The sequence below is a fragment of the Vespa velutina genome, chromosome 23 (assembly GCF_912470025.1).
Source record: "Vespa velutina chromosome 23, iVesVel2.1, whole genome shotgun sequence".
In the NCBI taxonomy this organism is placed as follows: domain Eukaryota; kingdom Metazoa; phylum Arthropoda; class Insecta; order Hymenoptera; family Vespidae; genus Vespa; species Vespa velutina.
Genome location: NC_062210.1, coordinates 775,121 through 842,500, shown reverse-complemented (window position 1 = coordinate 842,500; position 67,380 = coordinate 775,121). Strand labels below are relative to the sequence as shown.

The following is a 67,380-nucleotide window of genomic DNA, read 5'->3' as shown; positions in this document are numbered from 1 at the left end:
TTAATTAAACCGACTGTACGATACTATCTTTCTCTTTCTCTCACTCTTTCTCTCACTCTCTCTCTCTCTCTCTCTCTCTCTCTCTCTCTCTCTTTACGTCTCTTCTACGTTTATTTCTCTCTTACCATGAAATCGTTTTTCGTTCATCTTTTTCGAAGAGATCAACGTGAAATCGGGCGTACGATCATCCACGAACGATTAATTACTAACTTCTATCTTCTTTCAATTGATTTCAACCACCCTAGTCATCCATTCTTTTTCATCCACGATGTTCTCTCGTACGCGATAAAATGATTGTTCCCTTTTATTGGAAGAAGTGAACGCGCGAACGAACGAGTTTTTTACGCATTCGAGACAAGCCACGAATTCTTGTCTCGACTTTCTCGAGGGATCAGGAAAAAAGGATTTACACATTTCCTTTTTCGATCTTTCCTTTCTATCGATATTTTCTTTCTTCTTCCCCTTCTTTTTTCTTCTTTTCTTCTTCTTCTTCTTCTTCTTTCTGTTTCTATTTTTATTTAACTCTCTCTCTCTCGCTCTCTCTCTCTCTCTCTCTCTCTCTCTCTCTCCGTCTCTCTTCTGTTACTTTTCGTTTCGAAGATAAGTCGAAGGAAGTTTCGCATGCGATTCTCGAGAAAATGCGTCGGCGGATTTTGGGGGTTCGAAAAGTAGGAGTTCGTGCACTTGCCTGAAGAGCTAGTTTTCCACCATAGGGATTTAAGATGGCGTCGAGAAAAGAGCGCCAGAGCTTTTCAGTTGAACCTATATGTACTTATACTCACTACGGATTGTACTTACATATATATACTCGCGAGTACATACACATATATATATTTATATTTATATTTATATATGTATATATGTATGTATGTAAATGTCTATGTACGTGTACGCGACCTTTGAAAGTGCTTCTCATCGGAAGAGAGGGTGCTTCCCGATAGGGGAATGATATCGACTGTATCGTTTTTCTTGCATATCCTCGGTGAAAATATTTTTTCAACTGAAAAAAAAAAAGAAAAAGAAAAAAAGAAAAAAGAAAAAGGAAAGAAGAAATAAAAAAGAAAAAAGGAACACTCGACGTATCCAACTAATACATATAAAATAAATCTATTTTATGACTTTATTATTTAATCCATATCATACCCCGTTTACTATTTCAACGTATAATATTCACTTTAATCGTTATTACGTTTGAATACGCTTACCAACATACCGATATTGATTTTAGCTGGAAGGATTATAACGTGCGGATCAAAGCGAAATTCACTATTTGTAATCGCTTCTAATATCTCGCGAGACATACTCCTATGTTTGTTACCACCAAAGATGCTTTTACGTTCGTCTTGGATATCAAGATATATATATATATATATATATATATATATATGTGTGTGTGTGTCTATGTATATAGGATAAGCAAGTAGTTATCATTCCTAACCGGTTTGCACGTGTCCTCTTGGTAGAAACGTCAACGTCCTCAGCGTCATCCTAGTGGACGCACACCGGACGGTCGGTCGCGCAAATCCGGATAATCCATGGAGGATTCGGTGTTGCGTCCGTGCCTGTCGTCGTCCGTGCGAAGTTTATACGCGTGGATCCTCGCGAATCCCAAGGGAGACTCTCACGGGAAAGAACGATCGATTGCTACCACGAATTCGTCTTCTGCTTTCTGCGTTTTGTATCTCATTAAATGTTTTCTTCTTTATTCTTATTATCTCACTCTCACTCTTATTGTCTCTCCTTCTCTCTCTCTCTCTCTCTCTCTCTCTCTTTGTCTATCTGTCTGACTGTTTCTGTCTCTCTTTCTCTTTTTCTTTCTATTTTTTCTTCTTCTCTTTTTCTACCTTTATCTATCCCTGTCTCTCTCTCTCTCTCTCTCTCTCTCTCTCTCACATACACACACGTTTTCTCTCTCTCTCTCTCTCTCTCTTTCTCTTTTGTTCTCTATCTCTTTCCTTCCTTCTCTCTTTCTCGTTTAATCGTACTTTATCCTCCTCCACCGCGACGTTCCGCTCCCTCGTGAAATTCAGTCGCACGGGAGAAGATTCGGTTAACGTCGGGGGAACAGGATAAGAGCGTATAATCGCGTTACGTTCTCTCGCAGCAGCCTCGAACGCGCTTCATCGGACGTCTGTAAGATTTAATGAGGCGAGGCGAGTCGACAACGATGTCGCGCGCTCGATACCGTTCTCGATTTCGAGCCTCTCACGCTGATGAATCCGATTTATAAGCATCTTACTCGATAACTCGATCCGGTCTCGCGAAGCTAAGCTATTAGATACGCTTCCTATCTTACAGATGGCTTAACGCTTATGATAAACGTTGCAAGTGTTTTAGTTTCGTTTTAATTGTTAATTCCGATCAATTATGGGATATCGTTAGATTTTTGTTAATTTTTCTTTTTCTGTTTTTTTCTTTTTTCTTTTTTTGTTTTCTTCTCTTCGTTTCACGATACAAGGAAAATTTTTAATACGTCCATCTCTAAAACGATCTACCGTAACTCAATTCCAATTGATATATTATATAATTTTTTGTAGTAGATAATGATCGTTTTTTAATCGTGATCAATTATATTTTGGATTATATTGTTTATTTCACTCTTACTAAGATATATATTTTTAATAAATCTTAGAGATGGCAATAGAATATATGTATATCTCAAAATCGTTCTATATGAAAGATATAAAATAAAATAATCGACAATCATGACGTAGAAATTGTTAATTGAACAAAGTTAAATCATAAATCGTGTAGATAGTTTTACGGATATCTTACTGACAATAACACAGATTAATTATACATGAATTTTTGTAATTATTATAAAAATCTATGATGGAATTTGATGATAATATAACTATCAAAATTACAGTTTAGTTTTATATGGGTGATTTTTTTTTTTCCTATGATCCCTTTATGAATCGACGTAATCCTTAAGTTTTTAATTGATCGAGAGAGATTCATACTTTCGTCCATTCAATAATCTTTTTCGTTCTTTTTCCTTGTCTCTCGTCGTAACCTATCCAAAAGCTCGCTTCGTTATACTGCGCTCCATCTGTTTCAGTTCTTACGAATGAGAATTCTGGACAAAATGAAGACTCTGATCTGGGTGGCCGGAAGATTCAAGCGAATACCGCAGATTACTGTGAAAAATGGCCGCTCGAAATTGCCTCGTGTCTTCTTAATGCTCTTCGCGCTAATTACTCTCTCTCTTTCTCTCTCTCTCCCTCTCCCTCTTTTCTTTTCTCTTCCTCTTTTTCTCGCAGCTCTTTCCATTCTCATTGTTCCTCGTCATTTCACGTCGTTGGTCGTCCCTTTGGAGTTGGTAGTGCCAAAAGACCCTTCCGTTCTTCTTTACGATTTCATTTCGAGCCGTCTTCCGTATAACCTCCGAAGACTTTGGACTCGACGTCGTTCACGAGGTAAAAGAAATTGCCGGTTACTTCGTATTGTTTTGTGTAGCCGCTTTAAAGCCGAACGAGATAGATAGGTAACCGTGGGAAGGAAAAACGGAGGAAAGGAGATTAAATCTCCCTTGCGACAAAGCGCCAGTTTTCGAAGTAAGAAAGATCGTCGCCGCTGCCGTCTTCGCCGAAAAAAGAAAAGAAGAAGATCCTCCGGTGACTCCCTTTTTTAATCGCAAGCGAATACTTCAAAGACCGTATCTTCTTTCTAAAGCGAGACGAGCGAGAATCGAGCATATTGTAGGAAACGCTTTGTCGTAACTGAGATCTCGAGTGGCAGATTTTCTCTCGTCCGATTTCTAGATATACTACCCCTATCTTTCTCTCTCTTTCTCTGTCTTTTTCTCTCTTTTTCTTTTTCTCTTTCTATTTATCCTATTATTCCGCAAGGATAATTGTCCTTTTCAAATTAGTCAAATACTATCCATTAAAAGGCGTTGATATCTTATCACGTCATTCTTACGATTTATTTTATTAACAACAATGCCAATAAAATAAACTATACGAGATATAGACATTAATCATACGAAACACAGATCATTAACCATAAGAGACACGGACATTAATCGTACAACACAGTGATTAACCATAAAAGATGTTACCAAATATTCTCACGAATTGTTTCATATCAACATATCAATTATTAACGTATCAGTGTATTATATTTAAGAAAAAATATTCTCACGATTCGATAGATCATCAACGATCAACGTATCGATATTCTATAAAAACATTTTTTACAATTGACGATATCGTCTATCAGTACGTTAGACGAATCTAAATTCAAAGTTCACAGGGCAAAGCGATTGGTATTGGTTTGAGCCTATCAAGGAAACTTGAACGTCAATCGAAACGTTAATCGCAGATACGATAATCGGCAGGTAGTCGATGGAATATCGTGAGCGTTTCCATAAATCCATCTAGGTACGATATGATGCCTCATTATTGCGTTTATCCCTAACGTTCAACCTACTGTATCAACGTACAATCAATCTACCTGTGTATACGTATACGTATAGCAAATGAAGCAACATTGAAATCGAAGATTCTTTAACGGAATAGTTGAACATCAATGGCGGACAAGGCGAGTTCCCTGTTCAAGTTTCGGTTCAATGATTATATCTCCATGGACATTCGGCTCTTGAAGCCTCCTCGAACAGCGGGATCCATTCCGCTTTCGCATGCACGCACAGCGAGTCTACATTATTGCGGCTTATCCGGTATTACGCTTATGTGACGCCGGTAACATCGCAGCCTTAAGCGCGCACGGTGTATCGAACACGGAATTACCCCATGAATTCTACCCCACCTACTCAGTCGAGTTTCTGCACACAATGCTTTCTCTCTCGCGCTCTCTCTCTCTCTCTCTCTCTCTCTCACTATTTATCTGTCTATCTATCTCTCTTTCTCCGTCCTTCTCTCTCTCTCTCTCTCTCTCTCTCTCTCTCTCTTTTTTCTCCTTTCATCTAGTCAGTCTTGTCGACTCTGATTCCTCTTGGAATACTCGCAGACTTGGTTCGATAAGTTCTTTCTTGTCAACTTTTTCCTCTTCTTCTTCTTCTTCTTCTTCTTCTTCTTTTTTTCCTCCTCCTCCTCGTTCTTCTTCTTCTCCTTCTTCTTTTCTTCTCATCGTATCTTCTCGAGTATCTTCTCCTTAATCTATCGAGAGTTTTATCGAAGTATCTATGGTGTATTCATGCGAGATTCGATAAGATATAAAATATGTATATGTATATGTATATTTAACGAGGTAATTGTTATTTTAAAATTTCAGGAAGGAATTCGTGTAAAAAGGATTTGTATAAAAAAATAGTTTTTATTCTTTTATTTTTAATAATAGTGGCTAAATTATATTATATGCCTTTTGATTTTATTCAAAGAAAGTTAAAATTAATTTTTAGATTTAATATTGAATATATAAGAAGAAGATTTATATTAATTTTTATTTGCTTTTTTTTTTTTTTAGGGAATATGTAATAATTATAATTTTATGAATTTTTTTTTATCGTAACATTTTTAGGATATAATTTGTCAAAATTTAGAAATATTATATTTGTATTATTTTTTGTAATTTTAGTTATTTGAATTCGTGGATGTTTACCTCGTATACGATACGATAATATTTAGTATATTTTTGTTGATATTTTATTTTAAAAATAATTATACTAAATTTATGAATTGTTTTTATTTTTAATTATCATCTTTTTTTTAGGGTATAAGTAGATTTTATTATTTTTTACATAATATAATTTAAAATAAATAAATAAGTATATGTATATATATTTATTTAACGAGCTAGTCGAGATTTCATTATTTATAATGATTTTGATAATACGACAGGTTAAAAGATACGACAAAATCTTATTCCGAGATAATTATTTCACTATCGGTGATGATCTTTTCCGATAAAAAAAAAAAAAAGAAAAAGAGGATAAACGATTCTTTTTTTGGTAGATAATATCCACATATAATCATACGTATAAATCATACGATTAAGTTAATAAAGTCCTGAATAAATTTTCTCTTTAAGGAGTCTTTCATAGGCCAAATCGTAAATCCTTTAACCGTGATGGATATAAAAATATGAGCGAATAGAATAAGATGATAGATGAAAATAGATTGCGTTTCGAAAATTGATTACGAAGTTTCCTATAGTTTGTCGAAAAACATTACATCGAATTTCAAATATTTAATATAAAAACTGAATGTGCTAAGAACGACATTGGAAACTTGAGTTTGAGTGATTGACTTGGTTGATAAACGAAAGAAAAAAAAAAAAAAAAAAGAAAAAAAAGAAAGAGAAAGAAAAAGAAAAAAAGGAGAAGAAGAAGAAGAAAGAAGAAAAAAATAAAATTGATTAGAGAATAAAAGAACAGAACTCGATTGGCCTCGAGGCAAGAGTATTCGCTTTCTTATTGAGCCAAAATGACAGAAGACTTTGATTGGTCCTTTTAAATGTCATCCCAAGGCTTGCTATATCCCTATCTGTTTCAAAATGAAATTCTTAGTATTTAATGAGAAATGAAGAGGGATTCGGCTGACGTGAGAAATATTGTAAAGATGAATTATTTGTTTTTCTTAGAACCATGGTAAGTAAAGAAAAAATGTTTGTGCTCTTCAAAACTTACATATTTTTTTTGTTTTCTAATACAAGCGTATCCATTCGACGAAATCACTTGAAAAATTTCAATGTCATTGACGTGACATCATCAGGATAGAAAAAAGCAATGCAATGAGAATTCTTAGAATAATTATTTCAAAAAGTAAATTGTAAAATATGCACGTACGTAGAGGTAGCGATGTATTCACTTAAAATAAAAGAAAAAAAGAAAATATTAAAAAGAAGTGAGCATTGATAAATGTGTTCTTTTCTAAACGAAATGAAAAAGAAAATATTCCATTCGCCAATAATAAGTAATGTCTAATTATACTGATTGCATTAATAAAATGCAAAATTATTCTAAAAATACTGACGAATTTGATTGACTCTAATAATATTAACCTAGGACAATGCATTATCTAAAAACTTATTTAAAAGAATGATTAGATTCTAATATCTATTCTTATCTCTATATGCTCTATTTCTTATCATACACATACACATACACACGCATGCATTTATATACTGTCCGTTGTCATATAACCTCACGTTATTCTTTAAACCCGACAATTTCAACGTTATTTATTCAATTGGTCCATACTTGTATAAAAAAAAAAAAAAAAAAAAAAAAAAAAAAAAAAAAAAAAATATTAAAAGTACAATAATAATAATAATAATAATATTAAAATAATAATATTGGTACGTAAATAATTATCGGTTTATCCTAAAGATAAACGATATCTAAGTATCAAATTTTCGATAATGTAAATTTCGAATAACTAAAATGGATACTTTTGATAATCAAAAATATCATGCGATTTGAAATGAACGAATCAAATGTCATTTTAAAATTAACATATCGTAACAAGTGTGTATACTTCGAACCCTATTTTTTTTGACACTCAACAGACATCGTTTTACATCTGGTATGCCACGTAGCGCTACGCTGTTTGGTATTCAAAACTGTCAAGGGTATTCGGTCTTTCCTCGACGAAGCTTTTGCAAGGGGTGGCTGTTTTAACCGCACCCTCGCGTCGAAGTGGTCTGAAGACGACATCCCGATATTTCGCAGACGGTTTCCATTATGGCATTCCAATACTTATTGTACATGGAACATTCGTTCCTTCGTTCCGTTAGGGTGTGCCAAGATATGAACCTGAGGAATCATCTAGTATATTTAACCCTTAATAGCTATCATAGAAACCAATAAGAATCAATAAAAATCTCGATCGAAAATTTTTCTTCCTAATATTTCCAATTCGATGAAAATAAGTAGATAGAAATTAATCGTTAATATTTGCAAAAAGAAAAAAAGAATAAACAAACAAAGAAATTAATAAGTAACACCGTAATCAGATATCTTAAACAATATGATATACAAGCCGGATAATGTTTAAAGTTTAAATAAAAATATTTAAACCAATCCAAATTGAAACATTCCTCTAATTATTTATTCAGATCTCGTTTAAAAATTGCTTGGAATTTGGGGATCGAATAAAAAAAGAAAAAAAAAAGAAAAATAGAAAAAAAGAAAAATAAAAAAGGAAAAAAAAAACACGAGATATAATCGTCGAGTATAATTGTTCATTGTTTCTGTATGAATGAAAAATAAAAAAAAAAGCAGAAGAAGGAAGAAAAAGAAAAAAAAAGAAGAAGAAGAAGAAGAAGAAACGAAAGCTAAAGAGTATTCGGTATGACGAGAGGGTTAACTTTGGAAGAAGAGGAGGGCAAGAGGAGAAAAAAAAAGAAAGAAGGAGGATAAACAATCGGGAAGAATTGAAAAATCAAGGTCTCAGAGTAACGTTGAAATAGCCGATTCGATCGTGTATCACGAATTTCGGAAGAAAACATGTAAATGCGATTACGATGTCGGACTCACGCCAGGCTCGTTAATCAGGATGAATGGGCCAGCTTAATTTCATATCGCCGAATCGATATCGATTCGGTCTGCATCCTGTTGGTTAACGACATAATCTCGTTAAATAACGACGTGATCCGCCTGCGAATTCCCCGACGGTTCGAAGAGCTACCGAGTACCGCTGATTACGGAACTTACTCGTAGAATTCTAACAACATTCGTAGCGTTTCTCCGCTTTCTATGTTTTCTCTCACTCACTCATTCTCTTTCTCTTTCTCTCTCTCTCTCTCTCTCTCTATCTCTATCTCTATCTCTATCTCTATCTATCTCTATCTATTTATTTCTATCCATCTATCTATCCCTTTCTCTCTTCGTGTTTCTCTTCCCTTTCTCTTTCTCTCTTTCTCTTTCTCTTTATCTATTCATCCATCTATCTATCTCTCTCTCTCTCTCTCTCTTTCTTCCTCTTCCTCTTTCACCACCGATCCTATTTTCTATTCGCTCCTTTGGTTCATAAGTTACCGCAGAGAGGTGTACGAACGTCCTTAAGAAAACAACGCGAGTATTCTACCGAAGAAGCCGAACGCGGAATTTAAGCCGCATCGCAGAGCAGAGCGTCGCGACTCTCGAGATCACGTACGCTTTCGTATCGTACTCTCGATTCTAGGGGCTACAAGTTTACCTCGTGGTTGCGGCAAAGAGCTTAATTAAGTGCGATACGCTTTGAATAAGGATACATATATATATATATATATGTGTATGTACGTATGTATGTGTGTATGTATGTATGTATGTATGTATGTATATACATGCACACAAATATACATAAAAGACATAATAGAAAGCTGCGAAAGCGTCCCTCTTATGAATTTAAACAGTTTCAATTGTATGTATTGTGTATCTGTGTATATCTATGAGATATACCTAAAAAGTTTTATGACCTTGATATGTTTTCATATATTTTCTCAAAGCGTATATAAATTCTTTTTAATGTATCAAACGAAGAGCTCTTTAAACATCGGCGAATGAATAATAATGATATCGATTCAAAATCATATTTTATGAATGAAGAGTGATAAATTAATTTTGACAAATTAATGATTTTGTAAAGAAACTATTATGAAACTATAATGTTTTCGTTGAATGAAAAGACCAACGAATGATTATTTATATATTAATTATATAATGAGGAAAATTAAATCATCTCTTATATTAATATATAAGTTCCTATATAAATTAATATATATATATATATATATATATCTTATTTAATAAAATAATTAATTAATACGTAATCTTTCATTATTCATCTTACATTTCATATATATTTTATCATACAAGATATCGATTAAACGAATATATAATAAATGTTTGTATTGTTTTGACGTTAGAGAAATCGTTAGAGAGAAGTCGTATGCACACTGGTCAAACCAACGAGAGAATTCGAGAGATAGTTTTAGAGGAGAAAGAGAAGGGTCATTCCGATCGTCCGTTATCGGTTTTCCACGATCTTTAATTACCGTTCCACCATCCGGATTTTCGACGAGACTTTATCGTAGGGCAACGTTATTAATAGGAAGGCCATGGCGTCGTAATCTAACAAAGCCCGGAAACAATTGTTTCGCGATCGAGCGTGTAAGCGCAACAAGTCGCGTTCGATAAGTCATAGTAAAAGGGTGAGAGAGGGAAAGAGAGAGAGAGAGAGAGAGAGAGAAAGAGAAAGAAAGAGAGAAATAGAGAAAACGTTTTGTATATCTACCAATAACCGTATATTCGGTTAAATTTTACGAAATGATAGTAATATATTTAACGTTGTGAGTATTTTCAATATAACTCATAATATTAAGTCATTTCTATAAATATACAATTTCTTAAGAATAAGAATGGTAAGTTGAAAAAGGAAAAACAAAAAGAAAAAAAAGAAAAAGAAAAAAAAGAAAAGAAAAGAAAAGAAAAAAATTGATAAGATTATTAATTGTAAGTGGTTATCTATTTTTTAAGGTACGATATGTTATCATTTATTATTATTTATCATTTATTATAGATATCACGTATACGTGAATGGCGATTCATGAAAATTATACAGTATGAGTCGTAGATATTGTACGTGTGATGATTTTAAAGATAGATAGTTGATACTTTATGAATGATTTCAAATGATTTTATTATTCATAGGATATATCATTTATGAATGATTATGAAATGTATTATTATTACAAAAGGATATTTCTTAATTATTGTATGAAAATTATTAAATATAAATGTATATATGAGAACGTACATAACCATTATGTAATTGACAATAACAAATGTCAAAAAACGTTACGTAGATAATCCTATCATATTATCGTGTTATCTATATATATATTTATGTGTGTGTGTGTGTGTGTGTTTATGTGTGTATTTATTTATTATTTTTTTTTTATATTTTTTCTCATTCAAGCTATTCTTTCATATGATTTCATATCGATTCAAAATAATGAGTCATTCGTATATAAGAAAAAAAAAAAGAAAAAGAAAAAAAAGAAAAAAAAAAGAAAGAAAAGAAAAGAAAGAAGATTAAAAAAAAACTCTTCCTGTATCCGAAGATAGAGAAAGATTCTCAAGGACATGATTCATCCTGAAAATAATAACAGTAGAAGAGAATAGAATAGGTATTGTAATGTCTCGATAGAGAGCTCGTAATATTAATTCGATTTAATTGATTCTGAAAAAATAAATTAATCCTTTGATAAAATACAATGCATATTAATTCGTAGATATGTAATAAAGGATCAGTAGTGTTATTTTTGTTAAAGGATTATAAGTTTTCTTTGTTTTCATTTCATAATATTTTGTTTGAAAATCTTTCTCTCTCTCTCTCTCTCTCTCTCTCTCTCTCCTTACTTTCGTTTTTTTACAGGAAAATAGGATCGAGGGAAAGAGAAAAGAGAGAGAGAGAGAGAGAGAAAGAGAATTCATAAATATCATTTCTTTCATCGAATTGTATAAAATAAATCATTCTTGATAAGAAGAATAATCGTTTCTTCTTCGTAGAAATTATCAGGTCGGTCCTACAATGTCCCTTACGTATTTATATCGTAGGTCAGACTTAGCTCTTAATGGAGATCATTTTTCACCAAGATAACACGGAAACATATATATGTCTTTTCAGAATAGGCAATAATTAAAGGAACTAAATTGGAACGTTCTCTTACATCTTCCATATTTGTTTTCAAATTAGTAGATATTTATTTCGATCATGTGTTAAATTCATTCAATAATATCAATTCTATCAACAAAATGATTTTATAATTCTTATTTTTCGCAAAATCGATTTTTGTCCTTATAATATTATTACATTAATCGAGATCAATATAAATTATTAAAAAAAGAATAATATTCATTTTTATTATTTTTGAATTCTGAAATCCGTCAAATCAACATACTTTAAAAATCTAATATTGAACATAGAAGCTTTGTATTCTTAGAAATTTCCAAAATACTATTGAAACAGTACTTGATCACAAATGATGTGAAATTTTTCAAAAGGCATGAAAAATCATCGATCAAAATGATATGTATATATATATATATATATATATATATATATATATATATATAACATTTTATATAAACTTCTGTTTAAATAAAATTATTAAAGATTAAAATAATGAACTGTACCAAACGAAGTTAATAGTATCGAATTCGAAAAGGAACAAAGTTTTGTTAGTTTATCGATAAGGGATAGAGAAAAACAAAAAAATAAAAAAAAGAAAGAAAGAAAAGAATAAAAAGAGAGAAAGAAAAGGAAAAAAAAAGAAAAAAGAAGAGAAAAGTTAAAAAGGTAAGCAGCACGTAAATCGTTAAAAGGTTGGTGCGTCAAGGATCAAGGAGATTTGTATGGCGGAATAGAAAGTGGAGTACACATCTCGGGCAACGTGACGGACGCTTAAAGAACTTCATTGTCCCTTGTCGTTGGTCCAGGAGCAAGGTAGAATTTAATAATGTAGAGAGCTGGGCCAGACGTTGGGTACACACTGGGATCGGTACACACTGCTTTCGGGCGTCTTCAATATCTGAGCAGCTCAGAAGGGGTATTGTCTAGGGCGGCAGTACGGTACCAGCTTCGCATGCTTTATGACTACCCGTTACGATGACGACGATGACGAGCATTATGCCGCGTGGATAATGGATCTATACGGGTTGCCGCCATTTACCTATACCGGTATTCGCGATAAAGAAAGCGCAACGTGAATCCAGACGCAAACCAAGGTTACTTTCACCTTTCATCCTGATTGAATTATAATCGCTGAATCAGATAGGAAATTTTACTCTTAGCACTTCCTATCTAAGATTTCTAAGCTTGATGCTTATTAAACTATTGTATAAGAAATAGAGAGAAAGAAAGAAAAAGAAAGAGAGATTGGATTCGATTGTAAATCCTCTTAAATAGAATTCGACCGTACAAATTACAAAAGAAAATGCAAATAAATTTGAATGATTCCAATGAATAATGTAGTTTTAAATTTCTTCTTGTATTATCTAACGAACGATACGAATTTTATATCATTAATTCTTCGTTCTTACGGTTTATACGTTATAGCAACTAATTTTCTCATTTGGAATGTTACTTTAATTTCTTGAAGAAAAATGAAGGATGTTCGTGGAAATGGTGGTATAGGAAAAGGTGGTGGTAATGGGGAAGGAAGGAAGAGGGAGTAAAGGAACGCGTTCTCGTTCTCGACGTCGGGGCATCCACAATGCGGGCGTCGACGGACCGACGACTACGACGACGAAGACGACGACGACGATGACTACGACGACGACGACGACGACGACGACGACGACGACGACGAGTCCTATTTCAATTCCAGCAAGTTAATTGGAATTGTTTGCCGCAGACACCGCGAGAGCCGCTTGGTCTCGCACCGTACTGAATCCTATCCGGCAGTCCCTTTCCTCGCTTCTCACTCCGCAGTGAGGGCTTCAACACGAAGCTCACACCGGCGTGTCGTAGCTATACAAACCATAGGGAAGGAGGAGGACATCTTCTTGAGTAGAATTAATTCCTGCTGCCATCCTTGGAGGCGCGCCCAACTGAACCTTCTCTTCGAGATTCGAGACTCGAATGATCTCATCTAAACAACCAACCTCCTCGAACGTTCCAAATACATACTACGAGACTTTTACGTAAAATTTAATTTGATATCTATATGTGTGTGTGTGTGTGTGTGTGTGTTCAAACTATCAGATCAACTTATAGAAACTTTTGAAGTATTTTAATTTACAATTTTACATAAAATACACATGTAATACATTTAGAACATTTCTCTCATTATAATCATTTAATAGCGGAATTGATCAGATCATTTAATTATTGTTATTTAAAAAATTTTATTTTTCTATATTTCTCACGAATTCCTTGATTTATTCGAGTTCTTCAATAACGTTCGATATAAAGTTTCTAAAAAACTTGATTGTGTAGAAGATTTCAAGATTTCAAGACAGATTCCTTCATCTCAATAAAAAGTCGTCATTGAAGTCCAAAATGTTATTTTTCATCGCGTTAGAATGGTAACTGAAAATAAAAAAAAAAGAAAAAAAAAGAAAGAAAAAAAAAAAGATCGAGATTAAAGTAAATTTATTATAGCCCGAAGAAAGCTAATATTATATAGCTTTCTAAGTAGATTAATTTCTTTACAAATAACATTTTTAGCTCATTACTTGCTGTAAGATATTTGATACTTTACCATCAATCATATCATTTTAATATTATTGTGATTTTTCTATCGTTTTATTTTTCTAAATTTTGACGATTACCTTTTTCTATCTTTCTTTCTTCCTTTCTTTTAATTATTCATTCAAGCTCTTCGGTAAGATAAAAGTAAAGATTTCTAACGAATTCGATCGCAAAGACAATTTCAAGGCCAGATTCCTTCGCCCAATAAAAATGCCGTTGAAGTCCAGCGTTATCTTCCATCGAATTGCAAAGATCGCCGAACGATCGAGATCTCAGATAATTTATTAGTTTACCGAAACTTTTCGAATATCTTAATTTCTGTCGAAGTAAAATATGCAATTCGTTTCTCGGTATAATCTTTAATATTCGGCTTATCATACCGGTTAAACCACCGGTAGCAATGCACGCATCTGGCACAACAAATGGTGGCATGGTTTTCCAAAATCTTTCGATTATCTCATTCCAATAATCAACGTCTAATCCATTTTCCTTTAGCATGTTAATAAAATTACATACTTGCGGTAAACATTCCAATTCCGATAAAATGAATCGTTTTTGATCATTGATAAAATTCACCGTCTCGTTTAATTGGGGATCGTATTGAACGTAATTCTCGATAATCATTTGGATCTCGACGAGTGGAAGGAATCCCAATATGTCTCTGAAATCTTCTTCGAGAGAGCTATTATCACGCAGCATTGATAAATTTGATAAATTCATATCCGTAATTAAGGTTCTTAAGTTGTAAGCAAGTAAACCAAAAAAAACCGCAGACATAACTGCGGCCACACCCATTATTATTACTGACTCATTCATTTTATTTTATGTATCTATGTTATGCGTATGTATATATATGTGTACATATATATACATATATATATATATATATGTATATATATACTTTCAGATTATAATACATATATGGTCTTCTTAATTGATTCGTTATTACTCATTGTATGTATAAAAAAATAATCGATGATCTTTCTAATAGTTTTGTATATTTTTATAAATATTGACACTGAAATACGATAAAGTATAAGAATTCGATCAAAGTGAAAGACGTTCCAAAAAAAAAAAATATATATATATATATACCTACCTTTGATTGTGGAGATTTAAAATTCATTAAAGTATTTAGACAAGAGATAAATAAATTTCTTGAAAATCAAACGGATCGTAGAACAATCGAATGGAACTTTTCGGATATATTAAATGAATCATGTTGTTTGGAATTGTCACGAAATCACGATATCACAAATTATCCGTCAGGATTTATGCCTTCGTGAGCTCTCATTATTTTAGATTTCTTTGATCAAATTGAAATACGATGCCAGAGGAGAAATATTTATGATAAGGATAAAGGATTTGTGTGACTAATGCTTGGACACGGAAATATTTAATAGGTTCCCCATTTTTAGAATTCACTAACTTACAAATTCGATGCTGTAGATTGAAGTGAGTTAATGAAACTATCTAATCTAATGTATATCGTCGATTTGCATTGTTTCGTTGTTTCTAATCTAGCCTGAAATTGTCACAATGTGTAAATCTACTATAAAAATTTATCATCGATCTTATACAAAGTAACAATTCTCTTAACACGAAAATTCATTATTAATTGTAGAACTATCAAGGCTATTAAAATAATAGATCCCTATTAAAATAATAGATCAAATTTATTGTTTTAATTGCTTAGTGAAATTGTAATTTTTAAAACAAACAAATGTTAACTAAAGAAATTATAAACTATTTTATAGTTTATTTTTCGTATATTATATACAATGAGTAATTTGTTTGTTTTAAATACTTTACAAATTAACAGATATGATAAAAACTGAATCGATGGTTCTAAGGTTAATTTAGCAACTATCAGAATCAGAGTTTATAAAAACGATAAAAGGGATTGGGATTCAATTGTGAATTTATTAATTAACAACTTTTAAATGCTCTGTATTTTTATTAATTCTTAATTAAAAGTGACCAAAAATATACTTTTACTTGTATTACAAGAAGTGGATATTTAATATATATATATATATATATATATATATATATATATATATATATATATATATATATATATATATATAACGGAATAGTTTTATTCTAAATGAATAAAACTATTGAATGAAAAATCTATTGAATAATTCATGATCCGAAGCCAAAGATATGTTTTAGAAGATCTTCATACCCAAGATAATCAATACCAACTAGTCTCATATTTTTAATAAGTTCTTGCGTTTGATTTTTCTCACCAAGAGCCTTGCGGATATCAAAGAATTTTGGGTCAGACACATAAGAAACGAATTTGCTGAAGGTTTCCGATTCCTTGACTTTCCTTTTGTGAAGTTCCTTCAATTCCTCTACAGGAAGGATTGCAATAATTTCTTTGAAGAGACCTTTAAATCCACCTTCAAAATTGTCTTCCTTCTTAAATAGTTCATACAATGGTTTGGGTGGTACATAATCTTCCATTCCATACATTAAATGAAATATTTTAATTCGTTTAATTATGTCTAATCCCGATTCTCTAAGATAAAGAACTAAACTATGGTATTCTGGTAATGCCTCTACAGCATATACCAAACCATGGAAATGTTTATGATATAGATAAGTATATCCATTTATTATTACGGGATCATTCTTGTATTTCTCCAAAATTACACCTAGTTTGTCGAGAGGTATGAGTTTCATGAAATCTGAGAATTCTTTATCCAAAGATGGCGTATAATTGCCATTAAATACATCGAAAGAGTTTTCATTATGTATGTTCGATCTATTGCCATTAAATGGTACGGCAGAAACTCCAACGACAATTATAGCCGCGAAGAACGTCAAAACGTACTTCATCTATGAAAAATCAAACAATAATGATAACAATTAAAATTTAATTGTTAAAATATAATAAACGATTATACTTACGATTGATAAAATTATTCTTCGAAGCAATACACAATAGTTTATATCGAACGATGAGAAACTCAAATATACCGTAACTCTCGCAAAGCAGATGTTTATATACATACTATCCTGATTAAGAGTTATTCGAAAGAAATAATTTTTAGAAAAATTGTATGACAGTTTATCTTACGATAAGATGTAACTACATGAAATAATAATAACAATTTCGCTGGTTGGTTAAGATCTTACGGATGATATAATTAATTAAAGTTATATCGGTAATATTATCAAACGTTTTTTCTTCCGTCGAAATAAGTATTTTATAGATTAAGTATTTTTTAATACTAATAAATAAATGTTAGCTTCCTTTCTAGATGCGTAAATTTTTATTGAAAACATTTGCGTCATAGAAAAAACATGTCGTTTATCTTTTATCAATATTTTTTACGAATAAAATTTAAGTGGTATGTGTACCGGAAGTTCGAAAGGTATATCGAAAAAATATTCGCTTATTAGATTAAAAGAAAATATAAAAATAGAATAAATGAACAATGTATTGATAAATAACATACGTTCATTTATACCTAGAAACTATTATTATTTTTAGGATAATGAATGAATAAAGGAAATTCCATTGTTATATATTATTAATTTTTGTTATCGATTATTTTATTTAAGATAAGGATTATATTTAATTCTAATTATGAAAAATTTTATATCCGATATTATATTAATTATAATAATATTCGATTTATTCCTAAATTTCAAGTACTTGAATTTTTCAATTGCTTGAATATCAAGGTCGGCTGCTTTCGATTTTTCTTTTAATTTTATATATTCATTATTGCTGTTCGAAACATTCTTGAGTTGAACAAATTTTTCCGAACAAACGTAAGAATTGAATTTAAAGATGGATACTGATTTCATGAGTTTCTTTTAGTGGATGTACTGGATTTTTTCATTGCGAAATAAAATTACAATTTTTATTAAATAATCAAAACTTCAACTAAATAGCTTCTTCCATTAAATTAGATTGTTAAGGTGGCACATAATCTATCATTCAACATATCAAATAAATCGCTTTCATTTCTCTTGTCTTGTTATAACCGGCTTTTTGAATGAACTTCGTGAAATCCTGAAACTTCATAAAATCCTAATTTTCAAATTGATATGACTTTTTAAACAAAAGTAATGGTGTGTTATCTAAAGAATCTATATCTATTTTACAGTTTATTTTTATATAATATACGATGAGTAATTTGTTTGTCTAAATACTTTTATAAATTTATTGATCGAATAAGAAATAAATCGATAGTTGTAATATTAGTTCAGCAGCTTTCGAAATCAGAGATTATAGAAAATGAAAAAGGATGATAATTTTATGGTGTATTATAAATTTGTTTAATTAAAAATTTATAATATTTCGTTTTTTTTTTTTTTATTAATTTACAAATATTATATTATACTTTTCTTGCACTACAGGAAATGTATATTTATTTTATATATACATATGTCAAAACAGATTTATTATGAATATTTGAATGATATAAGCCAAGGATACGAAATTGTAGATCTTCAATAGCAAATCAATAATCAATATCAGTTTCTCGTAATTTTTCTAAAAATTCTTGGAATGCTTTTTGTAAAATAAGAGCCTTGCGGATTTCAAAGAATTATTTATCGAGAATATAAGAATTGAATTTAGCAAAGGCCTCTGATTCCTTGAGTTTCTTTTCGTGAAGTTCCTTGATTTCTTTTACAGGAAGGATTGCAACATATTTTTTGATAAGACCTTTCAATCCACCTTCTGAATCGTCATCCTTACACATAATCTTTCATTCCAAAAATTAAATGTAGTTATCGAAGTTGCTTAATTTTGTTGAATTCTGTTTCTTAAAGATATCAAGACTTCTACGGTATATATCAATTTGTGAAACTCTTCACTCTTTCCATAATTATATGTTTTTTGAGAATCATTACTGTATTTTTCTGAAATATTAATTTAGTTTATTGGAGTTTTATGAAATCTAAGAGATCTTTAGATCAAAGGATATTTTTCCGTATTATTGCTATTAAAAATATCAAAATAATTGTCGGGTAAATTATATATAGTTTATAGACATATTGATTTTTCGGACGATTGAGAGAACGTATACAGGCAACAAGCTTAGCGTTAAGCAAAGCATACCTCGTCAATAAAAAATCAAACGAAATTGATAAAAATTAAAATTTAATTGTTAAAATAGAGCAATCTATTATACTTACGATTGGTATCATATTTACACATTGGATAAAAATTCAAAGCAGTTCATAACGCACGATGGAAAATTCGTATATATCGTAACTTTCGTAAAGCAGATATTTATATACTATATTAATTATATACGATATTAATTATCTATCATAATTAAGAATTCTTCATAACAAGGAATAATTCTTAGCAGAAATGTATATTATTTATCTTCCGCTAAAATATAATTATAGAAAAAAAAAAAATTATTTCGCTGATTATTAAAGATCCTAAGGATAATGTAATTAATTGTAATTATATTGGTAACATTGTCAAATGATTTTATTTTCATCGAAGAAAATATATTACATATTAAATATATTTTAATAATAATAAATAAACATTAATTTTCTTCGTCGATACGATCACATAGATTATTAGGTATAATTTACATTATTAGGGATTAAAAGGAAAATATAAAAATAGAATAAATAAACGATATTTTGTTAAATAACGTACGTTCATCTAAATCTACAAACTATTATTATTTTCGTTGTAATGAATAAATAAAGAAATGTCTAATTTTACATATTTTTAAATTTCGTTATTGATTAATGTATTTAATGTATTTAATGCAATATTTTATTCTAAATATAAAAAAATGTCGTACGATCATATCCAATATTATATTAATTGTAATAGTATTTGAATGATTAATTTCTGAATTCCAAGGAGTTGGTACTTGAATTTTTCAATTACTTGAATAACAAGACCAACGGCATTCGATCTTTCTTTTAATTCTCTCACTATCATATTTATTCTTACTGTTCAAAGTAATCTTGAATTGAACAAATTTTCCGAATGAATGTAAGAATTGAATTTGTAAAAGGATGCCGATTTCATGAGTTTTTTTTTGGTGGATTTATTGAACTTTACCAATCTATATATCTATTTCACAATTTATATTTATCTTTGGAAATATAACGAATAATTTATTTGTTTAAATATATCAATTTATAAATTGACTGATATGATTATAACTGAATCGACAGTTTTAACATTATTTTAGCAATTGTCAGGATTAGGGTTTATAAAAACGATAAAAAGGATTTAATTGTAAATTGTAGGATTGATAAATTGAAAACTTTTAAATGGTTAGTTTTTTTATTATTTTTGAAATATAAGAATATAATTTTAGTTGCATTACAAGAAATTTATATTCATTATATATATATATATATATATGCCGAAATAGATTTAGTAGGAATATTTGAATGATTTATGGTCTGAAGCCAAGTATACGAAGTTGAAGATCCATAATCGCCAAATAATCAATATGAACTTTGTCTAATGCTCGTAACATTTCTTTCACTGGTTTTATTTCACCAAGTTCCTTGCATATTTCACGTAATTCTTGGCTTAGAATATAAGAACTGAATTTAGCAAAGGCCTCTGATTCCTTGAGTTTCTTTTCGTGAAGTTCTTTGATTTCCTTCACAGGAAGAATTGCAACATATTCTTTGATAAAACCATTCAATCCACCTTCCCTTTTTTGGTCGTGTTTCTTAAATACTTCATTCGATGGTTTGGGTGGTACATAATCTTTCATTCCAAGAGCCGAATGAATCATTTGAATTTCTCTAATTTTATCGTATCCCGATTCTTGAATATAGAGAACATATTTTTGATGTTGCTGTGTGTCTTCGACAGCATATACCAAGTTGTGGAATTCTTCACTCGTTACATATTCATGTTGCTTTATTAACAGAGAATCATTAATATATTTATTTGCAATTTCAGTTAGTTTGTCCAAAGGTATGAGTCGTACGAAATCTAAAAGATCTTTATCCAAAGGATTTTCTTCCTCATTATTGCCATTAAATATACCCAAAAGATTGTCGATAAATATATCTGGTCTATTGCCATTCAATAAATCCGTACGATCGCCATTAAGTGGTATGGCAGAAACTCCAACGACGATTAAAGTCGCGAAGAACGTGAAAACGTACTTCATCTATTTGAAAAAAAAAAAAAAAAACCAAACAAAAGTGATAACAATAAAAATTTAATTTGTTGATATATAACAATCGATTATACTTACAGTTGTTGAAATTATTGTTCGGAACGGTACACACTAGTTTATATCGCACGATGATAAACTCGAATATACCGTAATCTTCGCAAAGTAGATATTTATACACAAATTTATCGTGATTAAGAATTATTTATAAAAAAGAATAATTTTTATAAAAGTTGTACGATAGTTTATCTAATGATAAGATATAAATATATATATGCATATATATGTATGTTTCAGGCTAGTTAGTTAAATGTGTATATGTATGTGAGATATGGCGATCAACAATTGAAGGAAGAGATGAAAGGTTTCATAGTAATTAGTCATGTGTTCGTGTGTTTGTGAGAAATATGCTGATAGAAGATTCTAGAAATAATAAGTAATGTGTGTGCGTGTGTGTAAGTAAGTCGATCGGTAATCAGAGATAGAGTATAATTTGTCTCTGCGAGATGCGTATGTTTATGGAAAGAAAAGAAGAGCTGAGTATTAATACGGTGAACAGTGAACAGCATGCGATATTGTTTTTTAATATTTTCACATCTATTAAATATAATTTTAATATTTAATTAGAATTCGAGTACAATGTCGATCTCCTCAATATGGCGCCTGTCTATCAATAGGGTTAAATTAACATGCCAACAACACTAATAATATTTTTCCCTATATATTGTAGATTACGCATTGTTCAATATAATTAAATAAAGAATTATATTTCTTTCTAGATACGATTATATAGATTTCTATTGAAGAGATTTACGTCATAGGAAAAACATGTTTATCTTTAATCAATATTGTTTACAAATAAAATTTAAGTGGTATGTGTACTCGAAGTTCGAAAGGTATATCGAAAAAATATTCGCTTATTAGATTAAAAGAAAATATGAAAATAGAATAAATGAACAATGTATTGATAAATAACATACGTTCATTTATACCTAGAAACTATTATTATTTTTAGGATAATGAATGAATAAAGGAAATTCCATTGTTATATATTATTAATTTTTGTTATCGATTATTTTATTTAAGATAACGATTATATTTAATTCTAAATATGAAAAATGTCATATCCTATATTATATTAATTATAATAATATTCGATTTATTTCTGAATTCCAAGCAGTTGGTACTTGAAATTTTCAATTGCTTGAATATCAAGGCCAGCTGCGTTCGATCTTTCTTTTAATTCTTTATATTCATTCTTGCTGTTCAAAGCATTCTCGAGTTGAACATATTTTTCCGAATGAACATAAGAATTGAATTTCGCGAAGGCCGACGATTTTACGAGTTTCTGTTGGTGAAGTTCCTGGATTTTTTCTTTAGGAAGTGTTGCGACAATTTCATTTATGAAACCATTTAAACCACCATATCCAGCTTCAACCATTAGATTCGATTGTTGAGGTGGCACATAATCTTTCATTTTCAGAAGTGAATGGATCGCCTTCATTTCTCTTATCTTGTTATAACCGGCTTCTTGAAGGTATAGAACGAACTTCTTAAATTCCTGCAAATCTTCTACGGCATAAAGCAACCGATGGAATTCATCGCTCGTGGCATATTTCATCGTAGCTAATATTTCAGGATCATCCCTATATTTTTCTGCTATTTTTAATATTTGGCCTACAGGCATAATATTATAAAAGTCTATTATATCGTGATCCAATTCATTCATACTCCAATCATCATTAAGAGGATAGGCGGACACTCCAATTAAGATCAATGATGCGAGAAACGTTAGATGGTACTTCATCTGCAAAGAATAAACAAATATTATTAATTCCATTAATTTAAACAAAGCGTGGAATTAACCCTATGTAATGTATACTGTTATTGTTGAAATTTTTAGAAAAAAGACATATATATATATAGTTACAATCATATGCTTTGAAGATTTAAAAAAATATATTGAATGATATACCTTAGCAAAATTCTATTTGTTCTGATGAGAAGCCAATATATATGAAAATATTATACTTTCAAATAGTCGGTAAATGATTGAGGTTATATATTAATACCTTTTACACTTTGTCAAATACAAATACATCTTCAATGCAAAATGCTGTGGTTTATATATCAAAAATCGGCCTTGATATTTAAGTAATTTTAAGAATAATGTAGATTGACTTATTTTTCGATAAGATAAAGTTATATAAGAAATCTTCGATCGATAATGCCTAAAAATGTGAAAGGAAAAGATCACAAAACAACGTTATCTGATAAAAAATTGGAAAACTTTATTGGTTTTGGTTTCCTAGGGAAGAATAAGTAAAAAACTGAATCATTAAAAGTATCAGCCGGGTCGTATCGATCTTAGATCGTTAAGATTCTCTAATAGTTTTTAACATGAGAAAATTAAACGATCCAAAATATAATATCAAATTGATCATTTCCATATAGGTTTCTAATAGTTCTAGAACGAAATACAGATGGGACAAATTACGAGAATAACTTCTCTGACTTTTTCGAGATCAAGACCAGATTGCTTGGCTACGGTGATTATATGTTGCACACGGGGATCATTATAGACAGTCTTATAAAGTTTCCCGAATTCGGGAGATTTTAAATGATCCATGAGTTCTTTGAAGGCCGGAGAGGTTTCGAGTTTTTGATAGTAAAGAGCCCTGATTTTGTCATTGGGCATTAATTTCTTAACATCTTCAACGAGACCCTTGTATCCACCGGTGATACCGTATTCGGAAAAGCTTTGTGGTGGTTTCAATTCATCAAGTCCAAGGTATTTATGGAGAAGGTTTACATAGTGGTAAATGTCGACGCCAGCTTTATATATGTAGTTCAACAGGTTGATATACGCAGGCATGGCATCGACTTCTTTAACCAATGATGTGAACTCGTTGGATTTCGCATATGTCAAACCTTTCTGTATTTCAGCATCTTCGGCGGCATATTGCAAAACAAGCTTCTTGATTTCTGCGACAGGTACCAAATCTACGAACTCTTGTAGATCCTTTTTAAGTTCGCTATTGTCATAGTTAGGTAGTGCCCAGGCATTGGCCACAGCCAAAATGGCAACAAAAGCTACTGCCAATTTCATCTATAGAATAAATAAGAGTATTCAATTGAAATTCACAATTCAACATTTTGTTTTAATGGATAACAATATCTTCTTTCAAAATAATTTTTGATAAGTTGATGAACATATTTAAAAGAATCTGATTTAATAATTACAACGATAGAAAGAATCTTATTCCATTCTTATTAAATATAGTAATATACATATAATATTACAATTGTATGCTTTGAAGGTTTAGAAAAATATACCGAATGATATATGATGGCTTAACAAAATTCTATTTGTTATAATGAGAAACAATATATACATACACACACACACACATATATATATATATATATATATATATATATATATATAAATGTTATACTTACGATTGCCAATAAATGATAGAAGTTCTATCTTTTAGTAGCTTCTGCACTTTGATAAATCCGAATACATGGTGAGTGCAAAATACCGTGGTTTATATATTCAAAATTGGCCTTGATATTTATGTAATTTCAAGAACAATGTCGATTAACCTATTTTTCGATAAGATAAAGTTATATAAGAAATTTTCAATCGATAATGCCGGTACATGCCGGAAAGGAAAAAATCATAAAACAACGTTATCTGATAAAAAATTGAATAATTTATAGGTCTTAATTTCTTGGAGAACAATAAGTAAAAGATCGAATCATTAAATCCATTAACTGTTTCGTATCGATCTTAGATCGTCAAGATTCTCTAAAGATTATAACATAAGAAAATTATACAATGTAGGATATAATATCAAATTAATTCTTTCCATATACAGATTTTTGATAATAGTAAGCCGGGACGATAATATCAAGAATGATATAAAAGAATTCTCTTATGTGTTGGAAATCATGATCAACTTGATTGGCCTTGTTCACAATGTATTAAAAATGTGGGGTTAGAATAGAGGGTGTTAACAACTTTCTAGAAATTGGAAGAATATATTCGATGAAATGTTTAAAAGTTAAAGAGGTTTGAAGTTTTTGATTGTAAAGAGACTTGATTTTGTTTTTGAGAATGAATTACTTAAAATCTACGACGAGGTTCTTATATACACCGGTAATTCCGTACTCGGAAAATCTTTGTGGTGATGTTAATTTAAAAAACCCGATGTAATCGTGGAGACGGTTTACAAGGTAGTAAATGTCGATAACAGCATCATATATATGATTCAACAGCTTGACATATTCAGGTACTGCCTCGACTTGCTGATCCAATGTCTTAAACTGATCAATCTTCACATATGTTAAATCTCTTTATACTTCAGCATTTTTGGTGGCATATTGCTTAAGAAGCTCGTCCACTTTATCGACGAGAATCAAATCAATAAACACCTTGTAGATTCTTATGAAACTCGTCTTGCTAAGATTAATTACTATGCAGATATTGGCTATATCCAATACGACAATCAAAACTACTTCGAATTCTTTCTATATTTTTTCTGTAGAATAAATAAGAGTATTCAATTGAAATTTAGAATTTAAAATTTTCTCTTTGTTGATAACAAAATTTTCTTTGAAAATAATTATAATAAGTCGATGAACGTATTTTAAAGAGAACTGATTACACCAATAGACAGAATTCTATTCTATTCTCATTAAATAGATATATATATATATATTAATATTTTCAAAATTTATTAATATTTTCAAATGCTGTTTGTGAACTATTAAAAAAATTCTCCTTATTAGTTCTTTGATCTAATGAAACTTTCGCATTTAATAAATTCCATAAGTTTTCAATGAGATTTAAGTTAGAACTTTGGGCCAGCCATTCGAGCTATTTAATATTTGATTTTTAAAAAAAATTCATAGTTTTCTTGGCAGCATGTTTGGGATCGTTGTTTTGTTGGAAGACAAATTTTTCCTCAAGACTCGTTTTTACCGTTGTTTCTTCTAAATTTTCATTCAATATGCTAATATATTTATACTCATTCATTATTCTCTTTTTCATATTATATTTATTAATATATGATTTACGTATAGATTTGTAGTATTTTAATTCAACTTCGTACAAATCTTCGATTTATTATTTCTGTGGAAACTTTTAATTGTTTCTGCAATAACGTTTCCACAATATTTCTCGAAGCAATTGTTGGATCTTGTTGAAACTTTCGAATAATTCGACGGTCTTTGTGTACGGTGGTACAACATTTGCGCCCACGACATTTTACATTTTCCACAGTATTATTCTGCTAGGTAATTTTATAAATTTTTTCTAGAGCATTTTTTGAGACCATATATTTCCTATATATTTTCATGCTATCACACGAAAACTTACGTTATTAAGGCAGTCGGAAACAATTAATCGGCGAATTTGAATAAAAATTTCATGGATTTTTGATATTCTGAAATCTTCTACAAATAATTTTACTTTTACGAAGTCTGAAATGGTATTATAAGCGTAAAGTGTGTCTAATATTTTTATACATTTTTTGCCCAGCGAAAGTATTTAAACCAAGTGTCCATTTCTTTTTGCCTCTCAATAAATAGCCAACAATATCATCAAGTGTGGCTTCCTTACCACACAAATGTAAATATGACTTTTTTACTGAATAATGTATATACTATAAGAATACATAATAAATAAATTTTCAGTATATAACAATAACGTTAATTCGATTAAACTTTATCATTATCTATTTCCTGTACTTATCCGCTTATTCTTGTCGCCGACTGTGTGTATGTGTGTGTCTATATTAACATAGTATTAAAATTATATGCTTTGAATGTTTAAAAAAATAACTTCTGCATATTAATAACTTTTGCACTTTTCGAATACATCTTAAAATTCGAATATATCGTAAGTGGAAAATATCGTGATTTACATATTCAAAATTGGCCTCGAAAATTAAGTAATTTCAAGAATAATGTAAATTAACCTATTTTTTAATAAGATAAAGTTATATAAGAAATTTTCGATCGATAATGCCTAAAAATGTGAAAGGAAAAGATCACAAAACAACGTTATCTGATAAAAAATTGGAAAACTTTATTGGTTTTGGTTTCCTAGGGAAGAATAAGTAAAAAACTGAATCATTAAATGTATCAGCCGGGTCGTATCGATCTTAGATCGTCAAGACTCTCTAATAGTTTTTAACATGAGAAAATTAAACGATCCAAAATATAATATCAAATTGATCATTTCCATATAGGTTTCTAATAGTTCTAGAACGAAATACAGATGGGACAAATTACGAGAATAACTTCTCTGACTTTTTCGAGATCAAGACCAGATTGCTTGGCTACGGTGATCATATGTTGCACACGGGAGTCATTATAGACAGCCTTATAAAGTTTGCCGAATTCGGGAGATTTTAAATGATCCATGAGTTCTTTGAAGGCCGGAGAGGTTTCGAGTTTTTGATAGTAAAGAGCCCTGATTTTGTCATTGGGCATTAATTTCTTAACATCTTCGACGAGACCCTTGTATCCACCGGTGATACCGTATTCGGAAAAGCTTTGTGGTGGTTTCAATTCATCAAGTCCAAGGTATTTATGGAGAAGGTTTACATAGTGGTAAATGTCGACGCCAGCTTTGTATATGTAGTTCAACAGGTTGAGATACTCAGGCATGGCATCGACTTCTTTAACCAATGATGTGAACTCGTTGGATTTCGCATATGTCAAACCTTTCTGTATTTCAGCATCTTCGGCGGCATATTGCAAAACAAGCTTCTTGATTTCTGCGACAGGTACCAAATCTACGAACTCTTGTAGATCCTTTTTAAGTTCGCTATTGTCATAGTTAGGTAGTGCCCAGGCATTGGCCACAGCCAAAATGGCAACAAAAGCTACTGCCAATTTCATCTATAGAATAAATAAGAGTATTCAATTGAAATTCACAATTCAACATTTTGTTTCAATGGATAACAATATCTTCTTTCAAAATAATTTTTGGTAAGTTGATGAACATATTTAAAAGAATCTGATTTAATAATTACAACGATAGAAAGAATCTTATTCCATTCTTATTAAATATAGTAATATACATATAATATTACAATTGTATGCTTTGAAGGTTTAGAAAAAGATATCAAATGATATACCTTAACAAATTTCTATTTGTTATAATGAGAAACAATTTATATAAAAACGTTATACTTACGATTTCCAATGAATGATTGAGGCTTTGTGTATTACTAGGTTCTGCACTTTGTCAAATTCGAATACATTTTGTGCGCAAAATTCCGTGGCTTATATATTCAAAATTGGCCTTACGTAATTGCAAGAACAATGTGGATTAATCTAAAGATAAGATAAAGTTAAGGAATTATCGATCGATAATACCTGAAAATGTGAAAGGTAAAGATCATAAAACTATGTTATCTGATAAAAAATTGAATATTATATTGATCTTAGTTTTTTGGGAAACAATAAGTAAAAAATAGAATCATTAGATGTATTAACTGTTTCGTATCGATCTTAGATCATCAAGATTTTCTAATAGATTTTAGCATGAGAAAATTAAACGATGCAAGATATAATATCAAATTAATCCTTTCCATATAGATTTTTAATAGTAGTAGAATGGAATACATATTGAATAAATGGTGCAAATACATTTTTTTACGCTTTCGAAATTAAGACCAGATTGCTTGGCCCTGTTCACAATGTATTGCACACGGTGGCCATTGTAAGCGGTATTATAAAGTTTCTTAAATTCGAGAAAAGTGAGATGATCCATGAGCTCTTTGAAGGCTGGATAAGTTTAGAGTTTTTGATAGTAAGAAGCATTGATTTGATTGTTTTCGGGAATTAATTTCTTAACATCCTCGACGAGACGCTTGTATCCATCGATGATTCCGTACTCAAAAAAGCCTTGTGGTTGTATCAATCTAAGAATTTCCATGTAATCGTGATAATGGTTTAAAAGGTAGTAAATGTCGACACCAGTGCCGTATATATAATTCAACAGGTTGATATAATCAGGTATGACATCGACTTCCTTAACTAATAATTTGAACTCATCGGGACTTCACATTTATTAATTATGAATTAGAAATTTTCAATCGATAATATCTAAAAATATGAATTTTCAGATATTCTTATATTTAAGATTTCATTATGAAGATATGTTGAATCTTTCTTTTTTATATATATATATTCAAAATTAGTCTTTATATTTAAGTAATTTGAAAAATAATGTGAATTAACTTATTCTTCGATAAGATAAAGTTATACGAGAAATTTCTGATCGATAATTTCGGTAAATGTGAAAGGAAAAGATGATAAAACTACGTTATTTATTAAAAAATTGAATAATTTATTGGTTTTAATTTCTTGCGGAACATTAAGTTACAAGTTGAATCATTCAATCGAAGCCATGCTGTATCGATTTTGGATCGTCAAAATTCTCTAATGGATTTTTACATAAGAAAATTAAACGATACAAGATATAATATCAAATTAAGCCTTTCCATATACAGGTGTTTAATAGTAATTATTCGGAACGGTGATGCCAAGAACGGTTTGAAGAAAATCTCTTATACGTTCGAGATCAAGACCAGCTTGCTTGGCCTTGTTTACAATGTATTGGAAACGGGGGTTAGCATAGACGGTATTAACAACTTTCTGGAAATCGGGAGAAGAGAGATGTTCGATGAATTGTTTGAAGGCCGGAGAGGTTTGGAGTTTCTGATGGTAAAGAGCCTTGATTTTTTCTTTGGGAATGAGTGGCTTGACGTCTTCGATGAGACCTTTGTATCCACCGGTGATTCCATACTCGGAAAAGCTTTGTGGTGGTGTCAATTCAGGAAGTCCAAGGTATTTGTGGAGACGATTTACAAGGTAATAAGAGTCGACACCAGCTTCATATATGCAATTCAATAGCTTGATATATTCAGGTATGGCCTCAATTTCTTGAACCAATGTTTTGAACTCTTCCGTCTTCGTATATGCCACACCTCTCTTTACTTCAGCATCTTCGGCGATATATTGCTTAACTAGCTCGATCACTTTATCGACAGGAATCAAATCTACAAACTCTTGTAGATCCTTGTGAAGCTCACCTTTGCCAAGATTAGGTACTGTCCAGGCATTGGCCGTAGCCAAAATTGCAACAAGAGCTATTGCGAATTTCATCTACAAAATAATCAAGAGTATTCAATTGAAATTCACAATTCAAAAATTCCATTCTATATTAAATAATAATATATATATATATTTATTTATTTATTTATAGTATTACAGTTATATCCTTTGAAAAATATATCGAATAATATGGCTTAACAAAATTCTATTTGTTATAATGAAAAGTAATATACACACATACATATATATATATATATATATATAAAAATATTATACTTACGATTGCCAATAAATGATTGAGATTTTATCTACTAGTAGCTTCTGTACTTTGTCAAATTCGAATACATCGTGAGCGCAAAATGCCGTGGTTTATATATTCAAAATTGATCTTGATATTTAAGTAATTTCAAGAACAATGCGGATAAATCTTATTTTCGATAAGATAAAATTATATGAGTAATTTTCGATCGATAATTCCGATAAATGTGAAGGGAAAAGATCATAAAACAACATTATCTATTAAAAAATTGAATAATTTATTGGTTTTAGTTTCTTGGGGAATATTAAGTAACAAATCGAATTATTAGATCTATTAGGTGGGTTGTATCGATTTTGGATCGTTAAGATTCTCTAATAAATTTTAACGTGAGAAAATTAAACGATACAAGATATAATATCAAATTAATCTTTTCTATATAGATTTTTAATAGTAGAAGAGTGGAAAGTCGATGCCAAGAATGACGTGGAAGAATTTTCTTACGCTTTCGAGATCAAGACCAGATTCCTTGGCCCTTTTCACTATGTATTGGAGTTGAGGATTAGTATATATGTTGTGAACGAGTTTTTGGAATTCGGGAGATTTGAAATGATCGATGAGTTCTTTGAAGGATGGAGAGGTTTGGAGTTTTTGATAATAAAGAGCCTTAATTTTGTCTTTGGGCATGAATTTCTTGGCATCCTCGATGAGACCCTTGTATCCACCAGTAATACCGTACTCGGAAAAACCTTGTGGTGGTATCAATTTAGGAATTTCCATATAATCGTGGAGAAGGTTTACAAGATAGTAAATATCGACACCAGCGCCATATATATAGTTCAACAGGTTGATATAATCAGGCATGGCATCAACTTGTTTAACCAATGATTTGAACTCATCGGACTTCACATATGTCAAACCTCTTTGTATTTCAGCATCTTCGGCGGCATATTGCAGAAGAAGCTTCTGGATTTTTTCGATGGGGATCAAATCTACGAACTCTTGTAGATCCTTGTAAAGGTCACCTTTACCAAGATTAGGTACTGTCCAGGCATTGGCCGTAGCCAAAATTGCAATCAGAGCTACTGCAAATTTCATCTGTAGAATAAATAAGACCATTTAATTCTGTAGAATATATTAATATATTTAATATGCAATTCAAAATTTTATCTTTATCGATAACAATATTTTCTTTGAAAATAATTTTGGTAATTTGATTTGAACATATTTAGAGAAAAGTGATTTAATAATTACATTAATAGAAGGAATTTTATTCTATTCTTGTTACATAATACGTATGAATATATTATATATATATATTTTATACATTATTATTATATATATACTATACAAATTTATACAAATTATTCTATAAAAATTATTAAACAAGACGAGCGTAATAATTATTTATAATAATACTATTCAATTTCGTATTGTAAAATTGATTACTTACTGTGATAATACTATCTGATCTACTTTGTAAAACTTAGTAATAGTTTGACAAGAATTCTAACGACTTTATATACTCACTAAAACGTATTTCAATTATTTCATTACCCAATCAGATAAGATTGATAACCCAGATAACCGATGAATTTCATTTTGGATATCGAAAAACAGATACACATACTCATCGATAAATTTGAAAAATAGAGTATAACACATATAAGATATGCATGTGTGTATATATTTTATGCCTATACGTATATGTATTATAATCATGATTTCATCAAATTAAATATTGAACGTGATTGATGAGAAAAGATGGTCAATATTCTTAAGATTATAAAATTAATTATAAAATTATTAAATTTTGTAATCTCTCTCTTTCTCTCTGTCCCTCTCTCTCTCTCTCTTTTTCTCTTTCTTTCTCTTTCTTTCTCTCTCTCTCTCTCTCTCTCTCTCTCTCTCTCTCTCTCTCTCTCTATCTATCTATCTATCTTTCTATCTCCTATTTCAATAAAACAGGTGTATAAATCGGCCTTATCTAATACGAATTATTATCATCTAATTTTTATAATGAATCATATCTCTGTTCTTTCGCATAAGGATTTAACGATATTCAATAATATATTACAAACTATAATAGTATAAAAAGACAAAAATCAATTGATTATATAATATTTGCAAAATAATTAAATGATATTCGATGAAACTTTAATAATCGTACAAACTGTAACTACAGATATATTCTTAATTTATTGAAATGTTTTAATCGAGAAAACTTTATATATATTTAATGATTATAATTACGCGGTAATTGTGAAAGACCATAAATCTAATATACGTCGACAGATTTTACTGTCCATTAATGTTTAAAAAATTAAACGAAAAATAAAGATGGAAGAAGAGTAAAGGAAAGAGTGAGAGAGATTTGAAACATACGTGAATATATTATAATAGGACATTGACTAGGGTATGGTGGAAATAAGGAGAGTCATGCGTTTACAAATTCCGAAGAATTTTGTTAATGCATAAGAAAGTTTCACTCGTTCGGTTGCGAAGAAGGAAAAAAGAAAAGAGAGAGAAAATACATGGAATAGAAAGAGGCGACGAGGTAAGAAGGAGGTTTGTGGGCGATGAGGGAATAGGAGAGAGGAAAGGGAAGGGTAAGAAGAAGAAGAAAGCAAAACGGCAGCACGTGTTGCGAATAGTCACGACTCCTTCGTAGTGGTCTTTCGATAAATAAGAAAGAAGCGATGTTCGCGCAGGTGGCGCTAACTTTTAAAAGGAAAGTAAGGGATGCCTCGTAGCCACCGGTTTCTCGCACTGCCAATCGAAAGAGTTTCGCAATGCTGTTGGAACAGCTGGAGACGAAGGAGATATAAAGATAGAAAGGGTGAGAGAGAGAGAGAGGGAGAGAGAGAGAGAGAAGTGGAGAAAAGGCAAGGAAAGAAGTAGAAAGAGAAAGAGAGATAGATAGAGAGAGAGAGAGAGAGAGAGAGAGAGAGAGAGAGAGAGATACTAACACCGTTTCTCTAATTAAAGTTGTTACAATTTAATAAGCCTCGGAACTTACCATCATCGTTCCCTCGTAATGGGAAAATCAAGGGTAGAAAAAGAGGGAGACCGTGAGAAAAAGTTAGAAGAAATGAAGATAGAAAGGGGGAAAAGGCTTAGCTGAAAGTAAAAGAGGCGACATTTCATTGCGTAAGCGGAAGGATCGTCTTGGTCGATCTCTTAACTTTTCCACTCAATGTAAAGCTCTGCTAGTTCTTTGGATCCTCCGTTACTTCCTTCTCTCGTCTCGCTTTTAAGACGGGTGGGGACGTGAGGTGTGGTGAGGTGAAGTGAGGTGAGCTGAAGTTGAAGAGATAGAGGCAACGTCCTGCGAGAAGTAACGTACTTACTTTCGTCAAAGATTTAACGCAATTTCATGGTAGCTACACTATCTTCCCTTTCGTCATTTCATTTTCTCTCATTAGTTTCGTTACTATAACGTCGAAAGACAAATTGGACAGAGTTTTATGAATTTTTAATTTCTTCTTTCCGTTTTTACTTCATTTATTTATTTGTTTGTTTATTTACTTCTCCTCCTTCTTCGTTATCTATTCTAAGGCTCGGGTTACTTCGGAAATAAGTTGACTCGATATATAGAATGCATCGAGATTCACGGTTCGAACTTAACGAAAACTGCCCAAGAGGAGGTTCGTGATATCGGCGTTATAATCATTTCTGGAAAAGCCGGAAGGATTCCTGTTGGAAAGTTCGACTCCGCGGCAAGACTTTAAGCACGAGTAGTATCAAGTTATTTTCTCTTGCCGGCCAGGCAAACTTTTCTAGGATATTATGGCCGCACGTGGTGGTAACAGCCTGACGTGCCGGTCCCATCGTTACCGATATAACGACCTCGAGGATTTTCGCGAAGAAAAAAGGGGGAGGAACCAGCTAAGAAACTCTGTTCGTATGTACGTGAACGTGAATGGGATCTCAAAATGAAATCGTCGAATCTTCAAATATGATTTTCCTTCTTTTAGAATTCGACCCTTTTATTTTATCATTTTCGAATTTTCTCAAATTTCGGTCGATATTGGTACAATTATTATTCCTTCAAAATTCCTTCATTTACGTCCCGATCTTTTCTTTCTTTCATAGCATTATCAGTATACTTTTTTTTTCCCCCACCGAGCATGACATCATAGCTAAAACAAAATTGAATTGTAGTTTACAAGGAAAAATCCCAAACGCAAAGAGAAAGAGAGAGAGAGAGAGATTTTGAATTTTACATTATTAATATTTTATTCGTAGAATATCTAACGTTTAGTTAGATTAATTTAATTTTTTTGTCGATAATTTTAAATTTAATCTCCGATAGTTCTATTAATTTAAAAAGAAGTACATAAAAGAAATTTTTATTTTTTTATTTTTTTCATTTATTAAGAATCATCGCTACAAATTAGTTTCCCGAGGAAAAATTTAATTTTCTTTTTACAAAAATATCTTACCTTTCTTTACAATTTTTCTTTGATCTTTTTCTTCCCATTAGCATGCAGTCCTTTCATTTCAATTAACAATTGTTCTTGGTAGAAAAAAAGAAAAGAAAGGAAAAGAAAAGACAAAGAAAAAACTTTATAAACGATAAGAATTTGTGATTTAATCGAAATAATCGTAAGAAACAGAAATCAGATAAAATAAAATAAATTCGTGCACAGATGTGCTTTAAAATTGACGATGACATATTTCAGGAAAAAAAAAGAAAAAAAAATAATTGATCCGTATAAAACGTTTGTTATTAAATCTTATCGAATATCTTAAATTTACGTATGTATCCAATCGTTGAGAACAAAATTTATCAAAGTGCATTTAAATACTTGAACTTTGAATATTTGAATCGTAAGAGACATTTAATGTAAAAATTATTCTATTACGTGTTATACGAATAAATATTATATTTATTCTTATGTTTGACGTATCTCAAAGTTTAGCTGAAAAATTTTTAAAGTTTAACCAAAAGTTTAAAAAGAAGCGAAAAGGAAGTTGTATCAATGGTTACCTTAGGTCTAAGGAAGTCGTAGAAATGGTTGCCTGTAACAAATCCTTCGCGAGTAATCGAGGTCGTGCCTTGGCTAAGTTTTACTCTCGAACACTTAACTCCATTGCGATTGGATTCTTCTTCGGCGGCGAGCCTTTAACCTACCTCTCTACCTCCATTTCCGCTTCTTGGCCTCTTTTCTCGATTTATTTCCTTCTTATATATATATATATATATATATATTTATTTATTTTCTTCTTTTCCTAGACCTTTTCTTCTTTCGATCCAATATTTCTTCCTTTCTTTTCTTTTTCTTTTTTTTTTTTTCCTAACATTTTCTATCACAAAAGAAGAACGATCAAACACATCGGTATTATACGTTTTTAATGTAAAATCGAAAGAAAGAAATAAATAATACGAAGCTCGTGATTTTTATCAAAATACATGATATAATAACAATAATAATAATAATAAAAAAAATAACATATTGTTAGAAAATTATTGATCTTTTAGAAACTTCATTAAATTTTATTCATTTTCAAACGACTTCGTCGTCGAAATTGCTGATTTTGTCGAGCAAAATTTGGAAAAACAAAATCGGTCGATATAGATAAAAAAACGATTGTTATTGAGATACTCGATAATAGATAAAAGATCGATATGATTATATTTTGATTCATTTTATTTTTAATATGATGACCTACGTAATCTCTAACAGCTGTTCTATTATCTTGTAAAGATCTAAAAAAAAAAATAAAAAATATCAAGTTGATAAGCATCGATTGTTTCTGACTTTAAGAAAAATAATAGGAAGAAAACTTTAAAGGGTGGTTGGCTAAGCCTTACTACTCTTCACTAGGCTAACCGGCTGCCCGTGAACGTTCGCAAGGGGTTCGCTTGTATTTCAATGTCGTGGCATCCGGTTGGGGCGACGAGTGATGTGGTCTGCTACCCTCGTACATCCGGCCGTCGCCAAACACTGTGCGTGTACCCTCTTGCCCTCCCTTCATCTTCTCACCCTGTTTGCACTGCTTCGACTTTCCTCGCTGACGTTATACTGCACGAACCCTCACTGTCATAGGATGACTAGTTAATGCTGGTCTCTCTCTCTCTCTCTCTCTCTCTCTCTCTTTCTCTTTCTCTTTCTCTTTCATTCTTTTACGTACTCTTCTTCTCTTATTGCCTTTAAACATCCCGCAAACCACGAATGCTGAAATCCTCTTGCGCAAAAATGACTTATGACTCTATCGAACTGAACTATCCCTCCTACTCAAAACGAAAAGGTAACTTGATGTTTATAAATCAATTAAATAAAATCCCTTAGGTGATAGATACTTCATTTTTTAAACAACGTTATTATTAAAAAGTTTTGATTCTATATAATTATAAGAGTTTTATTTTTCAAAAAATTTTATTGATTTTTCTTTTATTTTCACATTATATTATATACGATGTGTATGAAAAATAATCATCTGCTAATAATATTGATAATATTTAAAGGGTATGTTTACATGTACAGATATCAATATTTCATAAATATCAAACGTACATACCAAATGAGTTATAATAATTAAATGTAATAATATTTCAATATAATAAATGGAATAATGAAACAAAATACTGTATTGAATTCGAATCTGATACGAGTGAAAGATGTATCGAATATTAAAAGAAATTTACATTGAAATATTTGTCTATCTCGTACGTGTGATCATTATCATTTGATTTATTAGATTTAACGATGGCAAAACTTTTTATTGTGATTTCGAGAATATCGAAAAAAAATGAATTATCTGCAAATTTATATTACAAAATGGATGCTTTTAATGTATGTATGTATGTATGTATACATACGTCCGAAATCATTCGAATCTCGTTTAATGTCACATTATTGTCGGAAATAGAATAGAATTTTACTAGGATGTTAATACATACGATAAAATATGAATTATACATATGTATATACCATTGAAACAATATATAGATATATATGTTTGTTATTCTGATCGTTTGATGAATAGAACATTATAATTTTGTATTTACAGTAATAATTCGAATAATTCGAATTGCGCGTAAGAGAAACATGATATTATTCCTTTGTGTGCATTTCTATTAATACAATATTAATATTATATTCAATTAAAAGGGACATTGCCATTTTGAGTTTTAAATTGTTCTGATCGATTAATCGATCACTTTGAAAAATAACTTTTTGAATTAAGAAACACAGTGTGATAATATAGCGACATACTTGGCCCTTCGATCAAATTATATCTATATATTATTGATATACTTTTGCATTGTTTAGGTTTATCTATACGACAGGTCCTTCCTCCCTTCATCCTCTACTCATCCGACCCCATGCCTACCCCTTCCTCTCCCCTATCCCCCACCCCAACCAACCCCACCCCGCTCCGATAACGAGCAAACTTTCGACCACGGCCACTCGAGCAAAGTAATTATGCTCGTATTCCACGTCGAGTTACATTAATTAACGTCGCGGTAGCAGGACCGTACCCGTAACTCTCGCGAGTTATACGAGGATCCTCGAAAAGGCCCTTTGTAAGGGTGACACGCGTGTTTATATTGATGACGAGTAATGCAGGACGCATAGTTACAGTGTACCACGATCCACCTCTCTCTCTCTCTCTCTCTCTCTATCTCTCTCTGGATATCAAATGCAACCTCATGTTTGTATTTTATTATAATGGACTATAAAGTTACTGAAAGCTAATAAACATAGTCACATCCTTTTATTCTCATACTCATTTGAAATTTACCGATAGTAAATAAACTTTATAAAGAATTAAATAATGAACAAAATCAATGCTGTCAAGTGTTAAGAAAAAGTCAAAAAAAGAAAAATAGAGGGAGAAAAGAAAATTGATCGTTATTATCTCTCGTTAATTACTTGAATAAATGATGTAAGAAAATGATCGAGGATCGTTCTAATTCTTCTTGATTTTGACTTAAAAATTTATATATATATATATATTTTTTTTTTTTTTTATTTAAGATACTATTTTATCTACGAGCTTATTCGAAATCATACCAGTTATGTTAATTAATTTATGGCGAATTAATTTATCGCAAAATAATTTTAAGAAATGGAATTTACGTACTTCGAAAGAATAAATTTACGTAAATCGAAAATATAAATCTTTTATAAATTTTATATATTTCTTTGACAGAGAGATATTGTTTATTTTGTAGTTAGATCTTTCATTTTATATTTCATAACACATTTGAAAATTCATTCAATAAGATTTCAAATGATAAGAAACATATCTCGAGTAAGATGTTCGAACGATCGTTCAAGAAGGTGTTCGAACAGTGTACCTAAGTCTCCTGGGTCACCCACGAAATCACATTTTACCTCGATACATTCGCTTTTGCAGGAGCAATTTTCTCGAGAGCAAACAAGCCAACCTACTCGCATGCATTAAACTTTGAACGTTCGCGTAAGAAAGCAGCCCGTTGACCTTAGTATATAGTAAGTTTAGAAGGTCCTCTGACGATATCAAAAACGAAATGAAATTTCTATCGATCACGTTTATCATTTTTATTTAATTATTTTCTCATAAATATAAGCATACATTTTTCTTGGTTAAAACCGAAACGATTTTACAAACGAAATTGATTAACTAATAAAATATCTTTACTATTTCTATATATTTATAATTTCATGTATATTTTATAAATTTATTATCAGTAGTAACACAAAATAATATATTCAAAATGTCCATCGTTGATACCCCTTTTTTTCGCAAATACATACTAACAAGAAACAAATACCTTTTCCTCTTTCATTTTTAAATATCTAATATAAGTTTTGAAGTTTTTCCAATAAAATTACCAACGAAATGAGATATCTATATTTTTCAGAACTATCGTCGTAAATTTATTTTCAAGAATATCCTTATGCATAATGTTTGTTAAAATTCTTCGTGAACGTGTGAAATATAATCATTTATCAAAAAATTGATTGATGTTCTATTTTGAAAATATCAGTATTTTGTATACTGATTGAAAATAAATATAGAAAATGTCCACTACTATTTCTATTTCTTTCTCTCTTATTCGAAAAGCTATTCTTTGATAATGAAATATATTTCCTTTCTCTCTCTCTCTCTCTCTCTCTCTCTCTCTTTCTCTTTCTCTCTTATACTTGAATTTCATAGATTTTCTTGCATTTTCATGGGATTATATGGTATAGCCGACACATACGAAATTACCATTGTCGGTCATAATTCTTGTTCTTTCGACCAATAACCGCATAGGTACCTTTCGAAGTACCCACAGAAAGGGCTAGGAGAAAGAACCCTTTTACCGCTAGGGCATTGTTTCGTGTGGCGCAGTTTATCCGCATGGTACCACATGTTATTGTTGTGTACTTTGACCGTTCACTCCTATCTCTCGATATAATAACCAGCGTCGACAATGCTTTAATCCGTCGACTGGAGAAAGGAGAGGTGTTGGTGTGAGATGGGGAAGAGTGGAGAAGAGTGGGGAGTTGGGAGTAGGGAGGTGAAGAGAAGGTGGCCACGAGAAAAGGGAGAAGGTGCCAAAGAAGGGCTGAGTAGTTGGTACAAAAGGAGCAAGCTATGGAAGTAAGCTGATTAGGAAACCACCCTCTCTCTCTCTCTCTCTCTCTCTCTCTCTCACTCTCACTCTCACTCTCTCTCTCTCTCTCTCTCGTAGCATATCCTCTTTCTAGATCTCGAATATCCGCGTTCCCCATAAAGCCGGTCTCGCCGCAGCTACCGTCGACGACAACGATACATCACGGCATTATAAATAACTGTCCGCTATTTCCGCCATGCCGAGAATAAAGTAATTTATAAAGACAGCTGGAACTTCTTGGTAGTAGATACATTTTACGAAGAGAGGAAGAGAACGAGAAAAAAATTAAAAAATAATGCAGAAAAAGAAGAAAAAGAAATAATAGTAGTAGTAGTAGTAGTAGTAGTAGTAGTAATAGTAGTAGTAGTAGTAGTAGTAGTAGTAGTAGTAGTAGTAGTAGTAGCAGTAGTAGTAATAGTAGTAGTAGTAGTAGTAGTCAACTCGATGCTTTCATCTATCTCTCTTTCCTTTCTTCAAAACGGATTCCAGAGCATGATGTGCGATTTTACACCGGCTGCATTTCTAATGCAGAGCTACTACCTACCTTTCATCGCAATGTCAGAAACTACGTGGCGAGATTTTCTGCGAGTACTCGAATCCTTACTACTCAGTGGAAGAAACACTTCAACGTGGATGAAAAAGGATTAAGCGTTACTTTCTGAATGACGTTCTGAATGTGCCCAAAGTTTCCTTCTATTTGTGAGGATCGATTTAGCATGCTACTGAAAATAATTGGATTAAGTATGCGTGACGTTTAAATTTCGCCGATTATAAAAATATAATTTAAAGTTTATAAATATATAAGTCACAGATAAGTTTTTATTTCTATTTTTCATTTTTTTTATTTTTTTATTTATTTATTTTTTATACGGTTCTAATTATAATTTTTTAAGATACATATATATATATATATATATATATATGTATATATATATATAATAATTTAATATTTCGCAGACAGTATAAAAATATATTTACATTATTATGTCATATTGTATTTTTTTTTTGTTCTCCCTTTTTTTTTCTTCATTAATAATTATCATACAATTATCATACTATTATATTGTCAAGTACGAAAGGAAATTTCTTTTTATTCGAACGAGAATCACATCAGAAACAATATAATACGTTTTTTGAAACGGATCGTTCCAAAAACTTGAAAGTTTGAAACTATAAAATTTTAATCTCCATCTTTACGTTCTGAGAAGTAGAATGATTGCGCGCAATGAAATTTACGTGTCTCAGGATTGCGCTAGCTTTTTAAATTCATTTTTCAACGATAAGTATCGCACGTGATAAAGATAACGACAAGGGTGACAACTTAGCTCTTTGCATTAAATATTCGAGATAAGAAGAAAAAAAAAAAGAAAAAGAAAAAAAAAGAAAATCTGTCTCAATCAAATCGACTCGTATACATACAAACATACATACATAGAAATATTATCTTTTTACCCATGATGTCTTAAAAAATGACCGATAAGATGAAATCGCGACGAAAGATCAAGGAACACATCGTTTGCGTTCGAAGTTGAAGAGGTTCGGACCAATCGCGAAGCCATTACACGAGCCCTCACCCTTGCCACGAGGGACGTGCAAACGAGGTACTTACTTCGAATTCAAACCCGTCGGGAACGTCCAATTTAAAAGTTTCCAGACACTCGAAACGGCCTCGAACTGCAGATATGCCCTTGCCATGGCCTCTTTCTCATTTCTCTAACAAATACATCGACGCCGATACGACAGGAAGAGCTAACCGATGTATTATAATTTTTTTTTTTTAGAAATGTTTCGATCGAAGATTATAAATAGATATTAAAATATTATATTTTAATATCTATGCATGTTTAATTAACATATACGAATTGAATCGAAAATTTATTCGGCTTATTACGAATACATATTATCTACATTAAAATGGTAAGATAGTACTCGCATTAACTTCTCGCCTTTGTCTTTCCTTCGCTTCCACCCATTCCCCTCCAATCGTCTACTCTACCCTCTCTTCCCATCGATCCATTCGCTTAGATCAATTCATACGAACGAGAATGGATGATTTCATTTATCGCTTTAGCGATAAGTGAAAGTACGAAAGTTTTAATCGGACGCGTATCGCGTATCGATCCAAATTATTATATTTAGTTATATTATCGTCATTAATGACGATTGATATTTTTTCTTTTTTTTGTTTTTTCTTTTATGCAAGAAATTTTAATGATTTATAAACGAAACGATATTTGAATATTTAACATGTGATATTATGAACATTTCATACAAAATATCAAATATCGAGTAACCAATGATAATTTAATGTTCTCGTCAGTTTCGCATTAAATTTTTTTAAACTGAAACACACATATCGTCTGTAATGTGCATATTCAAAATGTATTCTCATACGTGTAACATCCAGAACGTTATTAAAAATCTACCTAATTCTATCTTTTCGATTCGATGCATCCCTTGTATATTCTTTTATTCTCTTGTCGTTCCTTTTTTTTTTTTGTTCCATCCCATCTTTTTTTTTCTTTCTCGTTTTTTATTCTTTTTTTTTTTTTTCGAGAAATACTACGTCGATATCCGTACGATCCGTTACGAGAAAAGAAGGAGTAAGTCGCAAAGTTTTTTCTCTTTTTTCTTTTACTTTTTTATTTTCTTTTTGTCTTTTTTTCTGCTCTATACTGAAAGTGCGTTTAGCTATGACAGTTATGGCCCGACATTTCTCTCCGACACTCGATGTTTCCAACATAAACAGTTAATACGCTCTTTACAAGCAGCTTTAGCGGCAATAAAACATCGCCATTACGTTCATATTACATATAGTATATATATATATATATATATATATATATATATATATATATATGTGTGTGTGTATAATATTAATATATAATACAAAGAAGAAATGGAAGAGAAAAACATTAAGGAAGGTTAAAGAAAATAAGAATAAAGGGAAAGGTTGGTACAACGAAACATTATGCTCGACAATCGTAGACAATCTTACTAAAGGAACCTTATCATCTGTTAATGTTCATAGCAAAACTACCAATAGCCTTTCTGTGAGTTATGATGAAATAACACAATAGAATTCGAAGAATCGATAGATATTAATTTTCGTCAATCGTATCTAATCTCTCTCTATCCGTCGTATCTATCTAATCTGTCTAAGTTCTTCCATTTAAATAATAAATGATATTAAAATTAATAAGCACGGATATTATGTTATTACAAATTATATCGTATTATACGATATTTATAATATCGTATATATTGAAAATTGTATTTTATCGACACGTATCGTCGAAAGAATTCGAGGTTAAATCAAATTCGTTTTACTCGTTTTTACGTTTCGAAGGAAGGTAGTACAGCGAGCGAGTAGAGCGAGTACGGTAAATCAGTCGAAAGTTTTCCTCGCGGTTTAAAGAAAAGAAAAGAAAAGAAAAGAAAAGAAAAGAAAAGAAAAGAAAAGAAAAAGGAAAGAGGAAAAGAGAGTCGGTCCTGTGAGTTACGTTTCCAACAGAGCTAATTGAGAACAGTTTTCTTTTCTTATTTTTTCTTCTTTCCCCTTCCCACTCCGTCGAAATTTTTAGCAGGATCGTCCTGAGATCCCACAGATTCGTGGTACTTCGTTCAAAAAGATCCACGTACTTACGTGCGAGGAAATAACACGAGAAATACTCCGAGAGATATTTAACGCCACGTAAATTCACGAGGACTGACTAAGTTACGAATGATGTATGACGATTTTTCTGTTTATGTCTTCCTCCTTTTTTTTTCTTCTTTTTTCTTTTTCTTAATTTTTTTTCTTCTTCTTCTTCTTCTTCTTACTTTCTCTCTTCTTCTCCTTCTTCGCCTCCCCCTTTTATTTCTTTTTCCAATCCCTTTCACCCTTCCTTTACTTTCTCAGCCACGTCCAGAAGAGAAACGAGCTCGCTTCGTGCAATTATAAAAAGTTACCGCGTATTTCTTGCCTAATATATATTCGACGTCTCGGAGAACTCCACCCCCTCCCCCTCTCCCCCTTCCCCTGCATCTCGCCATTCACCTCTAGGCGACCCTCTGAAAGCCATAATGCATCATAATGAACCGTCCTGGGGAGGTCTTTCTTAAATTCGAAGAAACGTGACCTAAAGTACCGTTCAATGCAGAGACGCAATCGTTCTTTTCTTATTTTTTTTTTTTCTATTTTTTTTTCTTTTTCTTGTTTTCTTCTTTTTCTCGAGTCGAGAAGTACCGATTCAAGGAATTGGTAATTATCGCGATAAGGAGAAACGAAATGGTATTCTTCTTAGATTAAAATGTAAAAACCATCGTGTTCATTCTTAAATATATTATCGATTTGATCGATAACGAGAATATATTTGCATTGATTATATTTCATTTATAAATTCGAAGATATATACATTTAATATATAGATAATACATTTAATGTATTATGTTACATAGTTATATCAATCAAGTATTTCATCACGAAATATTTGTATAATTATCTCAAGTAGTTTCGTAGATAATCGTTTGGCACATCAATTTAGTTGTATCAATGGCTTATAGGGGAATACCCGCAATCATAGTTAAAGAAAGAAAAAAAAAAAAGAAAAATAAAAAGAAAAGTATCAAAAAACGAGAAGCGTCAAATATTAGAATTTTTATACTTTCTTGGATACATATTACTTGCGATACTAATTGGTCTCTCTCTCTCTCTCTCTCTCTCTCTCTTTTATATATATATATATATATATATATATATATATATATATATATATATATATATATATATAAGATAACATATTTATAATTCCATGTGATCTCACGTAATCGTGACATTTCAACCGTGTAAAATAAAAGCAATCCATTCTCGAATTATAGATCAAATGTAGAACGTTTGTTAAATGTCACTGACCTTTCGATCGAAGTTTTCTTTTTTCTTTTCGTGGATTGGCGGAGTGAGAGGGAAGAGGGTGAAGTGAATAAGGGTGGAAGTGAGCAGGGGATTGGCCACGAACTTTTAATCGTTCTTTCTCGTTTAGGACACCGTTGGATCCATCCATCCAGAGAGAGAGAGAGAGAGAGAGAGAGAGAGAGAGAGAAAACTCGGTCGTGATCGATTAAACCTATTCTCGATCCAAAAATAAACGGTCCAAATGAAATTTTACGGTACGAGTTGCGGAACAAACAGTGGAAAGTTATAATCAGTGAGACAATGTACGGTGATAATTTCTACGCGATAACGGAAAGCTCAAGAGCAACGGATATTAATCAAAGTTTAATTCGCTACGAAATTGCTAGAATACGTTATCAATTATCTACTCCGTTTAGATGCGAAGTACTCTCATTGTGTTGGAACTTCCACTCTGGTGCCGTTACTCGATAACGAAGAGATTTGGGCCACGTAAGCCCGTGCTCTCTAGCAACTCGCATTTGCGACCACTCAAAATGATCTTACGACAAGAATAATTTTTTTTCTTCGCTTTCAAAAAGCGACTCAATAAGAAATGGAATAGAATGGAGTAGATGTAATAGATGAAGTGGATTGATTAATTAGAGACGAGCAATGATCGTAGCTACGGATTTTTTCTTTTTTTTTTTTTTTTCTTCTTTGTTAGACGTACACGTCGTAACGATTACAAAATATTTCTATTTTCGTTTCTTTTTTTTTTTTTTTTTTCCCCAATCGATTTATCGCACATTTTATGACACATTTCACTTAATTCCTTATCTAAAAATATTCTTCGAGTTGGAAATTTTTTTTCTTCGTTTCTCTTTTTTTTTCGTTTTTTTCTAATTTCTTTTTTCCTTTTTTTTCTTTTTTTTTTTTTTTTCTTGAATAAATCTCGTAATCATAAATTAATTTTTTGCATTAATTTATTCGACGAATCAAATCTCTAAGAGTATATATTTTTAATAATTTAAAAATAGTATATAACGTATATACTATTCAGTGTCATATTTTACGTAATCATATGAAATACCTTTTTTATTATCGATTAAACAGTATTACTCTGGAAAGAAAGAGTTCTTTACTTTAAATACGAAGACATATAATTGTTTGAATAATGTATTTTTTTTTCTATTTTTATTTTTATTAAAAATATCAAAGTCCTCGGAATAATATATCTAATTTTGTTACTATAATATAAAATACAAACAATGTAAAAACAATTCGAAAATTAATAATTTAATTTTTTTTTAGCTTCAAATTATCTTGAACTCACGTTTGAATCGAAAAAAATGTAGAACTTTTGAAATTTATCAATATTGATTATTTCTACTAGAAGCATAAACGATAAAAATTAATAAAAGATACCTTCATAAACTTCTCCATGGCTCTACTATTATACTATAGAGAACCATTAACAAGCTTCACTATGCTCATATGTAATACAGAATGTTACGAACTGAGGTAGATGTAAACACACATGAAATATATGTTTCTACGAAGGAACGACTGGAATCCGTCATATGACACGCGATATCAATGTACATACGAGCCAACCAACGTGCTACAACCTGTGTCCACTAGTATCATAAATTCAAGTTTTTCGTGTCAAGAGGATAACGCTTGAATATTAGATGCACGCCCGTTAGATTCATGAAGGGTTTAAATTCACCAAGATGATTTAATTATTCATCACGAACCCGAAAGAAAATCCGTAAACGTGTTATTTCTTATTTTAAGTTATCTTACACTACTCGCGGAGTTTTAAAAATACAGGAAAGGGTCAAAAGTTCGTATGGCTTTGTATAGTATTGAAAATACTGAAAGGAAGAGAGAAAAAGAAGAAGAAAAATTAGCTACGAGAAAGTCGTAAAAAGGAATAATCGATTTTCATAGAACCATTTGAGATGTTTCTTAAGGTTTTTCGGTAAATAATTTAAAAGAAAAAAAAAAAAAAAAAAGAAAAAAGAAAAAAAAACAGAAGAAAATTTTGATTATATATAAAACAATTTCGAAAAGCTATATCATCGTTTTATAGTAATATTCGTGAACGACCGGTCATGAACTTTTATCGATAAAAATCTTTCGTCGTAAATAAGTGTCGTTCGTTTTTTTTTTTATCTTCGACTTGTTCAGAAATAATTATTAATATCGAAAGGTATAACTTTGCAAGACGTAATACTAGTTTAAAGTAACGAGGGAAAATAGCAGAAGCGACTGTCGGATGCATTATTAATCGGCGTGCCTCGCGGCGGACGTGAATGTTCGGTAGAAAGAACGAACGAGACTCTCTCTAAAACGGATAGAGGATTAAAGAGCAGCTAATATCGCGCTAATTGCTCGTCGAAGAAGCTCTTCGAGGAAACTCGTCTCTCGAGGCAAGCCCAAAGAAAACGATTCCCTTAAAGACAAGAGAGGAAGAGAGAGGGAGAGGGAGAGAGAGAGAGAGAGAGAGAGAGAGAGAGAGAGAGAGAGAGAGAGAGAGAGAGAGAGAGAGAGAGAGTTATCAAAGATTATTTTATAATTTTAATTTCAAGGTCCATTGAAATTTTTAACGAACGTATCTTCGAAAATATCTTTCGAAAATATTACATTCAAATTTTAATAGATAATAATATTAATAATAATAATATATAATATATATGTATTAATATTAATTTATTCTATTATTTAATATGCGTTTAATTATAAAGTAAATTAATCTTTCGTAAGTGGATTATACTTCGTTTAATAAACTTCTTTTTTTTTTTTTTTTTAAGAAACAAAAGATATTGAATAATTGATTTTTACATTGGACTTGTTTAGCTCTTATCAAAAATGTTTTTTTTTATTAATTTAATTTTCCAAACGTCGCATCTTAAAGTAATCTTCAAAACGTTTTACATGAAGTTTGTCAAATTAATTACTGATCACTGACATTGTTTATTAATAATATAATTATAAAAAGAAAAGAAAATATATACGTATATATATATATATATATGACAAGATTGAAAAATGTAAAAAGGTTTGTAAAAACGAAAAAAAGTTTCTCATGAATTAAAGAATTAAAGGGATAAAATAAAATATTAGATAAATGTAATGATATCAATTATCTCATAGACATATCCACCGTTCAATAAGAGAAACGAATGCGACAGATACGACCGCAATTAGATAATTATTTAATTACGATCGTAATATCTTCCCTAGTAATGGAAGGGCTAGTAAGGGCTCAAGATAGGGGATGGATTCAAAGCTCAAACCGCGATGCTTATCACTGTCCATCTTCGTTCTTCCGACGTGCAAGCGTCTCGAATTCCTCGTCTCGGTTTTCTATCTCGACTTTTTTAACGGTACCCAATTACTTGAGCGCTGCTTTTATCCATTTTCTTCCTTCTCGTCTCGTGAAATTTGCACCAACGTCTCGAATTCTTTCTTTACTAAGCTTCGATGCTCGAACGAATTTCTAATTTTCATTTATTTTTGAAATAGGAAAAAAAAAGTACGTTAATATATTTATACATTAATTATTTGATAATTAAGTTAATTATGTTGTCATTATCTTATAAGATATCTTAAAAATTAATCATACTAATTCTTAATATTACTTCGATATTAATTTCTTAATATTGCTTCAATATTAATTTCGTTCTTTTTAATCAAAATTAAAAACTTAATAAATTATAAAAATAAGAATAAAAAACTTAAAGGGATAGGGAAGGGGTATTTTGCCGTAGGCATTCAAAGCAATCGAATTTAGTTTTTTTCTTTTTTCTTAAAAAATATTGTTTCAAAAAAAAAAATATATACATATATATATGTGATCTCTAAAAATTAATGAAATTCTAAGCGTTCTTCGAAGGATGATATTGATAACATGTTGAAAATATTAAACTCATATTTTTTATGTTTATTATAACGGCTTCCATGATATCATAAGATCAACTTGACATATCTTAACACCTGCATTTGTCAGAATTAATTAAAAATCTTACTTTTTTAATTCGCCAATGGTAAATTAATAAAAGAAAAATAAGTCAAATAAAAAATTAATCAAAAATTGTTGAAAAGAAAAAAAAGGAAAGAAAGAAAGAAAAAAAGAAAGGGCCAAAGAAAAGAAATAAGCCCTCTAAGTATTAGATTAAAATAATCCCTTAATAAATAATTGATTTTTAATTTGTAAGAAGCAAAAAAGTAAGAAGAAATATCGTTGCCCTTCCGTGCCAAAGAGCTTGTTTGTTCGAACTTCGGTTGAAACCTTTTTGCCTTTCATTTTGCCTCTGTTAGATCGAACACAGTCCAGCTGCGATATCTTCGTGACGCATCGAACGGGGGAGACGTCGTCGATTAGGGAAAGCTTGGGTCGAAAACCCGCTTAAGACTAATTATCTTCGACCTTAGAATACTAATGACTCGTGTCTTGCTTCTAAGAGGAGTAAGGTTTCTTCAGCTATTAATAAAGAATCATCGATTCTGAGCACGTCATCCGTCTCCGTTGATTACGTTGCGTATTATATTAAAAGGGGAAAAAAGAAATGGGAACTTTTGGAATACCAACAAGTACCAAATATTTTTTCTTTGCATAACTGTACGTCTTTTCATTTTATGCCATAAGAATAAGAAATAAATTTTACGGGATTAAATATCGAATATATTTTACGACTTCATATGAATATATACGTACGCTTATTTATAATAAAAATAAATTTTATATTTTATGTAATATTTTATATCATAGTAGACGATAAGAGTTTCATTGATATAATATCTTCGTTTATTTTTTTTTTTTCTGTTTTTTCTTTCGCTTTTTCTTTTTTCAATGAAAGAAATTGTTTAATCCAAAGGGGGAGAATAATATTTTAATTAATACAATATTTTCTTCGAGACCAGTTTCCTTTTTTTTTTTTTCTTTTCTTTTCTTTTCTTTTTTGTAATTTCAAAGTCCGCTGTTAAACTACACGAAGTAGGAAAGAATGAAGTTTGGAAAAAATTATGACTTCTTTTGCGTATTTAAGAGAACGTTTTCTTTTAATTTTCTTCCTTTTTTTTTCCATCATATTTAAATCATAAGTTCTCCTAATCCTTGCAAAGTGGCTTAAGCTTAACAGAATAAAGTTAATGTCACTTTTTATCAAAAATTATTACATTAACTCTATCCTATTTGCTTGCATAAGTAATGGTGAAAGTGAAGTTAAAAAAAAAAAAAAGGAAAAAAAAAACAATACAATTTTATTTATGTTTGATATTATTGATATATACATATATATATCAATAATAAAAATAAATAAAAAGGATAAAAACTAAAATCCCTATTTTAAATTATTATATAAACGTAATTATTATTCGGCATTTATCTTACGAGTTTAAACCGCTTTCAGGCGATTTCGAATGGAGCTGAATCATTTAAATGTCGTAACACCTTTACGACATTCTCAAATTTTGCAAGCGGCAAGAAGTATCTTCATCGGTGAATCATGATTCGCCGTTCGTTCTACTGTCGGTGACCCTTGCCGAAAATCCATTTTCACAATTTGACTTGCAAAACTCGGATTACTGTCCGCAAGACGTTGGTTTCCTGTCGTCAAGGTAAGCCTGCTCAAGTCAAGATTATTTGGAGGAAAGACATGAGAGAAAAAGAGAGAAAGAGAGAGAGAGAGAGAGAGAGACAAAGAGAGTTCCTGTATTCTCTCAAAAGCGAATACTTCGAATTCACAGAGAAGGAGTAGTTACGTTTCGTCTACATCAATCCACTTCCATTCTTCTAAGTTGTTGAACGTCAGCTACGGTACGAGTGCATTTTGAAATGCAAAGTGCTTCTATAATTCCAGACACGCCGATTAATTCGACGGAAAAGCGGACGAAGGAATTTACTGAAAATCTTTACTTTATGTAGGACGGAAAGAGGGTGAGAGATGGGGTTTAGGGTGGATGGGTGAGGATGACGGATGAGGTAGAAGGGAAGGAGATGGAGGTGAAGGAGAGGAAGTGGTAGGGTAGAAAATAGAGGAACAAAGATGATGATAGTCTTTAATTATTTAAATTCTTGCTTTCAAACGATATAGTATGCCGGACAGAAAGCCAATGATACAAAGAGAATATATCATCTACGTGAAAAGGAACGAATAATGGGAGAAGAGAAAGAAAGAAAGAAAGAAAGAAAGAGAGAGAAAGAGAAAGAGACGAAAAACACAAATTACTATTAAAAGAATGTCATCGATTATCTATCTTAATAATATACTTGACTTTTCTTATCATCTCTCTCATATCAATTTTATATTAATTATCAATACAAAAATATAGATATCTCAATCGTACGATATTATTTGTGATACGTATCAACAATACGTAATGTTTACGATACATGCCTCTCTACGTGTTGATAATGATATAGATAAGGAAAAGGAAAAAAGAAAGAGAGAGAGAGAGAGAGAGAGAGAGAGAGAGAGAGAGAGAATGAATCAACGATAGGATTGCTTACGTAGACGATTATATTGTTTAGTTCGAAACGTTTCACAAACAAGTGCAGGTTTCTCCAAAGTGCCTTTTTCTCATCATTATCAATCATTACCAATCATCACACATATCTCTCGATGTTGTGCTTTTTCCTTTTTTACTTTGTTGTTGCTTTTCTCTAAACTTTATTTATTAAAAAATATAAATTATTTTTCTTCCTCAATGTTTTTTCTTCTTCTTTTTTTCTTTTCTTTTATATATATATATTTTTTTATTATATATATATATATATACATGTATGTATGTATGTATGTATGTATGTATGTATATAACATAGCAGGTTTATCTCCAATGGTTCGTTTCTTCGTTTGTTAAATTAAATCGATATCGTTGAGAACGTTAACATTTTAGCTTAAGTTGATGAATGAGAAAGTCCAATCGTAATTTACAAGTCGAGTCGATGGTCATTATCAAGTCGATCGAGTGGCTAACATAGACCAAGACATTTACGTCTAATTCATAGACAATAGACAATCAAGAAGCCACACGTATTTCCATCGTATTCTCGCGCGATATGGAAATTATCGTTAATCGATACACACACACACACATATATATATATATACACATGCATATATGTATGTATGTATAACGAGTATAGAATCCCAGCCTTGACTTGAGACGAATAGAAGTTTCGAATTTCATTAACGTGATCGAGAAGGGCGCGATAGAGGGCGAGTTGAAGGGAGGGGGTTGGATAAGGATAAAGAGGGTAGAGGTAGGGCCCATCTTAATTTAGCAATTAACTCTCTACAGTTCTCTGCAACTCTGAAGATGTATATTAGTGTGGTTTAAAGGATATTCGAGTTACTACTGTGTACATATATTCTATGTACGTATGTATGTATTATATTTTATATCGAGCATAGATATATCTATTTTCTTTTTCTTTCTTTTTTCTTAGATCGGCCACATAATGCTCCGAATTGTCTTTTATTTTCTTTGTAATATTAAAATATCAATAATATAATATATACGTACCAAAAGTCGAAATAATATTTTTCATTCATTCTCCTAGTTATTAATGAATTATTTAAAGTATTAAAGGCATTTGTTTTCTTTATTATTCATGTTATAAGAACGATGTTGTTTCTAAAAACAAGATGAGAAAATCGAATATATTTATTTATTATTAGAATATATTAGAATGTAATATTTTGTATAAATCATATTTTTTATGTAATATTTATAAACAACAAAATTGGCCAATTCTAAAAAGAAGTATATAATGATCTATATGATCGTAATTGTATCGTAAAATTATAAAAATATCCGCGATTAAAAAATTACAAAAGATATTTATATCAAGTTTTTTTTTTACTGTTGAAAAAAAAAAAAGAAAGAGAAACGTTCCTTCGTTCAACCATTGATAATAAATTCTCTGCGTTCGTTTAAAAGTTCGATACATTCTTTATAATTGAAAAAAGAAAGTTATTCAATTACAAAATTTCTTTGTAGAATATTCTTTCAACCAATTATATGAACTTAAGTGTACACGCGTGTTACACGTAACGAATGAAATGAAATGAGAAAAGGAGCTTATAAACCATCGTTCGTCGTTATGTAATTAAATCCATGAAATTTTACTCCGTACTTTATCGATCTCCTTAAAAATCCAATAAATATCGAGAAGTCGAAGCGGCGTCGGTATGAATTAGATCGACCTCTCTCTCTCTCTCTCTATCTATCTATCTATCTATCTCTTTCTCTCTCATTCTCTCTTTATTTTGATCATTTAAAGTTAGCAGAAGCTTTTGCTATATAACTTCTCTTAACAATTATACTATTTGAAAAATTTTTAATTAATCCTCATCCAGTTCGTAGTACTATCAAAATTATTCAAGTGATTCATAAATAATTTCTATTATAACTAAAGAATTTCTTTTTACAGTCAAGTAAAACTATTTACGTATCGATCCAATAAATATGCAAAATTGTAAAATATCACATTTATTAAATTGAATCATAAATAATTGTTGCTTTATTGTAATAAATTACGTTACCTACAATGGAACTTTTTTTATTAATGATAATAAAATAATTCTATGTTCTTATTAGCGTAAGAGTGATTTAAAAACGTATTTTTCCTTTCGAAATACTTTTACAATTGGATATGAATTATTTAAAAACATTATCTTTCTTGAATTATTGCAAATTTATATTCCTTCTATAATGGCAAACAAAACATGTATTTTAATACAAATTACATATATTTATTCTTATATTTTTTTATATTCTTACAAATATTATTTATTCTTGAAAATAATTATCATCTTAATATCTGAAATGACTTATGATTAAATCAATTTCATAATAACGATCTAATGTATAATATATCTACGTTATATAGAATATAATTCTTGAATATCTAATAACTTTATCTATCAATCTCGTATACATACGTTATAGTTTAATCTTGTCAAAGATTTCACGAATTTCCATAGGAAACTCGATTATTTTCTATAACGTCAAGAAGAGGACAACTAACAGCCGTTACGATATCACAAAGCAAAATTTCCTTAGACCGATGAGCGTCGTCGTCTTGGCTAATACCAGCGTTACATAGTTACGACGTAGAACGCTTCCTTCGCAATATAAATCAAAACTCTGCTAAGTAACAATTTATGTCCGGCACTTAGCGAAGTTGGAAGTTAAGTAGCGGAGTAATAGACATAGTGGCGGGAGGTCTTCTCTACTCGTTCAGACGGATTACGAATGAACTTGCTGTTAGTAACGAAGATCTAACTGATCTTCCAATTTTTTCCTGTCTATTATCATAATCTCATGAAAAGTTAGTATACCAATCTACCTATATAAATTTAACTTTAAAATATATGCTCTTAGTTACCAATATACTTATATATATATATATAGATGTACATTAAATAAATAAGAAAATATATTTACACGCAAACGCACAATATACATACGCGCACACACATAGGTTAAAACGTAAAATTTTCTATTAATCCGATTAGATCAAAAATTTGACGTTGCGATTGAATTTTATTTTTCGTTTAACGTTAAACATACTTTTTAATCGCGACTATAAATTTAGCAATAGCGAAGTGAAAACGAATTCATTTTCGATCGGTTAACCCCCAGTTCGTTGGATCGTTCAGCCGTTTGGTCGGTGTGCTCGCGCGTACTCCGGTAATTCCTTTAAAATACAGGCGCACTCAATCAACGCGAATAGGCACAAATCGGTGATTTCGCGCTCACGGATTATCGGGATCGAATGGGCTTCAGGATATTGCGGCGGAAACACGAAAGCGCGTAAATGCATCAACGTTATCCCTCACTCTGATTCGTCTCGTCCGGTTTCGAACAAACGACGCGTACGACAATTCCGACGAAAGCGTTCGAGTGTCATCCTTCGGAGACCTGTCTTTCTTCTCCTCCTTTTCTTCATCGAGTCAATAGGGACAAAGGCTTTTTGATATACGAACGACTATCAAAAGCGATCGATGATCGATCAAAATCGTTCTTTCATTCTTTCTCCCTCTCTCTCTCTCTCTCTCTCTCTCTCTCTCTGTCTGTCTCTGTCTCTGTATCTCTCTGTGATAAACTAAAATTTTTGATATTTTCTAAGAAAATCTTGAACCGTACATATGTATCTCATTATCTCTCGAAAAAATAATAATTAATAATTACGAAATTTATCGTATCAAGAATTTATATCTGATATCGATTTTATGTCTCTCGAAATTATTCTTTCAATGTTTCAATGTTTCAATGATAAGAAAGAAGTATATCGAATATTCTTATAGGTATAGAAAATGAAATGAAATAAAAGGAAAAGAAAAAAGAGAAAAAAAAAAAGAAAAAGAAAAGGAAGAAAAACAGAAAAAGAATAAAAGAAGGGGTGAGAGATATCGTAAAGCAGAATAGAAAAGATTGTACTTTTTAAGAAAAGGTAAGACTTTGTTTTCGAAAGATCGATTTATTTTCTCAGAGAATGGTCTACCCTTGCAATCGACACTTCCTGAAAAGCCTGAGTCGTCTCGCGGAATAGTCTGGTAAATAGCCTCGAACCTTTTCGTTTGGTTCGGCAACGCTCGCGTTCCCTGACAGTTGTTTTCCCAAAAGCATCGACGTCCGGCACAAACGGGAAATTGAATTTCTACCGACGCGCTCTCTCGCCCGAGACGCGTGCCTCTTGCTTTCATACGGCGACAGAGAATGTTACGCTTCGACTCAGCCTTCTCTCACCGGAACGGAAACCGCGACGTCGAGGGGGAAAAAAAAAAAAAGGAAAAAGAGAGAAAAGAAAAAAAAATTGAAGGAAAAAAGGGAAGAAAGAAAAAAAGAAGAAAAGAAAAGGGCAAGAGACGTCGAATTTCGAAAATGTGTTACTAGCTCGGATTCTCTTTTCTTCGAATACCCGCACGTCCACTTTTTTTTTTTTTTTTTTTTTTTAATCTCCTCCATGCAATTTTCTTCGTATTTTTCTTATTTTCAAATTATAACTCGTTGTAAAAGAATAATTTCTCCTTTGTTTATTCCCGGAAAATTGAAAAAATTATTGAAAAAGGAAGTATTAATTTTTCCTTTTTTGTATTGATATTGTAATATAACGAGAGTCGTTAAAAAGGTTTGCGGTTTTTTGTACTTCTCGTTTTAAAAGAATAATTTTTTTCTCTCATTCATTTCGCGACATTGAAATTATTGAAAAATTAAGTATTAATCGCCGTTTTTATTGAGTTTACGAGAACCGTTGAAAAAATTTGCAATTTCCTTTTTTTATTTTGTAATATATAAATATCATCCTTAAGGTAAAAACGCATCTTAGAATGAAAAAATAACCATAAAATCAACCGTGAACATTTCAAACATTAGTCATATTAATACCAAAAATTTTTGTAATTTAAAACATTAAAGATAAAACATTCCGATTCGGATATTATTTTGTATGAATATTTTCGATAAATATACTATCAATATCGATAGATTTCTATTAAGAAGAACCTTTGATTGTTCTTATTTTACCAAATTATCAAATAAACGAATGATGTATAAATAATATAATCGATCATTGTATATCATGATCCTAAAGTACCTTATCCTAATTATTTAGGAAAAAGAAATATGATTAATAAATTAATAATTAATTTATATCCAAGTATTAATGTTTATTCATTATGAAATTATTCGAAGATATTTATAATCGACAGGAAGAATCAAAGACGTATATTTTTTGCTAGACTTTATACAAACATTATTTCCCAATCAAAACTATGGTTATAACGTGTGTATCAATACGAGCGGAGTTTCGATATCCTATCGTATTTTGTTTTCTCAAACCGAGACTCATTGTCAACAGAAAGACCGTAGAGCAATCAACAAAGAGAACCGTCGAATCAATATGTTTCGATTTATCACGAATCTCCCATAACCATACATATATTCAAATTTAATTCTATTCTTATAATAATTCTTTCTTATATTTCATTCCGCCATTAAAAAATCATTTTATCGTATAATATATATTTTAAGAAAAAGATAGAAAAAAAGGAAAAAAGAAAAAAGAAGAATTGGATTACAGAAGAAAATTCAAGTTTACCACACTTGTTCGACATTAACTCAAGTAAATGGATTAACGCGAACGTAAGCTTTGAAATATTAAGTTTCAAAAGAATGACTATATTCTTAAGTTATTAATTAAAAAATAAAGTTCTCGCCTCACGGAAAATATATTATAAAATGTTCTCCTTTGGTAAAACGTTGCGAATAATCGATAAAAATTTTTACCGAACCGACGGCTTAAGGCAACGTCGAAAATAAGAAGTCCCTTTTCAGTTTCTAGTAAAATCGTTTTACATAAAGATGCGACCACGTCTCCAACGCCGCCACTAGTTGCGCTTAGGGTACGTCGTGTGCTTTGGGAACTCAATATAAACGATCCAAGTTTCCAAAGCTACGAGAAGTTATAATGCGAGCGTTAACATCGAACTACGTACATAGGCAACCTAGGAAACGAACACAAATAGGAGGAAGAAGGTTTAATAATTATAGTTGTTAAAGCGATACACAATTTCCCTTTCTCGGTCTTAATCGTCTCCGAAAACGTGAATACCTTGTTATGAGCTAAACGATTTAACAGTACATTTCTATTCTTCACGTTACATCCTTCCTATAATATTTATGGCGTAATGGGGAAAAACGAAACGAAAAAAGAATAAAAAAAAAAAAAGAGAATACAAAAAAAGAAGAAAAGAAACAACAAAGCTGAGAAAATGAAAGAGTTATGATCTCGTAATACGAAAAAATAGAAAGAAAAAGAGGAAGAAAGAAAAGAAAGAAGAACAGTATTGTAAATAAAACCAATCATAAAAACATTTGAAATAATTTATATATATATATATATATGTATTATATCGAACGTGACGTTTACTATTAACTTTACATTTATGCATTACAGAGGAAAAGAAAGTTTGAAAGAATGAAATAACTTTTTGTATAATAGCTTATACACATAAAAAAAAAAGGATCATCGCAAAGATCATAAATAAATGTTAAGAGTTATAAAAATGTTTTGAAATAATTTATATACATAATATATATGCATTTAATATTATATCTATGCATTGCAGAAATTAAAGAAAAAAAAAAAAAAACAAAAACAAAATGGGAAAGCTTTCTTACTTACCAGCGATAAGTATCGATATTAAAAAAGAAATACACCGAAGGTACAGAAATCCATTAAGCTACCGAGCATCGTTCGATTTGCTGAGATCGTAGAGAAGGTTTAAAGGAGAAAGCATAAATTATCGAGCCAAGCATAATTTAGGACCCGTCGTTTCTGCCGACTGGACTGGTTTACGTTTCCTATCCTCTTCCTGTTCCTGTGACTTTTCTCCTTCTCTCTCTCTCTCCCTCTCTCGCTTACCCTTATCCTCTCTTTCCTTCTTCCTCGTGCCTATTACACTTTGGCCTTTGGTTTTGAACGTTGAAGTTAAACCAGCACCCTCTTTCTCTTTCGTTCTCACCCTTCGACATGCGCGCTACATTCTCTCTCTCTCTGTCTCTCTCTCTCTCTGTCCGTCTGTCTCTCTGTCTCTCTTTCTCACTTTATCTCTATCTCTCTTTCTCTTACTCTCTGTCTCTCTTCGAGGACGACATAGTTTTAATTGGTTTAGCAGTGTTCACTGTCGGGTGTCACGACGTCGCGACGCTGACGATGACAAATGGCCGCCACCCTCTCCATCCAGGTTCTCCTTCCGTTCAGTCGCCGAATTCCGCGAGATCGCTAACATCGCAGTAAACGACGACGACTACGACGACGCTACGACTACTACGACGACATTACGACGACTAAGACGACGACGACCTTTCCAGTTCTTCTCTCTTTCTCCATCTCTCTCTCTCTCTCTTCTTCGTATCCTTCCGAAGGACAACGATCTTTCTTCCTACCGTTTTATTTATTTACCAGAATAGAAAGAGAGACTGAGGGAGAGAGAAAGAGAAAGAGAGGGAGACAGAAAGATAGAGAAAGAGGGAGAGAGAAAGAGAGAGAGGGAGAGAGAGGAAGACAAGTTCACGATAAATAAACTCACGTTTCATTCTTCTTATACTCTCGTCTAAATGAAACCTCATATAAATATAAACTGTTTTATTAAATTTTTCAATTTCATATAATAATCCTTCGATGGATTAACACTTTTCACCGATAGCCTTTAATAACCTTTTTGATAATAAATATTTCATTACTTTATCGAGAAATTAACAGTTCGTTAAGCCAGATTTTCGTTTTACCAAAACTTGTTAGGTTTTATGTTTGTTTGTTTTAATTTCTACTGATATTTTACATGCAATCCTAATAAGCAGATAAATATATTCTTTTTTTTTTTTCTTTTTTCTTTTTTTTTTCAGTAGAATTATAAACGTAATATCAACTTGTATACAGTAATATATAGTAATATATATAATATAAAAGTTATATGTAGTAATATAAAACTATGTCTATATCGAGAAATTCGAGAAATATTACAAACAACATTTCGTTTAATATTTTTCAATATGTCAACGATTAAAAGATTCAATGATTGAACGGTAATAAATTATTATAGATAATTTAATTGATTGAGAGATAGAGAGAGAGAGAGAGAGAGAGAGAGAGAGAGAGAGAGAGAGAGAAGAAAGAGAGACGAATCAAGTGAAATATTTTTACTTTTATTTATCGACAAGATTCATAATTGCATACTAATTTGGTTTCATTTTAACGAACCTTGAAAAAAATATTCCAATGTAAAATATAATATATTACAGTTTTCTCTAAATGTAATATAAATTTTTATATACTTTAATTATACATATATGGAACGTATAGAAAAAAAAAAGAACTATAAAATACAAGGATAGGAAAAAAATTCACTAAGCTCGTAGTATTGTAATTTGAAAAAAGAAAAGAAAAGAAAAAGAAATTAGTCTAAAAAATTTCGAGTAAAAGTAATTGATTATTAAAATCATCTAAGAACTTTTGAATCGGCCTGTATATATTTTTTCATAAAAAAAACAAAATATATATATATATATATATATATTTTAATTTAATACGTGTCATAAAATCGATAAGTACAAAATAAATCGTATAGAGGAATTAGACGTCCTCTGAGAAACGTTCGGTTGTTGATATTTTCATTTAGGACAACTTCTGGAGGTCGTCGCTAGTATTATCACAGGACAATGCTCATACTCGTTTAAACTGTCCCAGAGGTAAGACGTATTTCCTTTAAGAGTGTTAGATTAATTGCGTACCAAAATATAAAAGTAAAAAATCATTTTATATTATCTTTTCATAAATTCATTTCATATCATACTATCATTACATATTTGATTTCGTCTTACGATCTTTGTTTATTGTAATAAAACTCAATGCCATATCGAAAGATCTCGTCGCATTAAATGGAAAGCATTAGACGTTCTTTTTTTTGCTTTTCTTTCGTATTACAAAATTTTGTCACCAATGTAGAAAGTCTCTTCATTGAAACGTTGAAGGAAGCGTTGGTGGCTGAGTAAGACAACAAAAAAAAAAAAAAAGAAAAACAAAAATAAATAAAAAAAAAGAAAAGAAAAGAATTATAGTAGAGTATAGGATACCTCTTACCTTTTTTCTGTATTTACGATGCGTTCGCAAAAAAAAAAAATCCCGGAAATTCGTAATCGTAGATATTCACGAGACGTGCAAAGGGGATCGTCTTCAAAGGGAGAAAAGGTAACGGTGCAGCACGTGAATCAGAGAGATAGTATAATGCTTTCACTAAAGCCGACCGAGGTAACCATCCGAGGACAATGTATTTTGCTCGACGTTTGTCGAAATCGAATTACCATTGGATTGAGAACGCGCACCGTTTCTTCTCTTCTTCGTCCTTTATTTCTTTTATTTCTATCTTATCCTTCTTATTTTATTCTTCGTTCTTACCTTTTCTAGTTTCAATTGCCCAACGACGATTGGACGAGCGCAAAGAAATTAAATAAGCGCGCGCAAACACAGGACGTAGGAAAGTTCGTTAAACGGAAACCTTCTGCGTCTAAAAGAGACGGACAAAGAAAGAAAAGAGAGAAAGAGAGAGAGAGAGAGAGAATGGGAAGGACCTAGACCAAACAAGAACAGATTTTTTATCTCTCTTTCACGATACAATCGAATCTCCTCCCTTCTCGCTACTTCATCCATTCTTTGAAAAGAGGAACGGATGTATTTACGTCTTCTAACGATCGTTGCTGAACGAATCATCAACTGCGTCCTGTAAACCCGAGAAAATACCTTCGGAACATTTTCAAAGTGGTAAGTTTATCTTTCTCTTTCCTTGTTTCGTCGATCTGATCGAATAATTTGTCTTACGTTATTTAATACCATTAAATGTTATATAATTTTATACCTATTCTTTCTTCTTCTTTTTCCTCCTCTTTTTTTTTGTATTTTTTCTAAATATTACCATTCCTTCTCGAAAATGTTTTCATAGGAAATAATTGATCTTGGAGTAAGTAAATAAGCGAGTAAGAAAAAAGAAAAAAAAAAGAAGTAAATCTGTTATCGTAATATCAAAATTATATTTTAAATTGAAGAGCGAAAGTCTTTCAACGCATAATTTAAATTTGTCACGTCGATCATCGCCGCTATTGGAAAAACGTCAAAAAATTTAGTTGTATTTTGAATTGTATATAGAGGGTAAGCACACACACACGAACGCGCACGTTTTCAGAACCGCCAATTTTCGAAGCATCTCGACTTCATCGTCAGCGACAGTTTCGTAATTTCGACAAGGTCCTTTTTACTGCCTTTGCCGGTGCTCGTCGGCTAGGATAGCGTTCACGGAAAAGCAAGAACGACGATGGAAAGGGGTGGAGGGAGAAGAGAAAATGCGAGGAGTAATGGTAGCTAGATTCGCGAACGGGAGAAAAGGAATAGGAAGGGTGGACGTGCTGATGTATCCACTCTGTGCCCTCTACAAACCCTTCCTCTAAACCACGAGAGCATAGCGGTCTTTGCGGTCTTTGCACGGCTACCAGACGATCCTGCGAAATTGCTAATTTTCCTACGATAAAAACGAAAACCATGATAGATAGATAGATACGTTTTCTCCCATCTTCTCTCTCTCTCTCTCTCTCTCTCTCTCTCTCTTTCTCTCTTTTTTTCTTCGTTGTTTTGTTGTTAACTCGATTCTAAAAGATTTTCGAATCGTGAAACGAATGAACGATCGAAAATGTTCGTAAAAAGAAGAAAAAGAAAAGAGAAAACAACCGTATCGTCCGTATACGTTTCATTTCACTTGACCTTTTTTATTTTCTTTCTCGTCGTTGCATTTTCTCCATTGTGTTTTCCCATTCTTTTTCTTCTTCTCGCGCTCGAAAGAAACAAAAAAAAAAGAAAGAAAAAAGGGAGAGAGAGAGAGAGAGAGAGAGAGAGAGAGAGAGAGAAAAAATGTAATTAGTAGACATGTTATTTTTCTTTTTCCTTTTTTTTTTCTTTTTTTTCTCTGTTTTTTTTTTTCTCTTCTTTTTTACGAGTTTACCATTCCAATGGCACTCGCTTCAAAGCCAAAGCTGAAAAATGACGATGCGTATAATAATGTTGGAACTTGAGACCAGACGAAGTTCGCTTTGATGCAAAATTTCTCTTCGAGAGGTAAGCGGATATGACGTTATACGTAGAAGAGAATATGAGCAAAGTAAGTATTTCCGCTCTTATCCTTACCTACGGAAGTTACCAAAGAAAAGGTACGAGCGTACATTCGTTTGCTCGTAAATTAAACGAGAAACAAAAATATTCTTTCAACGGGGAATGCAACTATCGTTACTGAAAAAAATTATTTATTCCATATTGGATATTGAAAAGGATCAAATATGAAGTATTAACAATAAGAATATCACGATTTCTTATAGAAATGCAATAATTTATTTGTAAGTTTCCATTAAAATTATTTATTAATAAAAAATACGGACTAGATTAATGAAGTTATTAATTAATAAATAACGTGCGATCTGTTGTATTAAAAAAAATGTATTTTAATTCTTCGAATTAAAAAAAAAAAAAAAAGAAAAAAATAGAGAGAAAAAAAGAGTGAAAAAAAAAGAAAAAAAAAAAAAAAAGAAAAATGACAAGTGGAAAAATTAAAAAAAAAAAAAAAACGTGGACGTAATCCCACGCGGGTAATAACAATAGTCACTCAATGTCTCGTAGGATATAAGAAAATGCAAAAATTTTCTCTTAAAGAGAGAAAGAGAAATAGATGAGCAACGTGGAGACGGGAACCGAAGGAAAAGAATTTCTTAGAAAAGGGGAAAATCTTGAAGAAGCAACTTCTGTCTCCCTTCTCTCTCTCTCTCTCTCTCTCTCTCTTGAAGTAATCAATACACGCGTCTTCTATATAGCCGGCACCTTTTCCACCCTTCTCAACGACACGAACTCCTACTCTATCGATGCTGTATCCTTCCTACTTTTTCTCCCCTCTTCCTATCCCTTCCCCTCCTTCTTCCCACTCTTTTATTTCATCTTTTTTTTTCTCTTTCCTTTTTTTCTCTTTACTAATATCCTAACGCGAATGGTCGTATGTACGTAGTTTTCCTCTTTCTCTATCTTCTCCTTCTCATCTACCAGCATACAATACTAACGTTTTTCTTCTGGACTCATCCGTCTAGCGACTAACGTTTCACGAACGATTCGTAAAGTCTTCGCGACTTTTACCACTCGAAAAGCTGTCGTCGTTCGCTCTTACGTTAGCGAGAACATTACAAAGGAGTAAAGAAGGGAACAGGTGCAGTGTCCTGTGAAAGGTTCCGAGCCAGGATACGAAGGAGCGAGCGAGAGAGCGAACGCGTTCCGCTTGTCAGTTACGTGGAAACTCCAAGACGAATTATTGTTCGTTCCTTCTAGTTGAAATTGCACGAAGAGAGAGCAACCTTTTATCGCACTATCGTATACCATTTTCGAGAGGCGAAAAGAAAAAAATATTTTTTTCTTCCTCCTCCCATCTTTTTTTCTTCTTTTTTCCTTCTTTCTTCCTTTTCTTTCTTTCTTTCTTTCGTTCTTTCTCAGTTCGAGTCTGTAAGAATAAGAGAAAGAAATGTAAAAATGGAGAGAGAAAATGAAGAAGAAAAGAGAAAGAGGACGAAGAGGAAAGAAAGATGAAAAGAAAAACATGAGGGATAAATGCACGATAAAATTTTAATTATGGTTCTAGTCAGTAAATGGCATATTATGAACTTTAGTGCGATTAAAAGTTATCTCGTATAAATAGTAGGTAGCATCGCGATTATCTATGTTAAATATATATATATGTGTGTGTGTGTGTGTGTGTGTATGTATGTATGTATGAATATATGTATATATATCCGTATCAAGGAAACTCGATGATATTACGAAGTCAGACTAATCATTAAGCAACCCCTCTGTTTTACCAAACTCGTTAAGTAAATCATATCTCGTCTATTTTACTAAAAACATCGGCGAATATTAAAACTGATTTATGTCGAGAACATTTAACAATCAAATTTACTTTTTGCTTCTTCCTTTTTTTTTGTTTTTTTTTTAACATTCTTCTTAGTAACTAAACGAGATAATTTAATAATTAATTTAATAATATCTGGGTGATAGATAAAAAAATGTTTAGGATCTGATATTTGATTCGATATAAAAAAAAAAAATTTTCATTTTTCTAACACATCTCAATGACTATAGCAAATGAAAGAATATTAAAATTAAAGATCTCTTATTCATGTGACGTGTGTTGTTGTCAATATTTTTTCATTTAAAGTATTAAATTCGTAAAGCTTATCAGTACTATGCAATAAATTCGCCAGATATAATTCTTATAAAACATTACTCATAATTGTCACACTTTCTCTTTAATTAACTCTTCGTTCAGAGATAAAGTTCAAAGCTTCAAAAGAAAAAAAAAAAAGAGAGAAAGAAAAACCCAAAAAAAAGAAGAGAAAAAAGAAAATTCTCTCTTTCTCTTTTTCTCTCTCTGATTATTTATCTTTCGTTGCTAGAAGATTTCAAAGGGTTACGCATTTAAACTACGCAGCTCGTTTCATTTTTTTCAACGTCATATCTCGACGAATCCGATCTACTTTTGAGATACATACGTATATATATATATATATATATATATATATATATATATATATATATATATATATAAATATATACATATATACATACATATATACCTACGTAGAAACAAAATCAACGCGCTATGCGAATAGTACGGTATCTCTTTAAAAGTTTCAGTGGCTTGGGTTAACGTAGTTTGCTTGGCTTGTTGAGGCCACTACTTCAACCATATTGGTATTCGTACAACGAGAGCGCTTGACAGTAAACTCTTAAGAGAAACAACTTCTCTAACCTACCTTCTCTCTCTCTCTCTCTCTCTCTCTCTCTCTCTCTCTCTCTCTCTCTCTCTTTCTCTTCTCTAACAAAGAGAAATGTGAAATAGAATGGTGGATATTCGTCGAGCAATAAAATACGCTCGACGTATATACATATATACGTTGTTACACGAATTACTTCGATACGAAATTAAAAGATAGAAGTAGAAGATAAACCAAAAAATTTTTTATACTAATTAATACTTGACGATTGATTTAACATTTGATTAATCGATTACAAATTATCTATGTACGCTTTAACAAATGAAAATGCTAACACTTTTAAATAATTATCTGTATGAATGATTCTTTAATCAATCCAAATAATTACGTCTTTGACTTCATTCATCAGATTAATTAAATCTTTGAAAAATTAAACGTACGTATTTAAGATGTATTCTCTCCTCCTCCCTCCCCAGAAAAGTTCCTAGGTCAGTTTAAAAATCTATTTAGGTACCAGTTTTCGAGATCCTTCGTGAGAGTCTATAAAGAAATAAAGAAATTTTAATCATACACACGTGATCGCATTTGAATGATATATTGTGAAACTATCAATAATAGTAATATACATAGATACGCTATATATATATATATGTTTTTTTGTTTCTTAAACTCAAATATTTACTCAAAAGCATCGTTCTTTTATCGACAATCACAATCGATGATATGTTATTTTGAAAAAAAAAAAGAAAAAAAAGAAATGTAGCACAATAAAAAATATAATTTGTGAACACTCTAGGATATATATGAAACGAGTATTCATGCGTCATTTTAAATATAAATAAACGTTATTTAAAAATGACTCTGTACTCCGTATTTTTTCTTCCACTTTTTTATTTTATTTTATTGCTTTTTTTTTTTCTTTGAGTAAATACGGAGAAATTTGGATATTATATGAAATATGTAAAGAACAAAGTAAATAAATACTCTGTTGTAATAGAAGTAAAAAAAAAAAGAAAAATAAAAAATGAGAATTCCTTTTTTCTTTTTTTTTTTTAACTTTTACCGAAAGCCATTTGTAAATATCATTAAAATCTATCAATCATGCTCAGATACGCTCGTTTAAAGACTCTTTAAATTGCCATTGCATCATTTCATCACGATTTTAAAGATCCTTGAGTAAACGTAATTCGAAATTGGATTAATCGATTTCTATGATATTTACATTGTATGCATCAAATATAAAAATAATCAGATTTACGAAATGTGTACATATATCTTTTATAAAAACACTTCAAAAGCAATTTGTAAAAAATCTATAAATTTATATCTCTTATCATTGCTATAACAAGATACATCTTTTTTTTCTTCTTTAAATGAATTATTCTGATATAATTGAAATAGTATAATGATTTCTTGATACTTAAGAAAAAGAAAAAAATATATGAAAAAAAAAAGAAAGGAGAATCAAGAATATCAAGCTTTTTCTTCACCTTTGAAAAAGTTCTTAGATTTTAAATAATTTTTTAATAAAAACTGACATTGTTATCGGGTTTTGTGATAACGAATTAAAATTCGTAATTACAAAAAAGATTGAACATGAGAAGAAAAAGAGATATCCATTGATTACGAATTAAACGATTTATAGACAATTACGCGTTGAATAAAAATCGTCCGTAAATATGATTGAAAAACAAAATAAAAAAAGAAAAAAAAACAGAAATAGATCGAAACGAGATCGTACAAAGAGAAAGAGAATTCATGTGATACGGATTAGGTTCGCAAAAGCCTGGATACATTTTCGAGAGTTCTTTGGAAAAGAGGAGGAGGTGTAACTTGCATGAGGTCCTGGAAATGCGAGTTGT

General features: G+C 31.1%; 8 protein-coding genes across 8 annotated transcripts; all 8 read right to left on the bottom strand.

The window, feature by feature from the left end:
* Window positions 1-14,249: 14,249 nt before the first annotated feature.
* Window positions 14,250-14,957, bottom strand: LOC124956664. Its single transcript, XM_047512788.1, has one exon. It carries the CDS (start codon window positions 14,955-14,957, stop codon window positions 14,259-14,261), a length of 699 nt encoding a protein of 232 aa, XP_047368744.1. The 3' UTR covers window positions 14,250-14,258.
* A 1,229-nt stretch (window positions 14,958-16,186) lies between these two features.
* Window positions 16,187-17,190, bottom strand: LOC124956663. The gene is made up of 2 exons (XM_047512787.1): window positions 17,064-17,190; window positions 16,187-16,991 (listed from the first exon to the last, which is right to left on the bottom strand). The coding sequence occupies exons 1-2, from the start codon at window positions 17,163-17,165 to the stop codon at window positions 16,290-16,292; spliced, it is 804 nt and encodes a 267-aa protein (XP_047368743.1). The 5' UTR covers window positions 17,166-17,190; the 3' UTR covers window positions 16,187-16,289.
* A 3,227-nt stretch (window positions 17,191-20,417) lies between these two features.
* LOC124956657 lies at window positions 20,418-21,527 on the bottom strand. Its single transcript, XM_047512775.1, has 2 exons — window positions 21,374-21,527; window positions 20,418-21,286 (listed from the first exon to the last, which is right to left on the bottom strand). Exon 2 carries the CDS (start codon window positions 21,284-21,286, stop codon window positions 20,552-20,554), a length of 735 nt encoding a protein of 244 aa, XP_047368731.1. The 5' UTR covers window positions 21,374-21,527; the 3' UTR covers window positions 20,418-20,551.
* Window positions 21,528-22,451: 924 nt separating this feature from the next.
* LOC124956825 (protein G12-like) lies at window positions 22,452-23,408 on the bottom strand. Its single transcript, XM_047513131.1, has 2 exons — window positions 23,268-23,408; window positions 22,452-23,099 (listed from the first exon to the last, which is right to left on the bottom strand). Exon 2 carries the CDS (start codon window positions 23,097-23,099, stop codon window positions 22,452-22,454), a length of 648 nt encoding a protein of 215 aa, XP_047369087.1. The 5' UTR covers window positions 23,268-23,408.
* A 21-nt stretch (window positions 23,409-23,429) lies between these two features.
* LOC124956658 lies at window positions 23,430-24,886 on the bottom strand. The gene is made up of 2 exons (XM_047512777.1): window positions 24,755-24,886; window positions 23,430-24,401 (listed from the first exon to the last, which is right to left on the bottom strand). Exon 2 carries the CDS (start codon window positions 24,399-24,401, stop codon window positions 23,760-23,762), a length of 642 nt encoding a protein of 213 aa, XP_047368733.1. The 5' UTR covers window positions 24,755-24,886; the 3' UTR covers window positions 23,430-23,759.
* A 2,487-nt stretch (window positions 24,887-27,373) lies between these two features.
* Window positions 27,374-28,555, bottom strand: LOC124956697. Its single transcript, XM_047512858.1, has 2 exons — window positions 28,506-28,555; window positions 27,374-28,207 (listed from the first exon to the last, which is right to left on the bottom strand). The coding sequence occupies exon 2, from the start codon at window positions 28,205-28,207 to the stop codon at window positions 27,566-27,568; it is 642 nt and encodes a 213-aa protein (XP_047368814.1). The 5' UTR covers window positions 28,506-28,555; the 3' UTR covers window positions 27,374-27,565.
* Window positions 28,556-29,671: 1,116 nt separating this feature from the next.
* On the bottom strand, window positions 29,672-30,816 carry LOC124956696. Its single transcript, XM_047512857.1, has 2 exons — window positions 30,711-30,816; window positions 29,672-30,481 (listed from the first exon to the last, which is right to left on the bottom strand). Exon 2 carries the CDS (start codon window positions 30,479-30,481, stop codon window positions 29,831-29,833), a length of 651 nt encoding a protein of 216 aa, XP_047368813.1. The 5' UTR covers window positions 30,711-30,816; the 3' UTR covers window positions 29,672-29,830.
* A 129-nt stretch (window positions 30,817-30,945) lies between these two features.
* On the bottom strand, window positions 30,946-32,193 carry LOC124956695. The gene is made up of 2 exons (XM_047512856.1): window positions 32,140-32,193; window positions 30,946-31,784 (listed from the first exon to the last, which is right to left on the bottom strand). Exon 2 carries the CDS (start codon window positions 31,782-31,784, stop codon window positions 31,134-31,136), a length of 651 nt encoding a protein of 216 aa, XP_047368812.1. The 5' UTR covers window positions 32,140-32,193; the 3' UTR covers window positions 30,946-31,133.
* Between the last annotated feature and the right edge of the window lie 35,187 nt (window positions 32,194-67,380).

Bases quoted from the DNA above. Each gene is read 5' to 3' on its own strand.
- LOC124956664 (XM_047512788.1), bottom strand. From the start codon at position 14,957: ATGAATGAGTCAGTAATAATAATGGGTGTGGCCGCAGTTATGTCTGCG.
- LOC124956663 (XM_047512787.1), bottom strand. From the start codon at position 17,165: ATGTATATAAACATCTGCTTTGCGAGAGTTACGGTATATTTGAGTTTC. The intron at 16,992-17,063 runs GTAAGTATAATC...GATTTTTCATAG, and splicing joins GAAGAATAATTTTATCAATC to ATGAAGTACGTTTTGACGTT.
- LOC124956657 (XM_047512775.1), bottom strand. From the start codon at position 21,286: ATGAAGTACGTTTTCACGTTCTTCGCGACTTTAATCGTCGTTGGAGTT.
- LOC124956825 (XM_047513131.1), bottom strand. From the start codon at position 23,099: ATGAAGTACCATCTAACGTTTCTCGCATCATTGATCTTAATTGGAGTG.
- LOC124956658 (XM_047512777.1), bottom strand. From the start codon at position 24,401: ATGAAATTGGCAGTAGCTTTTGTTGCCATTTTGGCTGTGGCCAATGCC.
- LOC124956697 (XM_047512858.1), bottom strand. From the start codon at position 28,207: ATGAAATTGGCAGTAGCTTTTGTTGCCATTTTGGCTGTGGCCAATGCC.
- LOC124956696 (XM_047512857.1), bottom strand. From the start codon at position 30,481: ATGAAATTCGCAATAGCTCTTGTTGCAATTTTGGCTACGGCCAATGCC.
- LOC124956695 (XM_047512856.1), bottom strand. From the start codon at position 31,784: ATGAAATTTGCAGTAGCTCTGATTGCAATTTTGGCTACGGCCAATGCC.